General features: G+C 44.9%; 1 protein-coding gene across 3 annotated transcripts; it reads left to right on the plus strand.

Annotated features, from left to right (window-relative positions):
* Positions 1-43472: 43472 nt before the first annotated feature.
* On the plus strand, positions 43473-60461 carry LOC134513987 (uncharacterized). 3 transcript variants are annotated; one of them, XM_063331236.1, is made up of 24 exons: positions 43473-43521; positions 43605-43697; positions 43792-43850; positions 43955-44047; positions 45727-45854; positions 47227-47373; positions 48503-48574; positions 49524-49691; positions 49784-49880; positions 50744-50961; positions 51960-52113; positions 52989-53197; positions 54432-54549; positions 55883-56088; positions 56711-56828; positions 56911-57077; positions 57202-57302; positions 57388-57509; positions 57628-57678; positions 57770-57932; positions 58036-58159; positions 59143-59239; positions 59443-59544; positions 60080-60461. In XM_063331236.1, the coding sequence occupies exons 2-23, from the start codon at positions 43669-43671 to the stop codon at positions 59523-59525; spliced, it is 2724 nt and encodes a 907-aa protein (XP_063187306.1). In that variant the 5' UTR covers positions 43473-43521; positions 43605-43668; the 3' UTR covers positions 59526-59544; positions 60080-60461. The 3 variants fall into 3 exon arrangements, with proteins under 3 accessions (XP_063187306.1, XP_063187308.1, XP_063187307.1); XM_063331237.1 differs by having other exon boundaries at positions 43511-43697; XM_063331238.1 differs by lacking the exons at positions 59143-59239; positions 59443-59544; positions 60080-60461 and having other exon boundaries at positions 57770-58154.
* Positions 60462-63008: the final 2547 nt, after the last annotated feature.

The following is a 63008-nucleotide window of genomic DNA, read 5'->3' on the forward strand; positions in this document are numbered from 1 at the left end:
GTACCTACCAGAGTTACAATACTGATTATCCTGACATCAACCTCAAATAAAGAATAAAAAAACCCCACATATGGAATTTAAATGATAACAAAATAAAGGACAATAACATAATGAATACCAGACAACATGAAATGCTTTATGGAAAATAGTGTTGCTTAAACAAACTTGAGTTCATTCTCCAAGAAGTTTTTTTTGGATAAATGTAACTATGTAGATGTAATAAAATTTTATAGGGTGTTTGACTTGGTACCACACAACATTCTGATATAAAACTCAGCAGTATATAGTACTAAGAAACCGCATACAAAATACATTGAGAATTAGCTAACTGATATACCTCAAAGTATTTGCAAGCAATGTCACTAAATAGGGCTGTTTCTAGGAGGGTCACAAAATGATGGCTATAAACCTGAGGCTTACACCATGCTATCCTCAAGTATTTGAAAGGAAATATAAAATTACTGCTGACAATTTCTGTGGATGATGTAAAGACAGTTGGAATGGTAGACAAAAGTGGGGAGAGGACAACCAGAGTGAACTGAACTGCTAGGTAATCTGGGTTTACTCAAAGAAAAGGCTTTTCATAAATTCGTATGTCTAAGGGCTATTCCTATAAAATAGGAACGGTCTTCTGGAAAGCAGCAGTTCTGAGATGGATTTTAAAACCAGAATGGGCCAGGTTGAGGTCCCATAGCATCAAGCTATGTCAAAAAAATGTTGCTGCAGCCCTGAGAAACCTGTTAAGGTGATGTTTTCTAAGACTAAACTTCTGTGTCTTTGGTGGGGCCAAAGCCACGACACTGGATAAAATTCTGAGATTTTTAAAGAACATTGCACTACCCTTTTCCCAACTCCCCCCATGCCCGACAGGCACAGGAAGAGACAGAACAACTCTACTGCTCATACCATCAATGTAGTATTAATGATCATTACATTTTTGGTAGTTTGATGATAGTATACCACAACCTCATGAGACTAAAGTAATGGATCTCAAAAGTGACCTTTAATCTACCAGAATACACAAGGACAACTATTGCCAAAACAAATTTTCAGTTAAGTATTTAATTAATTTTAATGCTTAGAGAGATCGAAGAGAAGAATCAACACATGAAAAAGGTGAACTGCCTGAAAGTAGAGTTTAGCGCTTTACTGCCGTGATTTGGCCAGTCATGACTTTTGGGCTCAGAAAGGGGTTAACTGAGTTATACATAAAGAGGCCAAACTAGATGATCTCATGGTCTCTACTGACTTTAAACACTATGGAAAAGGACTTTGTGATTGGAATGAGATGTTCTCAGATGGGTAATCCCAAACTGAGGCATTAAAAACACATCACTGGAGAGGTTCTAATAAGCACATGAAAAGCTGTTGAATTTAAACTTTTGTGACTTCAAAATTACTTATCCAAATTTCTTAGATTTTTTTCAGTTTATATTATATTCCCTTTGAGGCGGGATTATTTCTCGTGTATCTATAAAATACCTCATGCTGAAGCTACTTGGAAATTTCCTTTCTCACCATGGAAAATTTTGACTTTTCATCAAAAAATGAAAAATGAAAAAAATTCCGTTTGAAGCCAAAATGCTATTTTTCAGGGGAAACTTTTTCCCAAGAGTGACTACTTTTTCACCAAAATAAATTGCTCTGTCAAAAGCAAAACTTTCATCCAAAAACAATTTCGACAGAAAATTTTCAACCCACCGTATCTACAATACTGTTGGTGCTATAAATAAACAGACCAAAAACATATTCACTTTAATCAGTTACATGCCAGATAAAATAAATGGTTTCTTTACTTTACCCTGAAGCTTATTAAATTTGATCTGTGTGGGATGTTTTTTAAAGAAAAAGAAAGGTTATCTCTGGTTTGTATTCTGTAGCTATGACACTGGATCACCTTTTTATCTCCTGTCTGTCTACAGTGGTGATTGACATTTGGCCTTTAGCTTAATCTAAAAGAAAAAAAAAAAGTAAATGTGATTTGTTTCCTACACATGGAAAAGCTAAGCAATCTAAGTGTGGAGGTATCAGCTGTGATATCTTACCACTATTGACGGAGCGGTTTGCTGGGGAGCAGGAAGGAGATGTGAAGCTGCATCCCACGCCATGAGGATGACCACACGACTTGGTACCAGCCGGAGGCTACCCTTGCAGGCACTGACACCAAACGCACCCCCTGGGTGAGGTTGTTATGAAATATACTGCAGGTTGGAAATACCTAGAGTCACCTGCAGTATGGAAAGAACTGGACTAAATCCCTCCATGCTAATTTCCAACTTTAATTTCTAATTATCTTGCTCTGACTTATTTGTGGCAGAATTCACATTATTTACTCTATAGTCGATCGTTTCAGTCATTGCTGAATGCGTAACATTTTTTATTCTGCAGATAATCTGGTGACAGCACGATATATTTCCAGACCAAAGTGCTTGTAAACGTAATTTTACTCCTGTTAAACAATACAGGCTGCCTTACAACCTTTTCCTCTACATAACAAAAGCCTTTTTAACTGAAGAGTGGCAAGAGCTTTCTAGGACAGTAGCTCCCTATCTTAAGGTCACACATTTTAGCTACGCAAGTGAAAAAAAAAAGCACACAGGTTACACGTAGCATAGTGCCGTGCACACAACTGTGACCTGTTAGAAGTTACTCGACCATCATCCCTCCAAACCAGTCTGGATCTCACTTTTTGTTCCTACAGGAAAGAAGCCCGTGCCAGTCTAAGAGCAATAGACAAATTGTTCCAGGCTCCAAGACAAACCAACAGGAAAAAACAATAGAACCGCATGTAGACATCTCTGAGAGAACATGCGGGAAGACAGAGTGCTGTTAGACCTCGTTAGATAAGACTATTGCAGTTGGCTAGCAGAAAGGAGAAGAAATTAGGCTTGACCACTTCTTTGAGTAAAAGTAACAGCACTGGTGGAAGCCCAGCTGTTTTTCTAAGGTTAATCATGTCCTTCAGTGTCATGTGATGTCTGGTGATTTAAAATAAATCTAATTGGACAGGAGGAAATAGGTCTGGGTCCAGGATTTTCAGGGTGGAGAATGAAGCCCTATCCCCAGAGGGAATGCTGTCCTGCAGATGAAGGTCATGGCTGCTATGATGGATGAGTGCAGGCAAGCTCTTAGGGACTCTGGGACAACTGCTCCCTGAAGAGGTGGCTCTGAGTTCTTTCCTCTTCTTTCTTACCCTCCTTCTTTGGTCTTTTCTACACTATTTCCAAATCTCTCATATTTTCCAATAGACGATTGGACTCCATTGCAGGTGATCCATCAGCCTGCAGGTTACACTGCAGAAGTTATTGTCTTTAGGTGTTACTTACCCATAGCTGCAGCTATACATGTAGCACTCCCTGAAGGCAGAGCTCACATCCCACCCACAGAATGAAGCATACCTGAATGGGAAAAGAAAAAGCTTTGGAGAGGCAGCAGAGAAAGGGTTTCTGAAAGGACAAGGACAAAGTACGAGGGCTGAAATCTTGGCCCTTTCATAGTGGGAGTCCTGCTACTAGTTTCAGCTCTTTCCTGAGCAATGCTTGCTGGGCCTTTATCCTTTTGAGGAAGCAGCTGCCCACACATGAGCACTGAAGGCCTCAGAAAATCTGGTCACACTGCTCATCCCAACTGTTTTTCCTGGTGGTAATCAAGTCTTCAAGAAAGATGACATCCTGAGAAAACAAGGTCTCCAAACAGTGTGCAGGACAGTAACAAGTGACACAGGAGGGTGAACAGTGTATGGCAATAAGTTACTTAAGTGTTTAGGACATGAGATGGCAAAGCAAGAAGCCACGCTTGCAGTGATGGACCTGGTCAACCCCACTCCTTCCACGCTCCTTGGCCAACACTGTCTGGCTACAGGCCCAGCATACTCCCCTGAAATTCAGACTGTCAGTGTAAATTCATAGAAGAAAGCAAGCCCAGTCGCCAGCCGTGAGCGTTCAACAACTAGGATGTAAACCTCAGCTTTACCACCAATGTCAGTGCAAAGGCTTGGATAGGTGTTTTCAAACCAACCCACATCTGCCCTCCACAAGCAGCTTTCACTGATGGCCCAGTCTCTCTGAAACAACACTCTTCTTGGCTTCTGTCAGGGATTTGTTTGCCTCAAGAGACTAGGATAAAGTCCTTAAAGTTTTCTCTGCTGTTACTCACTCTACTGCCAGTTAATGCTCAGTACGAATTGCAGACCTCAAAATTCTGGATGAAACCAAAGACACAAAGTCAAAGTAAGGGGGAAAAAAAAAGTGTTCTGGCAACCATCCAGTCACCAATGGAACTGGAGGAAACCCTATCATATGAATCATTTAAAAATAAGATCAGTCTGGACACAGCACTGGAAAATGTACCGTGGGGAACAGACTTGTATTGGCGGGGGAATGAGCAGGATGAGCTAATCCTGTAGGTCTCTTCCATCTCTAGTTTCTGAGGGCCCAGTCCTCAAGGGACCTTGCAGGTTGGGCTCATGCCACGTCAGATTGCCTCAAAGAGCATTAATACAAGAGCTACGATAAAGCTAAGACCGCATTATCACAGATTTACTGTTCAACTTGTTACAGTAAGCACCTTTGCAAAGGTCTCCCAGGCAGTAAGACCTGAACTAAAAGGTCAAAGTCATTTTGAAAACACTTGATGAAGGGTATTTGAGAAAGCACCTCTTCTTTGACCAGGCAGAGGCTCAAGGCTCAAAATCTCTACCTGATACCGTGCCTGTTTGGAGCTGGGATTTTGGTTCAATTCATCATTAGAGACAAGGCCCAGCTGTGAAGCTTGGAGCTGGAGTCGGTCTACTATGGTATCTGTTTACATCCAGAAATTTGATTTGGGACGTTATCTAGTCAGAACACGCTGGCAACCTGCCTCATCCTATTCAAAACAAATGCCCTGGATATTGTTAAGTCCAAACATCAATAAGAAATCTTTTTGGGAGAAGATGATGAAGTAGAAAAAGACTCTGAGCCTTCTTTCCAGTCACCACTTCAATAAACTGAAGCGTCAAGGGATTGCCGCAATCAGTATTAAAACCTCCGATACGCTCGTTTTCAACTCCCGGCATATAAATTTGCCTGGAGAGGTGAGAACAGGTTTTTATCTACAAAGGCCATGAAGCGAGTCAGGAGATGTGAGTTTTGTGTCTGGTTCTAGTCATCACTCACTTTCTCTCCCAGCTCCTTAACTTCTTTTTTGCACTGGCTATAAAGGAAGCAACAGTGTGTACTTTTTGCAAAACGCTTTTGAATTCTCAGCTAACTGGCACTTCAGCAGCGTGGAGTGCTAGTGCTGCTTGCGAGGAGGAAGGAGAGGAACCGTTGAGGGTGGTGCAAGTGGGTAATGGGACAAAACTAGCAAAGGGATATTTTAGGCTGGAAATCAGGAAAAAATTAACAATGAAGCCCATTAGACTGTGGAATAGGCTCCCAGAGGGAACTGCTGGCAGCCCCACCACTTGAGTCATTTCAAATAAGACTGGACAAAGCGCTAGAAAATACACTGTAGGGAACAGCCCTGGGCTGACCTTCAGGGAGCGGAGGGGAGGAAGGGGGGGAAATGGACTGTGTGACCTAACGGGTCTTTTCCATGCCTAACTTCTATGAATCCATTACTGGCTAATGAAAAATGTGATGTAAGGGCAGCCTGCAGTGATTGGCAGACTAAATGAAGGTCAGGAATAATTTTTTGGATGCCTTGAGCACAGTGCGTGTCCCAAGCACTGACCACACTCACTCGGCATGTTTAGCCACCTGGCAGCTCCACTGTAGCCAACCCAAATAGTTCATATAAAATTGAAGCGAAATAGCAAACAACCATCGTTCTCAGAAATGTTCACTTTTCCTGGGATTTCTTTTTCTCTCTTTTTTTTTTTTTTTTTCAGACAATCCAAAAACAAGTGATTGAGTTGAGGTACTTGCTGAGTGAACTCAGCCTGGTCAAGGCTGACTGGTGTCTGGTGGAACCATTGTTGGAAACAAATAAGCATTTACAAGAGGAAAGTCCACCCGCTGTATTTGGATACCAGCTCAGGCTACTCTTAGGGCAGCAGACTGCTCCTTGATAGACCATTGTAAACATGGGCTAGAAAATCACGCTCGTCCCACTGTAGACAGGCGTGTGTCACCCTAGGCTGTCCGTGTTCCCTCCTCCGTGCCTTCACAGAGCCCTTGGAAATAAAATTGTACATTGCAAGCACCTGGAAAGCCCTGACTAGATGTCATTCCCCTACACTGCCAAAAACACTCTGTCTCCAGTGGTTACCAGCGTGCTCTCATTCCTGGGGCCAGAGTTTGGTGGAAAAACTGTTTACTGATTCATATGTGCTAGTTTTGTGTGTTTAGCTGGTGCACTTGGATTGCCGTTCCTGATCTTGCCTTGGCCTCTTCCAGGCTTGTCCGCTGGAAGGAGGCAAGATGAGTGTTGGGTGTTGCTAATGAAGAGAGCACTCTAACTGGCAAAGGATCTTGGTAAGACACCAGAAAAAAGATGGGTTGAAAAAAACACAGGCAAGCGGAGGTGAGGGAAGTGGAATCAGCCAATAAAATAAAAGGAGGCATGACTAACTGGGGTAAGTGGAGAGGAAAGAGAGGATAATTGCCGATGAAAGGAGAATCTAGTCAAGCAGAGCAAAAGCCAGAGGTGTAGAGTTAATGCACAAGTGGTCACACGCAGCTGAAACGCAGTCCTTCAGCTTGGGAGGTTTTGCTTTGCCCTGACTTTGGAAGGTTGCCCAAATTTTATGCCAATTTTTATGAAGGCATTTTTATGGACTCCAAGCAGTAGAAACTCACTGTAACTGGAAGCACTCGGCACTCGGGGCATGACCTGATGTACTTGCGCGATCCCTGTGTGCAGCTCATTGGGCACTTGGCCGTGGCAAGACAGACATCAGGAGGAAGCAGCAACCCCGAGCTCTCACTGCACAATCTGAGGGCAATCAGGAATGCAGCCCCCGCTCCATTCCCCATCAAAAGCAAACACCATAGCCGGCTCTACATCATCTCAGGAAGCTGAGGTCCCTCTCTTGAATATGACCTTTCTACGGTCCTCAAATATCAGCAGGTCAATGAACGTTGCCCCCTTTTTACTATATGCCATAAGGAGCTTCCACTGAATTAGAGCCCTCTGAAAGTTTCCTTTTCAGTTACAAGAAGAGGGAAGCAAGGAAGAAGTCAGCTTTACTTTCCTCCTTTGCTTACCTAGCAAAGTATCCGTAGGTTTATTTTTCTTACCTGTGGTTTTATTTGTCAGTCCAAGTATATCAAATCATACATAGGTTTTGGTCAGGAGGGATCTTGAAAGGAAAAAGATACTTTCTCTCAATATTCTGTAGATCAGAAGAAATTAAACAATGGCTGTAATTTCAGTGGTATAAGCCGCAAGTGATGTGGGAAGAGGGATCAGATGATGACAGACACAATTAATTATGTGCAACATGACCAATAGACCAGAGGCTGCTATGGGAAAGAACGAACCAATTTGCACTGCAACCTACATGAAATAGAAAGCATACTTTGCAAATTTAGCAATATTGCCTTTTCATAAATGGATTCTTCAGAAAAAAATACATAAAGGGACAGTGTGTCCAAGCCTTGTCCACCACCTGCCAATGTTTTTATTTTAACTATTTGCTTGTCAGAGTATCATAGAATCATAGGGTTGGAAGGGACCTCTGGAGATCATCTAGTCCAACCCCCCTGCCACAGCAGGGTCACCCAGAGCAGGTCGCACAGGAACGCGTCCAGGCGGGTTTGGAATGTCTCCAGAGACGGAGACTCCACCACCTCTCTGGGCAGCCTGTGCCAGGGCTCTGCCACCCTCAAAGGAAAGAAGTTCCTCCTCATGTTTAGGTGGAACTTCCTGTGTTCAAGTTTGTGCCCATTACCTCTTGTCCTGGGTCAAAACAACTGAAGTCTACATGAAGTCACAACCTAAAGTACATTTAGTCATTGCCTAAAATTAAAAATGTCGGGTTGGCTTCATGGTGTTAGTCTGTTCAATCTACGAAAAAATAAGAGACCTTTCAGAGTCCCTCCCAGGGACAGAGGATGAAGATTCCTCTTTTGGTTGGGGCCTTTTTTATACTTAAGCCTCTGAAGTGCAACAGTCTACAATAACACTGGTGGTTTTCAAGCTTTTTTGACCTGGAGATCCCTAAAACTTTCCCAGCAGAGGCATGGATTTCATATAGAAAATGTATACCTAACACGTGACCCTCTGCAGTCTGCAGAGAGGAGGCTGAAAACCACAGTGCTTTACAGTGGTGAAAAACAGAAGCTTTCTCCCCACCAAACACACTTTTGGGGTGAACACACTCAAATACTGTGGTCACATTTATTGTTATTCCCAAGCTTAATCTTCTTTTTGTCAGTCAGTATAACCATCTTTGGCCCATACCTCAGAAAGCAGCGTACACCTGCTTTCACACCAGACATGGCTGGACCATCTGAGCTCAGGGCTCCAGGGAGCTCATTTGGCACCAGTCTTGGCCCTGTTAATAACTTTCCACATAGTTCCAGCCAAATAACATCACCTCAACATCCCTCTCTGCAGAAGCAAGGATATGATTTCTCCTTTTGCTTATGTTTCTCATAGCTGCCACCTGCATCTCTAACAATCTTATCTTCACAAAATATTCTCCCCCAGATGAAGGCATCTCAAAAAAGGTCAGGCTTTTGATGGAGAAGACCCTTGGTCCTGTTTCCACCAGCCCTCCCTTTGCACACACTTGCAGTTTGCTGCTCCTGAGCACCATTCCCAAGCAAGAATAAAATGCTGTTTCTGTCAGGCCAAGTGCAGAATATGAGAGCAAACAGGAATCTCTGCCTGCCCAAGACTTAACAAGCAACTCAGTTTTAAATTTATCGAATATCAAAAGGGCAGAGGAAGAAATCACTAAGCTGTTTTCCATGGCGTTCTCTTTCTACCTGAAGACAAGGCTCAGAGATGTTTTGATAGCAAAACTCCCCTTTTTCCTTCTCAATCAACTAAATGTAAGCCTCTCGCTCATCAGTGAACTATGCCGGAGCAGGCTGTTTTGCATTTGATAATGAATTGCATACCATCTTTAGATAGAGATCTTTTGGACTCGTTTTTGGCATCTCCGAGGAAATATGCTCTCCACCTGCTGCTCTGTCCCATGCAAACACCATCCCCACAGCGTTTCATTGTGGCGGGCAGACCCTGCCACCTAGTGCATCCAGATGTGTACTGGCCCCATGGCACATCTGGTCCGAAACAGCTGGACAGGCCCCTACACCTCAGCTGGGACGACCTGATTTCTCCATAATGCCCTTTCCTTCAGTTGTTGAAGGAAACACACTGCCACCAGCAGCAGTTTTCCTGAAAAAAGGAGCTGTGCAAATCTTCTCCCAGGACTCATATCAGTTCTCAAAAAAAAGCCATTTTGATTTTCATTTCCATTTAGAAAGTGTTACCTCTGTATCTCTCTGCTAGTAATAAACCAGGTAAGCAGATGCAGGGGCATCCTGTGTCCAGCTCTGGAGCCTTCAACATAAGAAGGACATGGACCGGTTGGAGCAGGTCCAGAGGAGGGTCATGAAGATGATCAGGGAGACAGAGCGCCTCTCCTGTGAATACAGGCTGAGACAGTTGGGGTTGTTCAGCCCGGAGAAGAGAAAGCTCCAGGGAGACCTCATAGCAGCCTTCCAGTACCTAAAGGGGGCTACAGGAAAGCTGGAGAGGGACTTTTTACAAGGGCATGTAGTGATAGAACAAGGGGTGATGGCTTCAAACTGGAAGAGGGTAGATTTAGATTAGATATCAGGAAGAAATTTCTCACTCTGAGGGTGGTGAGACACTGGAACAGGTTGCCCAGGGAAGCTGTGGATGCCCCATCCCTGGAAGTGTTCAAGGCCAGGCTGGATGGGGTTTTGAGCAGCCTGGTCTAGTGGGAGGTGTCCCTGCCCATGGCAGGGGGCTGGAACTAGATGATCTTTAAGGTTCCTTCTAACGCAAACCATTGTATGATTCTACGATTCTGTTTTGTTCTCCTGTACTTCCTAGGTTTTACCCCTTTGCTCTGGCTTGCTCAGTCCAGCATCCAGAAAGAACAGTATTGTCTAGCTTTATGGTCTCTTCTTGCCCCCTTATTCTGTGAGCTTTGCTCTGTGTCATGAAACAAACAGTCCTTCAGAAAGCCCTCTAAACTTTGCTTCCAGCCATAGGTCAAGCAGTAAGGCTAGTAAAAAAGGGGAGCGTACACAGTCAATGACTGTGTTAGAGGTTGTCAGCAAACAAAATTGGCCTTAGGTGTCCATGTGTGGCCTGACTCCCCTCCACAGGACTGAGCTACACCCTGTGTGTGTTACAGAAAACACACCGACTTCCTCTGAAAAATCAGGTCTGGGCCAGTATTGGAGAGGGAATACCAAACTGGACACAAAAGATATGATATTTGACTAATTCTGTTTATCAAAGCAAAAATCTCCTTTCTTTTTACAATAACAGTTTATAAATCTCAAGTCCAGATCTGAAAATCTTAGCTATTCCACACTTTCCCCCTCACAGCCAAGGATCCTGTTTTCTGACAGGACAACCATCAGCTTTTTGCACACTGAACAAATATCCACTTCTTTCCTCATCTCTCATCTGTGGGAGGAAGGTATTCGTTTTCCTCCACAGTAGCAATATAATATATTGCTTCAATCCTTCGTTAGCTGCCTCATCCAATTCACGTCAGCTTTTTCTCTTTTCTTCTGCCCTGTGTTTCTAACCTTGTGTCTAGAGAAAAAGCCCTTCTTGCCATCCATTTTTCCAGCAGTCCACCAGCCTTGCCAAAACTTGCACTTTCCTTCCGCTCGATTTCTTTTTCTCCCACACTTCTGGCGGTAAATAGAGTCAAGCTAGTAAAGCGGTGTAAATTTTTCACAACACTCATTGAAATGACTTACCAAGAGCCTCGGTAGACTCTCCACCAGTTGTGTAGCTTGTAGTTAAGATCAGAGCCCAACCACAGCCCCGGGTGAGCAGGGCTGAGCCCCGAGCAGTGGGAAGGGGGATCCGCAAGATGCCTTTCTCATGCAGTGCCAGAAAAGAGGGGATGTCCTTCTGAGCCACAGCACAGCTCAGCTGGATGCCGGGGTAGGTCCCTGTTCCTGCCCCACGGGAAGGACTGGGACTTGCGGTGGGGGCACAGCTGGAGTGGGAAGCAGCTCATGCCCCGTCCTGATTCTCCTGGCAGCAGAAGCAAGAAGTCCCACTCCCCGGGCCTCCCATCCAGCCCCGTGCCTACCTGCAGCCCCCTCCCCATCCATTTGCTTTGGTGCCCTTGGCACAGTAAGACAAATAGGAACTGCACAAATAGGGGTGTATTTCTCACGGTGGGGGGAGGCTGGCTGCTGTGTGAAGGGCAGCTCTGGCTGTGGGGCTCACAGTCTCCAAAGTGGGGGAGCTGTAAGGAAAGTCCAGAGGGGAATGGCCTAGACAGGGTGAGGGGGAAGCAGTGAGATGCCTATCTCAGCAACAACCCCTTCAAACTTCCCATGTCTCTCAAATTCCTCCCACCCCCACTCAGACGTCTCCCAAAATGTTCATCACTTCCATCCCCTCTCTGGTAACCATGACCTTTCTTCTCTGTGTCCTACCTGAAAAGCTTCTACCTCAAACAACCTGGCCCCATGACCTGAATCATACACCTGCCAAAAAATAACCTTATTCACCTCCGTATCTTCTCTGCAGTCCTCCATGATTTTTCCTAAGCCTGTTTGACACTTGTGGTCACCAAAAGCTCACTGTTCTCACACTTGCCTACTGGAGTCCTCCTGACCTGTCCCAGCATCCTCACCCCCACTTCCTGAAACCCCCCGGCCTCTTCCAGCCCTCTTTCTTTTCCAACCCTTTCTGCTGCTGCCCTGAAATGAAATTTTGCCTACACTGCCAAAAAGCCTTCAGCCATCTCTGATCATGATGGAAAGCTTTCTTCAAGTACTTTCTCTCCCAGCTGCAGGAAATCCTCTGGGGGCTATTCAGTGACCTCTGTAATGAAATAGGTCAGATTAGATAACCACAATAATCTTTCCTGGCCCTAAAGGCCTCTTGCAAAACAAATTGCACGATCTAGCACATGTAAGAACATGGATTAATAAGGACATTCAGGGAGGTCAAACCCCATGTTCCGAAAGCCTCTGTAACTACAGATGCCAGCAGTGCAGTCTAATGTAGTGTGCAAATCTAAACCCATAGATCTAAAGAGGGAGGAAAACAAGCGTAAGTGCAAAGGAACGATCTATGTAGCCCTGATAATACCAGCATTGCACCCATGCCATTTGTTTTGTATTATTAGACAAGTTACATAGACATCCCGTATTCCCCAGTTTGAACTAGCAAAATGCCAACGGACAAGGAAAAAAAAAACACTAAAGTTTATTTTTGTAGGAATAATGCGATGACACATTTTCAGCAATATATACTATATCGTCAAGCCCTCATTAGACAAGCCAAATATTTTTGTGTAATTTCTGCAATAAAATATGAAAGCAGCAACATTCAGACAGAGAGGCTGGCTTTTGTTAAAGTGGGGCTCCAAGAATAACAGCTTGTGAATTACCAACACCATTGTTTGGAGGAAGAAAGTTGCTTGATATTAACAAATTCATTAAGCCAAAACTGACATGCCTGTTAAAGCAGCCATTAGCAGTCTCAATCTTTATGGACTTGTGTCCCAAACAACACCAATCATGGGTCTTGTGTCAAGTGCTCTGACAGAGTAACCTACAACCGCTGGGGCACAGATAGGTTTTCCAGCAGATGTTAATGATGATTTATGACTCACATTTCTTCCGTGTACTGTGGCACTCGTACAACTCATTTGTGCTACATGCTTGTGAGAGTCATTTCACCCATCCATAGTAGTAGTGAAACGCAACTGCCTCTAAGGAAAAAAGCAAGCAAGGGTTGGAGCTGCCACGGTAGCAGCACATGGGTCTCTACAACAGGGGATGAGGAAGACTCATCTGCTAAGTCCCACCTCGCTGGAGAGTCTTTCAGTCTCTCCATAATTTATTCCCTGACCACTCATTCAAAATTATCATCCTGGTGGACAACTGACACAAAGAGCATGTCAACGCTGTCTTTCTCAGATAGGGTGCATACACAGAGACAGGGGAAGAGCCCAGACCTAAGTGCAGTCCAGGGCCTCAGCACATGGCAAACGTTTTTTCTTTCTCCAGTAGAAACTGCCAAGAGGATTTAGGAAGATGGATAGTAATTTGCCCAGGAGAAATTTGGCAAGGACACCAGTGTAAGCGTTCCAACCCCTCTGATAAACTTCATATGATATTACAGCTTTAGGTATGCAGTATCAGTGTCTGACTGCACGAGTGCAAGGGTTATTTATTTGTTGCTTGGTCTGTTGTTTTTTTCATCTGAAGGACAGTTTCTCCTTCTCCACAGCATCCCATATCTTTGAGAGACTTGATCTCAGATAACAAAAGGAAAAAAATGGCTTCCACAGAATCATCGAGACAAATTACAGCAAAACATGTGGCAATCTGTATTTGAAGCACCTATATTGGTAAAAACTCATTTTCCTTTTTATCTCCTCCTTTTCCAAAGGGAAGTACTACAGTCTTCCACCTCAGCTGAAACTCCCATTAGCACAGGGCACTTCCCTGTGTAAGGTAGTCACGTCAAACAATCAGATTTGGATCTGGAAGGTCATGAACTTGAGTGAACATCAAAATACAACACTACCACAGTGAAAATTCTCTTCCCATCCCTCAAAAAATTGTAGGAACATTAACAGATATAGAGCCATTAAGAGATCAAAGCTTTTACAGATGTGTCTAATGAAAGCAAAACCATTGAAGGCTCAGGTTCCCTCAAAAAATCTTTCTTGAAGCTCAAATAAATCTGTTTTAGACAAGAATCATGTTAATTTTCACCTTCCTACCTGTCCACACACATTTCACTTCTCTCAGAAATGACATTTCATTGTCAAAAGAGATCCCATAAGTAACGTAGAGATGTGAGACTCCCATCACAGATAACCGACATCCTACAACACCATTTATGGAGCACTGTCATCTGGAAAACGTTTATTCCCAGCAGTAGTTTACAGCTTATATAGAAGAAAAACGTCAAGTTTGGAGTGACGGAGACTTTTAAGTAAGACAGAAACTCGAGGTTCACTTTAATCCCTAGGTCCCTGGGAAACTCAGCTGCCAAATATCTGTCCTACCCAACAAAGAAAGCCAAAGAAGCCTTACTCCTACGTGTCACTGTCTTTTACCAGTCAAACAGAGCTAAGCTTTAGCTGGATTAAAGCAAAACGGTACAAACCACCAGAGACACATTATCAAACAAACCCTTAGACAGCATGGAGACTACCATGGCAGGATCAGATAGGAAAGACAGATCAGTGTGTTCTGTTTTTGAGTAACCGAAGAGTAGTACAAAGTAGCAGCAAATCATCTGTGTTATTCCTCCACCCTCCTCAGGGAATGCATGTCCTGATGAATCCAAATCCACTTCTCCTGCAGATCTTTCAAACAGCCAGCGGAAAACCTGCTTCCCTCTTGCTCTGTCGCCAGTGACACAACCTGACACCAAAGCACCCATGCCCCCAGCATCCCGCGGTCACCGCAGTAGATAGGAAGCAAGGGCAGGACGCAGATATCTGTCATATTAAGCCTGCCCTATACCAATACTGCTTAATAACCTGTGCGATGTGCCTGTGTTCTGTACACAGATCCTAGTGTCCACAAAAAATCAGCACTGTATTTACGGCTTCTGCTGTCACTGTCAAAAGAACGACATGGGACCAAAGACCAAACTGCAGTAGCCGCTATTAAAAACCTATTGAATTATTTCAAGAAATGCTCCGTTGCAATTGAGAACAGAAAGAAGAGTAGATAATAAGCTGCAGTTCCTTGTGCTAAATAACATTATACTAGCAAACACAGGAAAATATTGGCATGTAAAGAAGCTCATGCCACCACCGCCCCTTTATTGCACTTGTTCTGTGTGTTCATTAATGTTCATGGAACACATAAACTTGCTCTAGCATACCTCACTACCATAAACTCCCACAAAACAACACTATCAGTTACAGTCATACCAGAAAACAAATGAGCAAATTAATTGCATAATAGGGAAGCTTGTTATGAAAGGACTGAAGATGATGCTCTAGAACTTCTCAAGGGCATACGGTTTGTAGCATTGAGCTGAAACAGCCCCAGAAAATTCTGTTATTTGGAAATGTGGGTAGAGTCTCTGGTTTGTCTCCCACTTTACTGAATCCCTCCGTTTACTCACTCTCTCTGCTTTCGGTCCCACATGTAGCCGCTGAGTTCTGGCACCCTGTCCAAGTCTCTCCATCCTGGGAATACCGACCCCATTGGTTCTGGAATCAGAATGACCACACGGCACTTATAACATTTCCAGACAGACATAAATACACAGATTAGTCTTTTCTGCATTTTTCCTCATAAAAACAACAGCAGCTTCGAAGCGCATTGGCACAAGCACTGAGATTAAGTATTGCAACCTGCTATTGTTGGCAGGATTGCTCTGGCTTCTTCTGCTTTCCCCACCTCCTTGTAATCCTCTCTCCTCTTGGAGAGTAGTTAAATGCTATGTCCATTCATGTCACCACGGAGTAGTCTTGGCAGATGCATGCCCCAAGGCTGGGATGTTTTTACGAGAACCGTTTTCATATTTCACTGTTTGCCTGGCTGATCCTTTATCTGTTCTAGCAGTTACACAACTAAACATACTGAACCCTCTGTCAGATGATTACATACTCCATGCTGAATTGCAGGATATGGAAATACTGCCAAACACAGTCCTGATCTAACTCTGTTGACTTCAGTGCACAGCGAAGAATTAATTCAGTCCTTAAACTCCTTCACATTGGTCTTCAGGAATATATTGAAGAAAATCATCAGCAATATGTCTTGCATTTTGTGCATCCATGCCTTTCTAGGTTCCTGTGGATACCCTCTAGCTCTAAATGAGTTGTATATATTACCCTTCTGCATATTTGGGATGTTAGAGTGCCCCAATTGAAAGCTGAAAGCCTTTGAATCTACAAGTGACCATTGTCAGGCTGCTAACGAAAAGGGAAGATGACAGCGGATGGAGCCCTTCCCTTCACTCCTCACTGTTGACCTGGCAGGGCCGGGTGGGAGGTGGAGGTGAGGGAGGCAGGAGCAGAGAGGAGCTCCTTTCCTTTCGCCACTTGACAGCATCCTCCCCGTCCCGCCTGCTCCTGGCCACACAGCAAGAGCTCTCCGTCCTGGCAGCAGCTGCCTGCAAACAGTCGTTTACTTCTTGTAGAAAAGTTTGGGGAAATTTTCAGGTTGCTTTTAAACATCCCCAAGCCCAAGGAAAACACGGGGGTATATTTTTCTGAATAAGTTTTCATTACTTTTTAAACTCATGATTCCCCAGAGAACCGTTTCAGGAGAAAAATGCTGATCTGATCTATTCCCATGTCATTCAGCTATTGCTACTGTACCAAACCATTAATATAGCTTGAGGGTCTGGTTTGCACATGATCAGAAGTGAAGCAGAAGACAGATGATTATAGCAAAGAGTTCAGGAGGGGATTTTCTCTGCAGGAGAATTCTAAGAGAGAACGGCCACGCGGAAGGAAGCAAAAGCAAATGTACTGCTCATTTGTTTCAAAAATAGCTATCCAACTGTTCCATACCTTGGATTTCAAGGTGTTTTCAAAGAGTCTCAGAGTCGTCCTGCAAATACGGTCACCTGGAGACCTCCCAGCCATTTTAGCCAGTTTTATCGTGCGTTTACCTGCTGGTTTCAGTGCTGTTGCTCTGATCACAGCTGCCCCCATGCAACCAGCACTCTTTTGTATTAAATGTCATGTCATGTTTTGACAAAAGTGGCAGCCCCATCTCCTACCAGTGAACAAAACAACACAAAAGAGGGTAAAGCAAGGAAAACGTGATCATTAAAAGGTGGGAAGGAAAGTTTTCATCAGGAAAGCACTTCAAAAGTATCGTGGAGAGTGGCTGAATAATTGTCTTTAGCATCCCTGGGTGACTCACAAACTGAATTGCTAAAAAGACAGACAAGTCCTCCTAATATTAGTGTTTCAGTTCCTCAGTCCCTAAAGATCAGAGACCACAGAGTGGTTCCTCTCCTCAAATCATTTTTCCCCTGCATGACTTCTGTCCAGCCCCTCACTATCCCGGCTTCTCTGGACCTTAACAATAATTTCTGTGCACAGCAGATTTAATGAGGACTGCATGTTGCTGGCTATTTAGTTTGCTGTAGCTATAATTAGACAGCTGACAAAGACTGGCTTGTTGTGTGCTCTTTTTTTCCTGCGATTACATATCATATTTGGTCTATGTGCAAGACGAAAGATGATTTTTCTTCTTTGTCACTCTCCAAACTCCTCAAGGGAGTTGATAACCATATTGGCTGCTTTCTGCCACTTACCTCACTACTAGAAATAAGACATTGTCATCGTTACTAAGCTGATAAGTGTGTTGAAGTGACGTGTCGAGGAATGCAGTCAGCCTCCTACCTACGCCAGTGTTTTTCCCCCTTTTTGCAAGTGTTGCCTTTTTGGGGAAAAAAAAACATGATAAACAAATATTTTAATTTTGAAATGTTATACTGCTTATTTCATGGTAATAGTTGGTTGGATTGAGTCTCCCAGCACACCGTGATGTCCTCCCGTGGCAAAGGGAAGCAGTATGAGGTATGAGCCCTGTGGCTACAGCAAGGACACAGAGGTGGGGGTCAAGCCCATATCAGAAAGTGAGGACATGAGGGTGGCCTGAAATGGCACTTCCTAATGACATTTTTCACCTGCCATATTTCCTGGTTTTACTCAAATCTTTTCATTTTTCATATGGAAGACCCAATCTTCCTGTGAAATTAGAGCCTTTTAAGGAAAAAGTCAATGAAAATGTCTTCATACGGAACACGCTAGTAGAACATTTGTTCGTTCCCGAAAATAAACACGTTATCTTTAGTAATGACTGACAGTAATAACTTAGGCTCAGAAACAACCCAGAGCAGGTATTTTGAGTGAGAAGACACCATTTCCAAGACAGTTACTTTTCTAACTGTAGTCTAGGACCATACCAACAACAACAGGCTCTGAAAACTATCTGTAGAAGTACGTAAAGACATTCTTCATCTTCAGTTCACTGAGAAGAGCTACCAGAGTATTACTGCCAAGATAAATGGGTAAAACAAATTCCTGAAAAATAAAGCCCAATTCAAAAAAAAACTTTAAAAAAAGCAAGAAAAGGCTTTTGATCCCTAGTCTGTGAAATCTCCCAGTGAAAGTAGTGGAAATTATACTCATATTAGGACAAGCTTCTACCCTACCAAAAAAGGCCATAAATACAGAGAAAGGTCAGGTGACAGATACTTGCACTTCTCACAACCTGGAATTGCTGCAGATCATGCCACACCTCTCCAACCAGAACCCGCCCAGAAAAAGGTGGACTTTTCCTCCCAAGAGAAGCAGAAATCTTCTATAACCTTCCCACTCAGACATATGGATTGAAAAGGTAAGGTGCATGTGGACACGAGGCAGAAGTGGCATCATAACGCGAGGCTTTGTTTCATGGCATCAGAGGGGCAGTGGTGGAATGGAAGTGAAGCCTCCGAGGAAACACTTTTCAGAGACCCACCTAACTTAAGCTGCTACACATACACTATCAGGTTGCTGCTGGCGAGCGAGCAACAAAAAGTAACTTATTCACTTTAGCAGCTGCCACCGGTTTCTACCTTTCTTCCCCTGTCAAGAATGCCCTGGCTGTTTCTTAGATAGCACACGCAAAGCCTTCCCACTGTCTCTCCTGCTTCCTTCCCCTGTTCCGTAATTCAGCACAGCCCAAGCACCTTGTAACGCTCAGAAACAAGACCCCCAGGGTATAATACCTAGCACCTTCCCAGTCCCCCCCAAACCAGCTGCCCCCACTTGCCTTTTGGGCAGATCTCCTTGCAAGTCAAGCGGGTTGGTAAAAATAGTTCTCCCTGTCTGCCCCACTTCTGATTCATGGTCCACTTAGGTAACGTCTCTTTCAGTTACATGGAATGGCTGGGGCCTCCTGGACCCCAGGGACATTACATCTTCATAAATAAGGAGATTTATTTACAGATATAAATCAAGACGCAACGTTTAGAACATGCTACGGGGAAACAGTAAAATGCAAGGAGAAGGAAAAAAGAATAATCAAAAGTCGAGGATTCCGGCCAAATTCTTCTTAAAATAGCTCTTCCAAGACATAGTGAACATTGTATCAAACTCACACAGGATCTGTAGCCAGCATCTTGGCTTCTTTCATGACTCATTTCGCTCAGGCTGGGGAGTAACAATTTCCTCCCTAGCCACCGACTAACGTGGCTAAGACTAGGTAAGTAGAGCCCAACCCGTTGTGATTGATCAGGTCCCTCTTTAGGGGAAATGAGGCGTTTCATCGAACGCTACTGTACATCAAAATGTCAGCATCAAGAAAATCAACCTCTTTCACACCCACGCTCATACGGGCATGCTCAGCACGGCGGTCGAATCATCACCTGCTAGTGTTAACAGGCACGCGTGCAATTAGAGAGCAGACATCTGTTCAGGATGTTGCTCATTGGATTAGTATCTTTGCGCTGCAATGTCTGCGAGCCTTTGAAGCGTTTATATTCTAACTTTGTGCTGTCTACGAGTGCGGGGCAGCTTGTCTACGAACGTTCCTCACGCTGGTGCAGCATTCATTGGGGTGAATCACTCCAGTTCAGCGCTAAAACAATGATGCCAATAGGGGAAAGTCAGCCTTGTGCGGACAGACAAGACAAAGCCCACTTCTTTCAATTATTGCTAAGTGGGGAATTATGGAGTCCTACATGGGTCCCCTGCATGGGAGAAGGTTTCACAGATTTTTCCTGTAAACAATAAATAAACAGTGTATGTCTCGTGTTCTGTTTGGCAAGGTGGTCACCATTTCAGAGAAATCAAATAATGATTTGGAATAAAAAAAAAAAGCCCCACAAGTCAGTTACAGGATCCCATCTAAATTTTACTGAAGTTTAAAAGTGTTCCTCAGAACAAATGCCAAAGCAAAGTTTGAGTTTTCACTGCGATTTCTGAATACAGGCTGATGCAACTCCCTCGGAGGGCATTGGCAATATCTTGAGACTGGCCTTGGAGGTAATTAAAAATTAAACTGGACAATGACTGCCAAGAGGTGGTAAATGCCCTTGCCAAATCCCTTGTCCTCTGTCCCCATGTTGGGAGGAACAAAGGCCTGGGCAGGACACTGCAGAGGTCATCACGTCCGGACTCCTGCAACTGCACGTGATCACACTCACAAATGCCAATTCTTCCTACACCCATCAGTTTAAAAAAAAAAAAAAAAGAAAAAAAAATACATCTGAAATATGTGTAAGCTAGACGTTATCCTGGACTTCACCATGCCAGACCTCAGGGGGCCATGAATAACCCATGGGCATCCCAGAATCTTCATGCGTTCAGCGTAATGGCCCCATCTCACGTGGGCTGAGAGCCAGGCAGGCTGATGTGATTTTCAGCATAGTCTATGCTACGTGCTGAACTTGGGCCCCTTCTCTGTGTCACTGGCACTGCACTGTCTGGGTGCCTTTGGGGATGCCAGAAGGTGTTGCAAAAAAGGGAGACAGATGAGAGAAAGAAAGGAGGAAAGGGAGAAAGAAAGAAAGGGAGAAAGAAAGAAATAAAGAAAGAGAAAGAAAGAGAGAAAGAGAGAAAGAGAGAAAGAAAGAGAGAAAGAGAGAAAGAAAGAGAGAAAGAAAGAGAGAAAGAGAGAAAGAGAGAAAGAGAGAGAAAGAGAGAAAGAGAGAAAGAAAGAAAGAAAGAAAGAAAGAAAGAAAGAAAGAAAGAAAGAAAGAAAGAAAGAAAGAAAGAAAGAAAGAAAGAAAGGGAGAAAGAGAAAGAGAAAGAGAGAGAGGAGGAGAGCAAGGAAGAGAGGAAGAAAGAGAGAAAGAGATGAAAGAGAGAAAGAGAGAAAGAAAGGGAGGAGTGAAAGAAAGGGAGAAGAGAAAGATAAGAAGAGAGGAAGAAACATAAGAAGAAAGAAATAAAAATGAAAGAAAAAGCAAGAAAGCAAGAAAGCAAGAAAGCAAGAAAGAATGAAAGAAAGAAAGAGAGAAGGAAGGAAGGAAGGAAGGAAGGAAGGAAGGAAGGAAGGAAGGAAGGAAGGAAGGAAGGAAGGAGCAAGAGAGAAAGAAAGAAAGAGTGAAAGAGAGAGAGAAAGAAAGAAAGAGTGAAAGAGAGAAAGAGAGAAACAGAGAAAGAAAGAGAAAGAGAGAAAGAGTGAAAGAGAGAGAAAGAGAGAGAGAAAGTGAGAAAGAAAGAAAGAGAGAAAGAGAGAAAGAAAGAGAGAAGGAAAGAAGGAAAGAAGGAAAGAAGGAAAGAAGGAAAGAAAGAAAGAAGGAAAGAAGGAAAGAAGGAAAGAAGGAAAGAAAGAAAGAAAGAAAGAAAGAAAGAAAGAAAGAAAGAAAGAAAGAAAGAAAGAAAGAAAGAAAGAAAGAAAGAAAGAAAGAAGAAGAAAGGAAGAAAGGAAGAAAGGAAGGAAGGAAGAAAGGAAGGAAGGAAGGAAGGAAGGAAGGAAGGAAGGAAGGAAGGAAGGAAGGAAGGAAGGAAGGAAGGAAGGAAGAAAGGAAGAAAGAAAGAAAGAAAGAAAGAAAGAAAGAAAGAAAGAAAGAAAGAAAGAAAGAAAGAAAGAAAGAAAGAAAGAAAGAAAGAAAGAAAGAAAGAAAGAAAGAAAGAAAGAAAGAAAGAAAGAAAGGAAAGAATATCCAATCCACAATTTTGCACCTACGCAGCTGGCTAACGCTGCCCATGGCAGGGGGTGAGGCACAGGCGCTGGGGCCAGACACAGTGATGGGCTGCACCTTCCTGCCCCCGACGGTGCGGCCGGGTGGGGTGGGCAGTGCCTCGACCGTCTGGCTGGCACGGGACCCACGGGAGGACCCACAGGAGGACTCACAGGTCCCCAGCCTACCTCGGGGGAAAGGCTGATTCCCCACAAGCTCTTGGAGACATTCAGCCAACAACGGAGCATCCACACGTGGGAAGCCACGCAGCAGGGTGTGTGATTAGCACACACGTGACATTAGCGTGTGCGTTTGCTCTTCATAGAAAAGGAGGCGACGGCTGCAACCAGTGCAAGGGCCACCGAACCGTCTGCTGCAGAGCACCCAGGCGCTCTCTTGCATTTATTGCCTGTGCTGTTTTTTTATCCCAAGCAGATATTCCATGCCTCCCAGCCGCGGCCATGGTGCTGTGGTGGCTGTGGCTTGCAGCTGGCTGGGCTGCTGGGGAGCGCGGTGGGAGGAGGGAGGGAGGGATGGCCGACACTTCATTCAGCGATTGCAGGCCTCCTCCAAGGCTCAGACTTTTGAAACAAGACATTGGCAGGCCTGTTTAGAAAAATGATTTCATCCGCGTATGAATTAAGCCAAAGAACACAGTACTTGTCCCTTTGGTGTTTATTTTAAAATAATTATTACATGTTCCCTTTTCTTTCAGGAACATTAAACACAATGCTGCACATGATTTTGTTCAGGAGGGTTGCAGATGGCTGCGATGAGGGAAAGTCAGTGGCAAACACTGACATATGCACTATGGCAAGTTCTCAAAAATGAACTCCTCATTCCCTTCAGCCCCAGGAATGCTGAAGTCCGATACCATTCTGGGGGGAAATTAAGATCAATAACAGCTAGCTGATTTATTTGGCTGTTGATTTTTGTAGTGCTGGGCCACCAGTTCTGTTGTATTTCTACTCTTTAAATGGAGTGCAGACCTTTACAGCAAAGTGCCAGCATTTGGTAGCAAGAGAGGCTTCCCTCAAGCAGCTGTCCTCTGCAAAACAGGCAGTGGTTGCAAAATGTGGTTGCAAAATGTGGACAATGTGCACAGGAGTTATTAATGCTCACAAGAAAATGTGCTGCTTCATCTCCATTACAGTCATTAACCACAGCTGTGGTTTTGCAAGCGAGGAAATCTACTCTCATTCTTAGAGGTCAGATTTGGATGTTCGCAAGCAGAGACACAGGTAGTTCCTAGAATGCCCTTCCCAGCTACAATGAGAACATACACAGACGCTGGAAAAAAGACTTTCCTTTATCTTAATAGACCTCGCACACAGACTGCAGAAGGAATTTAAGACAAGGCTTTAGTGTCAGATGTTTCATATGGACCACATTTCTCACAGTGAAAAGGGAATAAAAAATATATATATATTAAAAAAAAAAAAAAAGACAATACACTGTCCAGGAAAACAAAGCAAGCCAGCCAGCTCTACAACCATTTGACTAGGAGACGGCTCCAGAGTCGTTCCAGTACTGGCAGTACAGCTAAGCCAGAATTCTCCTATAAGCCAGATGACACAGTTGGAAAAATATATTCCAGAGCTTGTTATCCATCTTGTTATCCATCCCCTGGACCTGCCAAATTTGCCCATATGGGACCACAGGTGTTGGCTCAACCCAAGGAGGAAAAGGACGGAAAAAAGCAGCAAGATGAAGAATACCAGGACTTGGAGCAGTGAGTATCATCAAGCCAGTGCTGAAGTTGCTACAAGTGCCAATTTCTGATGAAAGGCCCATGATCTTCATAAAGTCCAGCCCAGGTAAGAGGGCGCTTACAGATACATGCATGGGTGGATATTTACAAGCCCAACACATTACCTGCAAATCCAGCCTGGGACGCTCCGTTTTTGCATGTATATGAACACAGCAGTTGTAAAACATTTGCGGGTACAGAGTGCTAGACAGCACAGCCTTCAGCTTCAGCCACAAAGGGCCTCTTTTTTGGCAGTTTACTATGAAGAAGCAATTCCCCAAGCACTGTTAAGATAAGTCTACTTATAGTGGTGCGGACAGGCCAACGCGCTCTGCCCCAAATTCCAAGCTGGCCAGATGCAACCCAGCTTCCGTCTGGAAGTTGTAGAGCTGTATTAGTGTAGCAAAGCGCCCAAACTACCACACTGAAAAGCAGGATATATTAACCGGAGAGCAGTGCTGCGTTAGCATGGCTGTGCGGCTTCTGGAGCCGAGACCAAAGGAGGTGAGGTCTCTCGGAACCACGCAGATGGGAGGAATTCACTTTAGCACCTGCACAAGTCTGATCTTTCTTCCAAGCGAACGAGCTAAAGCGGAGATGTCCTTGACTAAGTGCAATATACCTGGATTTCAGTTCCACGGGCTGGCCCGAGGCTGCTGGCGGCAGATGAGACAAATCCCAAGCAGCGCACAGATCAGCACTGTGTTTGTCATTGCGAATCAAGCATGGGAATTTCGGCATCAAAAGTGCTAAAGCGCAGGGCTTGAACAGGAACAGCATCTCTTACATTGCCAGCTCGAGCCATCCAAAAGTTACAGACAGGTTCCCATCCTTGTGAACTTGTCTTTAAATAAAAATCACACCACGAGATATGATTGTAATAATACATTTGGGGTTGATTGCATTCACTTTCTAAGGTTTTAACCGCTGGGGTCCGCTTCCAAACACTTTCAGAACGTGAAGGCTCAGAATATGTTATTTTATGTTATTTTTCAAATGAAAGCTGAGGTTCTTATGCATTCATCTTAACTCCAGGAGCTGTGTTTTTTAAGGCACACACCAAATGTCAAGAGACTCACAATAAAATCACGAGAATTGGCAAGACTGCCTTCGTTGGCTTTGGGGAACGAGCAGGTTGTTGTTGGAGCCACACATTAGAGGGAGACATACTCGCATGTTCTTAACCAGTGAATTATGCACAGAGGTATAATGGCAATCTGCCCAGCACTGACATACAGCAACAAGAACAGGATGCACAAAATTCCCAGGCCTCTTAAGCTAATGGAGAAGCTTTGTTAGTTTCCCTAACAAGGGAACCAATGACATAACCTGTCATAAACATGTTGGGACCATTATATACACAGACATGAGATATATTTAAACTATAAAAACCTATTTAATAACCAAAAAGCTACATAATCTGCACATTACACTCACAAAAAGGAAATAAAATTAAAATTAACTGGAACATGTGTGTCTGGAGAGAAAAGGGGTGAGAGAAGCCTGAAGACCTCTCAGAGAAATTCTAGGACCTGCTTCAGCAGGAAAGCACTCCTATCCTCTATTCTCTGTGGTGCTCTGTAGGAGACACATTTTTACAGCTTTTTTTTTTAAAAAAAAAAATGGAATGACCAAATGTCTCACTAACAATGAGACAATTTCCAAGTAAGGGGAGGAAGCTGGGAGTAGGACTTCATCTTCTCCGTTGATGGAGAACCTGAATGTGTATGCATCTCTGTGTCCGAACTAGCTAGGTACCGTCACCTGGGATCAAGACAAAGCCCAATGAAGTCAGTGAACCGGTCCTCATTTTTCTTGCATTGAAAAGTGCAACCACTGCAGGCACAACAATATGGCAGAAAAGAGGGATCTGCTCTCTTCTTCATCTATCTCAGCCTTTGCTCTTAAAAGCATTGTAGATTCATATGCAACTGACTCAAACCTATTTAACCAGGACTACACTTACAATGTATTTGGGGAGGGGGTACTATGGGGTATGGAGGTTTATATAAATCCTATCACTTATGTCTTGCCATCTCTATGGAGGATATGTTTAGCTGCATAATAACTCATTGGGGTTTCGTCAGGCTCAATTTACATTTGTCAGATGCTCTGCAGTCTTCAGACAAAAACCATAAATAACGGCACTTCACGAGTATTTCGTCTTTGTAAATGTTACGATTTATAGCCCATAGAATGGGAAGAAGAGGCAGTGGAGTGATGTGTTTCTATCCCAACTGCAAGCACTGATCTTCTGAAGAGAGGAACCAATGTACAAAATTCAACAACATCTATCCCTAATACCAAAATAGAGATTGAAAAAGCCCTCAGAGGTGCCTAAAAGTCTGTGTCTAATTTATGGGTAATTTACAATGGAAATAGACTATATAAAAATGTATACAAATTTGTAGCCTTGCACATCAGGGCAGATAGATAGTTTAACTACAAAATAATGAACATGAAGCGCCTCTTGTGAGCTGCCAGGTAGACATTTTGATTGCCCAGATTTCATTAAACTCAAACCAGAGAGAGGTTGGAGTCTTCCAAACATTCTTTAACTCTATCAAGTGTGTCGGTGCTCTACAGCCGATGACAATATATTTCACCAGAGTTGCCAAAAAATTGTTTAATTTTAAGCAATGCCTGTATTGCATTACTTTTTACAAGTTGAGCCAGCATGTAGGGCACGATCAGCTCCGTAGAAGAATGAGCCCATTGCCAATGTTTTCTTTGCATCCAAAAAACCAATTTCACAGAGTCATTCCTTAAAACAAGGAGAAAGACAACAAAAACAACAATAAAACTTCTGTTGTGTCCTTCTCTCTCCTCTAGCCCTCAAATCAGCTTTGCTTTTCCCAACTTTGCCAATCAGACTCAAGCGAGTGAAGAGTTACAGAGAACATCTATGCTGCCAAGAGCTATTTCCAGTGGACTTTGATCAAATGATGCTGTAATCCCTAATGGGAAGCATACTTCATTTATAAGGTATTCTTTGGTGTCATTCCCAAGGAGCAGGCATAGGAGTTTTTGAGCAGCAAAGCTCTTTCTCTACTGAAAGCTCTACGTTTGCGAGAGGGTAGCACTACCATGGACGTCGTGGGTGTACAGGCCTGCCTAGATAAGTGGGATTTCGGCATCAGTCATTGCTAGGGTCAGAAAAGGCAGAGGTGGCCAGAGGCTAATAAGTCTTAGCACTGTAATTTCTTCAGCCGCAGCCCTTTACCCAACAGCAACGACTAACACGCAGCAGTGTTTTTCTTTTTTATCACTTCCAGCGAGGAACACAACAAGCAGGCTGTTCTGACATTTGCACTTTGCTGCAACTTTGTTGAACTTAAGAGAGTTGGGTTATTCAGAACGGTATTTTATTTGCCCTGAAGTTTTATTCGAAGACCAAGGACAATTAGCTCACATTTTAACAAGGAAGCAATTAAAGAGCATGACGTTCATAAAAATGATTTATTGTGCTATTAAATTAGGATGAAAATCATCAAAGTTCATAATAGCCAAAGAAAAACAAATATAAATTATCTTCATACTCAGTTTGTACCCCGATGCTTATCAGCCTGAAACGCGTGTATTTATTCTCCAGTGCTGCTGTGCAATTTCTGTCATTGTATCTCGCTATTTGCAAAACTCATCATTTTCATTCTGTGCTCAACAGCAACCCTTTAAATTGAAAACGTTTAAACAGCCCTTATCGGCTTAAAACTTCCTCCGAAAATAGTCTGAGCTTCCAGAGTGAAGGTGTTTTGTGCACCCTCAGGCAAACTTGCTGGAGCCAGATCTCCCACTGGGCCCGAGGTGAGCCTCTCACCCCCCAAAACCCTCTGCTTTTCCACCCATCTAGTTGTCTGTGCATTTATGAAAATGTCTGCTCTTAAAGTATTTTCCCTGTGCCTTCACTTTTTTCATTAACCTTTCCACTGTTTTTACATGCAAACCAAAAAGATTAACATGTTCTTACTGAAATGGCAGTTTCAGATTAACACGCTCTGCTTCCATTTTCTCCCCTGGTATATTTTAAAATATCACAGGTATCTATTTATCACGAGATATAAGTACGTTAATAACTCCACAAGAAAAGAAGAAGCAATGAGAACACGTCCCAGTGGTAGCAGTCAGAGATCAGGAGCATTTCTGCTCCTGGCTGCCTCTGGGATACCAGGAAAAAAAGTTTTCGGTGCCTTATTTTTGTTATTGAAATAACAACGCATTAACTCCTTCCTAGGACTCTTATCTGCAAAACATTTGGGCACTTCCTATAAAGCGGAATTACGTCCTCTTAGTCAGTCAAGGTTTTCCAGATAAATGGGGTTTTCCTTTCATACCACTATAGAGAAGTCCCTTTTAGCAGCCTTCTGCTCTTCCCTAGCGTCTTCCATAAAAATTCTTCCTGCATGCCACTGCCAGCCCCTCGTATTTTGACTAGAGAGCAGCCTTCAAAGCCTGCCAAAAGCTGCGTCCCTCCAAAAGGCCCAGTTTGCACAAAGCGTAGGGATCCCACCGTGCTATCAGAGGTTGCGAGCCTGCTAGCCCTTCTTGATGTTACGAGGTGACGAGAAGATCCACCCGCCTGAGAATTGCAAATAAGGCCTCCTGAGCAGTAAAATCACCAGGAAAAAAAATCTATCCCTGAAGTCAATAGTTAAGAGCCAGTTCAGGTAACCTGCGCTCCTACCCAGGACCTAAATTCAGAGGATGTTGGGAAAGCAGGTCTCTGAAAGTGAGCGTCTTATTAATGGCTGGAAAGATTCCTGATTTAGGTGTCTGAGCTTCGTTGCAGCGACGGAGCTTGTTATACATTTAATTTAAGGGAATTGTTCATCTGCTTAACTACATGTTAAATTGATTCGCTGAATTGGGGCCTGCGTTTTAAAGTCGTAATAAATCTCTGTTTTTCTGGACACTGTTTCTCTTACTATGATTTGGTAAACATTTATTTATTAAAAATTGGAACTTTACAATTTCCAAATAATTTTTATAGATCCCTTAAAAAGGCTTATTCATGACTTGGAAAGCATCATGCATTATCACATCAATGCAAAGAAAGCTGGTAACATCTTAAGTACATCTGTTTTCTAGAAAATAAAATTAAAAAAAAAAAAAAAAAGTGTTTCAATTTCCCGTTTCCTTAGTAAATGATCCTTACTTATTTGAAAAAGGAAAGCATTAAATGCCGTGCCTCTATGATGAGTTTTAAATAGATATTTTCAATGAATTATCCTGATTGAGCTGCCTGTCAAGATAATGGTATAAATTGCTCCTTCAATCTACATTTACAAACTGATTTGAACAGCTTCAGTAAAGACTCAGACAAAAGTTAAAGGAATCTGATGTAAATCAACAATGAGATTAGTGTTCAGATCTCCTTAAACAGGCTGTGCCGCAGCTGAGGAGACTCATGTTTCAGTTCCTTTTCTGTTTTGCTTTAATTTCCCCATTTCAACCCTGTTTAAATTTAAAAAGTGTGAGTGACAGTCTGGAAAGAGGGCTCTGAAATAGATAATGAAATATTTCCAGAACCTCGGGTACTGAGTCTTAAAAACTTGCATTCACCGAATGAAGGACTGAATTCTACATGCAGAAAATATGTTCAAATGTTGAAATGCCCAAAAAATCAGCATTTTAAAAAAAGGAGATTTTAGAATACATGACAAGTGATATGGACTAAAAAGGCAAAAGTGTTATTGATTTTATTAACAAGCCTCGATCTCCTATAGAAAATGTTACTTTTGGCTTTTCACTTCCTTGCTATTAAAAAATATTTTTCTTCCTGTGTTTCGTTTTTAAATCGCTTGATCATTATAGTGATCCCTATTTTATTTTGTTTGTAGTTAAGAGGATTTAGGTGTTCTAGTACCTTTTAACAGCATGTTCCGATACCGTTTTACTTTTTCAACTACTTTACAGTAATTTTTAGAAGAAAAAGGAACAATGATAATTGGATATAAATTTGCAGTATTCATGTTCTGAAAAATGATTAGAAGCATTGAAAAATGTTGACATACCTCACTATTCTGTTTTGCTCTGCTTTAAATATCTATGTATTTATTAAAGCTGGTTGGAAAATTTAATCATATATAATATTTTTGTTTTTCATCAGATTTGAATTCTTTCCAGGTTTTTCAGGACTCTCATTTTTCTACACGTCTCAGAAAATCTGTATTAAATGAGGTAGGATTTATTCCAAGTTATCCAGTGCATATCTTCAAAGACGTATGTTATGTATATATCTTTTACAATAACTTATTATGTAAATAGTTATTAATACAGAAGAGCTGGGAAAAGATTGCTTTAAAAAATGTTAATGTCTTTTAAAATGCTGCGTGAGAGAAATTTCAACGAATGTAGTGAGTATCTTCGGTTATAGTTCATGCAGTATTTTGTATTCATCAGATTTAACTCTTGAGGTTGTTTTCTCCCTCTTTTTTTTTGTTGTGGAGACACATTATCTGTTATTTTCCATAGCTAGAAGAATTTTTGCCTTTTTAACTTGTTGCGTGATACGTGATTCTTCACTGAAAATAATCTGGTTCGTACGTGTAGTGCAAAACCGTCCGCGTGGAGAATGTGGATGCTCAGACTCTGATCTCACAGCTCTGGGCACAGAGGACAGACGGCTGCAGCCACCCCCAGCCCCGCTCGAGCCCGTGGCTCTTGTTCAGGACCCACGCGAGGAGCCACAGCAGGAGCAGGACCAGCTCACCAACCTGGAATGACCAGCTCAGGGTCAGGGGGAGTTTCGGGTGCAAGGGCTTTAGTAATACCCTTATAGGTGGTTCGTAGACATTAAGACCTGAGGGCATCTCCTTCTGCCCCCAGCTTTAGGGACTTAACCGAGGTTAGTTGCAGAGCCCAGTCACTTCTGGGACCCAGTATGGTCCCAGAAGAAGGACGAGCTTCATCCCCACTTCCAGAGAAGAGCTGAGCTAAGATGGGATGCAACGTCTGGAGGAGATGACCCCTCTCTATGGACGGCTGTGGGAGCGCGACCCGAGGAGGTGCTTACTTAGACGCTTCAAGAAATTTCCTACAGCTTGGCAGGATGGATCCAGGAACAAAAGTACTGCAAGAAAAAGTGGCACAGCTGGGTCATGGATTTTGCCAAAGATGCTTATTATAAGAGTGTTTATATAATTTAAGCCTGGAATGAAATCCTGCTAGACATATGCTTCATTGTGTTTTTTTACCCTCGGAACAGATTTCCCATCAATCTCCATGGTAGTAACCCAAGGTAAAGCCCAGTCAAGCACTGCATGTAAACACACGTAAGCTGAAGAACACGAGTGGTCCTTCTGGGGTCAATGGGCTTGGCTTCTTAGAGTGCAATTATCTGGCATGTGCGTAATGAGCAGGAATTCAAAATGGTGATGCCCAAGCAAAGGCTTTGAAGGGAGCAAGGCAGGAAGCAGTAGCAGTCGGGTTCCTCTAGGTAAGAAGAGTGAGAAATGGTTGTAATTACTGCTTGAAACTGTTCTTGCCAACCATGGGGCTGCTAACTACCCGTCCTTGCCTGCAGCTGCCCAAATCCTCCCAGAGACGGGGGACACCACGGCCTGACCATGGGAACTGAGCTGCTGCAGCTTCACATGGGCTACTCCAGCAGAAAGAATACTCTCAAAGTCCTCCAAAATCGCTTTGAAAGTTTTTTTATGATGGTTTTAGGGGGGGGTAGGGAAAGGGCAAATCGTGCAAGAGCAAAGAAAAACAGCCTCAAACAACAAAAGGCCAACTCCAGAGGTGCAAAGAAGGAAACAATGATTATCAAGGTCTCAAAGTCCAGCCAAGACAGCTGAAACAGTTTTGATGCAGATCTTGGATTCAGTATGATACTAAGTGCAAGTAAGGGCAACTAGTGTTAAATCTAGCTTTAGGCATGGCTGCTTCCAAACCTGTTTTCCCCAGGTTTGTGCCACATCACCAATTTCTAGGGTGGGTTACGCCGACCATAGACTAGGTTCACCCTAGTAAAGCCTACCCCCCTTTTTTTTCCCTGTGTTTGACCACTTAGATTACAGCATACTGAATATTCCCCTTGACCTCTATTTATTGGTCTCTTTTCTTCATATATCGCACTTTTGGCCTTTCGGCAGCACAACTGTCTGGGCCACAACAACAACAGGAGGAACGCTGCTGACAGATTGCTGTTTTCATCTGTGATTTACCGTCGGTCCCGCCCAGGCTCTGAACTGTTCCACATTGCTCAGGAGCCTAAATCAACTCACGAGGCAATCCCGCCTTGCTCAGCAGCAGGCATCCTCCTTGCTCGGGGCAAGAGGAGAACGTGCTTAAGTGCACCGAGGGGAATAGATTTAAGGACATACTGAAGTGTTTCTCTGATTTGCAGCCTGAGGAAAACAGCTTTACCGTAGCAACACGGAGCTGCCTACTAGTTTGGTCAGTCTGGATTCAGTGGCGAAAATGAAGGTAAAACGAGGTCAGACACCACGGGAGTCATGAGTGTGTTAAGAGGTGAAGCAAGATCCTGACTGAAGAGTAGGAGGAAAGCCTGTAAGTCGGGGAGATGATCGAAACCACATCCAAGAGACAGGACAGGGAAAAGACAGGGATCGGAGGGAAAGCAGGATCGATGCAGAATGCATAGGGCAGGGACACGCGGTGGGATGGGAGCAGGCACAGCTGAAACAGGCTGGTGGGAAGGCGGAGGTCAAGGAAGACATGATCAAAGTTGAGGATGAGGACTAAGGCGTAGGGACGAGCATGGCTAGGAGCCAAGCACAGAAATGCATTTACACTAGTGAACTTAAACTTTCTCTGGTTGTATCCATACCATTAAATGCTCTTAGCTCTCACTGCAGATCTCCTGCCTGGCTGTGCTAACTCTTAGATAACGCCTGGGAAATTTGAAGAGCACAAATTTGTCCATAGCAGAAGTGTGCAAGTGACCCGTGCCCTGGAACAGTTGAAAATACCGATACAGATGTGCCCAGAGACTCTTCACCCAAATACCCATTAATGAACCATTTCCTGCATTACCAGATTGATCTAGCGCAGGGTCCGTTTCCCATGTGCACAGGACCCAATGCCAGTTACGCGTATTCTCGTTCATACTAATGAGAGAATAGAGTTAATATTACATCATTGTGAGAGTTTCACTTTGTAGCCTTAGTATTCTCCTAATATAAAAGGTTTCATGCCATATAGAAATTACCTTGTCAATGCACTTTTCTGGCAGCCTGGAAGGTAGGTTTTGTCACTTGTTTGCAGCATCCTGGTACTGGAACATAACTGGGGGCCATGGGGGAGGAAGGCCACCAAGGGACAGGTCCCTTCTCAAGGCTACCACCGCCTTTTTGCAGCGACTACAGTTTCCTAAAGCCACCTTCCCCAAGCCTGAGGAAGGAAACTCAGCTTGACAAGTATGTTTCTCATCAGGCCATCGGGGTGTTTGCTAAGTGACAAAACCAAACAATCCTTTTTCATGGAGGCTTGTGTTGAAAAGTGACTTTCCTTTTATAAACTGGCCCGAGTCTCTCTCAGTCATGTCTGTTTTCTGTGTGTGATCATTGCAGGGGAGGGAGGGGAGTCAAAGTGATTCAGCGCTTGGAGCCTCATCCAAGACTCTGCACAGCTTGGATCACCGTCATGTTGAGAAGCAGGAGGATGACAGGAGGCTCTGCTAGCAGAATGCCTCAGATTGTTTGTCCTTGCACTTAATCCACTTTATGCTTCCTCTCGTGCCAACACTAGCAGCAACCAGCAGCTCTGAGACACTGGAGTTTTTGTGTAGCTCTTGCATATTATTTTGCTTCAATTTTTCCTCTGAGTGTTGGACTTTTCTTTTTTTTTTTTTTTTTTTTCTCTTTTGTGATATATGTGGTGGTTATGAAAGGTGTGCCTGTGAAAACAATACTGACAAACGATTCAGTTCAGTTCCCTGGGGAATACAGCAGGAATTACGCTGAAGATATCCAGCTATTGTAGAGCCATGGAATAAATTAGGTTGGAAGGGACCTCTGGAAGTCATCTGGCCAAATCTTGTGCTCAGAGCTTCAAAGTTAGATCAGGTTGCTCAGGGCTTTGTTCAGTCATGTTTCGAAAATCTTCAGGGATGGAGCTTGCGCAGCCTCTCTGGGCAATTATGCCAGTGGTTAAACCACAGCTTGCGAAGTTTTTTTCTTTATATTCAGTCAGGGTTTCCCTTGCTAGAGATTGTGACTATTGCCTCCTGTCCTTTTAGTGTCAACATCTGAGAAGAGTCCAGTTCTATCTTCTCTGCAACTCTCCTCTAGGCAGCTGGACACACCAGTGAGATATCCTCTCCATCCCCGTTCCTCAGATGGAGCGAACCACGGTCTCTCAGCCTCTCATCCTACCTCATGTGCTCCAGCACCTGACCAGCTCAGTGGCCCTGGCTGAACTCATTGAGTCCGTGTCATTCTTGTACCAAGGGACGAAAACTGGACACAGTAGTCCAGCAAGTGACAAACAGAAAGGAATAATCATTTCCCTCAACCTGCTGGATACACTTTGGCTGGTACAGCCTACTGCACAGTAGCCTCATTGTCACAGTGGCACACTGTGGACTTCTGTCCCATTTGGTGTCCACCAAGATGCCTAGGTCCTTTTCTGCAAAGCTGCTCCCTAGCAGTTGGTCCCCAGACTGGTGCATGGCGTTACTCCATCCCAGACGCGGGACTTTGCATTCCTTTTTGTTGAGCTTCCTGAGGTTCCTGTAGGCCCATTTCTTCAGCTGGTCATGTCTCTCTGAACGGCAGCCAGATCTCCGGCACGCTCAGTGCTCCCCTCAGCTTGGCATCATCCACTGAGGTGCCTGCCATCCCATCACCTGGGGCACTGACAGAGGTGTTGAACACTGTCCATCCCAGTACCGACAGCTGAGGAACGCCACTCGGCACTGACCACCAGCCAGGCTTCAGCTCATTAACCACTCACCTCCAAGCCCAGCGGCCCAGCCAGCTTTTCAGTCACCTTGCATTCCACTTCTCCCCAGCCTGGCTACAGCGATGTTACTTCTCTCACCTGGGGACATTAGTGTTGCTCTGTGGTGGAGGAAGCAGTTGCAAAAGTTTGAGCGCGGAGATCAGAGGCAGGAGAGCTGGGCTCCTTCCCAGTCTCTGCTGTGTGACCTCCAGTGAGTCACCCAAGCCACAGAGACCAGATGCTACGTGTTGTTTAAATAACAACAGAAGCCCATGCCCAGAATTAATAAAGAAATAAAAACCAAAATAAAAGTTTTTAAAGGACTTCTGTAAAGATGTTCCACTCCAGCACCTAAATCTTGGGATAGTGTCTTAGTGTCAAGCTTAGATCTTCCTCTCTACAAAATGGTAACAGGATGACCTAAATTTGTATGCTGCAGGAGTGACAGTGGTACCACTTCAGCATTGCATGTGAATTTAAAGCATAAAATAATGCAATCAACGATAAAATTTTTGATGCCATATAAATCCCCACACAAGGTGATTTGCAGAGGAGCAGCAAGCCATCGCAGCGAGTGGATGATCTCTGTGAACGATGCAGCATGCAGGGCGCTGCACGGCTATTGCCTTCACAACCTGCTACATGTTGAGCACCAACTAAGAGTGAAACCACAGAAACATGTGTCCAGTGTCAAGATGCACAAAACTTGAGTAATTTTAGACTGTTCCATGCAATGTCACAGGGGCTACACAGGGACTCAAACTGATCAAGGTCAGGCTGGATGGGGCTTTGAGCAACCTGGTCTAGTGGGAGGTATCCCTGCCCATGGCAGGGGGGTTGGAACTAGATGATCTTTAAGGTCCTTTCCAATCCAAACGATTTTATGATTCTATGATCAGAGCAGACGCAGGGTCAGAAATCAGCTGCAGAAAGAGAGGCAAGAGCCTCCCAGCCATCCCATTGCTGAAAGGGCCATTTTCTCCCCCCATAAAGGCTCAGGAATATCATTGCCGTCATTTCACATCAGGATTTAGGAAGGGGACAGGCACCTTCGTGCATAGCTTGCTATCGGGCATCCCCCTTCACATGTGTTTTCTTCATGCACCAGGGGAACATCCTAGGTCCCAAATAGGGACAGCATCTAGTACCTGTGACAAGACGACAGTCCTTCTCTAAGCCCTTCTTCCCTGCTTTCCTGCTAACAAGAAATCCGGGTTTAGCCTGAAACTCCATCGAGGTAGGTTTGATGGCGCCGCAAAATAAGTTGTATGGATACTCAGCGGTTTGCCACCGCCTGCAAACATATCCACCTCCTCGGGCAGGGATGCTCACTGCCCCGAACTGTGAAGAGCCCCGAGGAGCATGCCGCAGCAGCCTGGGAGGGGAGCAAAGGAGGAGACACAACCCTGGACAGTGGGGCTGACAGCAGGGTCCTGCTTGCTTGCCCCGCCAAGGAAATTTCCTGTGCAAAGATCCCGGAGCAAAATCTAGCAACATGGCCCGAGCCAGAAATTCAGCCCCAGAGGGAAAAGGGGTTCCTGAGCCCCAGTGTCCCACTGGGCGCCACAGCTCAGACCAGTGCGTGAGGGATGATCGACGCCAGAATACACACATCTCCAGCTTGTTCATAAGGAGGAAAAGGGAGACACCTAATGGGAACAGGCAAAAAAAGCACAAGTGCTCCAGGGAAAGCACGGGGGAAAATCTGCAGTTATGTCTGTTGTGGCCCAGAGAAGTCTAAAGGCATTTGGGAAGGGGTTGGAAGAGCAGGATCTGCGCAGGGTCTGATGCCTGCAGCCCCGCGCCCACGCTGCCTCCTGCGGACGCTATTTCTGCGGCAAAGCTGCCCCTCATCTGCCACATATGTGGAGCCCATGTGGGACTCTCCTGTACCCAGCTCTTGGGCTTGCCGGCCATCTGAGCCCACACCGTGGATGGTCGCCCCGGCCAGCCGAGGGCAGCCCTGCTGCTGTGGCACTGCCGCTCTGCTCGAGGGTCCCAGCCACACCATGGCTGCACTGCCAGAGAGCAAAGAGGGGGCAAAGGACCCTCAGAGCTGCGGCCAGCTACGGGTCTTGATGTTACTCTCTGAAATATGGCCAGCCGAGGCAGCTGTTGTCCTACCCCTACACCAAAAATGTCACAGCGGCAGGTGACGGTGGTATCACGTGTAAGATCAGCCTGGATAACTGGGGACAATTGGCATCAAAGTTGTTTCTGACAGCAACCAAACTGGCAAGGGAAGAAAAAAGGACACCGCAGGCGGCTTCGCACCTCACTCTCCCCCTCGCTGTGGACCACGAGGGGCAGGTCCTACTGAGAGGAAGGGAAGTCTGACAGGTCCCATGAAACACAGGTGAAGACCAAATTCTTCTAGTGCAGTGCCAATTTATTTCACCAATTTCCGCCCACAGAAAGGCCAGCAGTTTGAGACAGTGATTCCACGGACCACCTTCCCAAACAGACCTGTGCTCATGGGGAGACCGAGCCTGGTGAATTCTAGCCCCTCCCGAGTCACCCTGCAAGCGTTCGCTGCTAACCCCTCGTAACCGTCCCAGGGAGCCAGCGCTGGTCCCATTTTACAGATGAAAGAAGCGGAGTTGTCCCTACGCCCGCCCCCGGCCGAGGGGATGCAGGAGGCTGCGGCTCGTCGGGCCGATGGAAAGCGCATGTGCCCCCTCTCAACAGGGAAACAATGAGAATAATTAGCCGGTGAGGCCGAGCAGCAGATCACCTCCGCAGCCAAACAGGCAAGCGTGGAGATCTCACCAGAGAAGAGAGCAGCCGTGCAAACCACCGAGTGAAATCGGGAAGAAACCTCACAGATCACTGTTAATGACAGCTGCTCAGCAAGGAACAAAGTGCTTCATACTGGTCGTGGGCCGAAGCCCACGGTTGTCCATGCTGGCCGTCATCTCAGACAGATGTACAGCGTCAGCTTGCCAGGGATTTCAAGCTTTTGTAGTCCTAACCCGTGCTGCGGTAACCCGAGATAGGAAATAAAAAGCGACTTCTTGCCAGCATTCCTGGATGCGCTTCAGGGTAAGAGCTGTCTGCTCCTCTCCGGCCAAGCCGTGCCTATAACTGCGCGACTCTCGGGAAGCACATGAGCGTTTTTGTGGTGAAAATGTGACTCAGCAAGTTCTGCACTCAGCTGGATCTTGGAGGAGGCGGTTGGTGTCTGAGACGGAGGCGAAATACCACCAACCGGCTGATGATAGCCGATCTCCGTGGGAGGTAGCCACCCGCCCGGCCGGGCTGCAGCCGGCACCCGCGTGGGCACCTGTTTGGAGCGGGATGGGAGGACGTTGCCTTAGGAAGCGGAGATGCTGCGGAAAAAGATGGAGAGGAGTAATACGGGTATTAGGGATAGTCAGGGAAAAGGGTATGGGAAAGCAAGTAGCACAGGGCTCCTCTGCAGCATGGGAAAGGGGAAGGAGACTTTAGGATGGGGCATCTTAACAGGGAGTGGGGAAGTTACGCTGGTAACAGGTCAATATCTGTTGTGGCACTGACTGCAATAAGTTTATCAACAAAATATCTAATTCTTTAACACAGCCAAGCTTTTTTGCTTAGTTCTTGCCAGTGAAAGGCCAGGCACCCTTGGCACAGGACACTGGAGGTAGCAGGAAGGGGAGAAGCAGGTCTGGGCTCTACATGCACAGAGTCTGGAAAGGATTTATTTGTGTTTAAATATTACTGGAATAAATGAGATTTAAGCAAAGGCTTAACTGCTGCAATCAATACAGAGGCTTTCTTGAATCAGGACCTTCATCAAGGGAGCTGGGGGTGTTCAGCCTGGAGAGAAGGAGGCTGAGGGGAGACCTTCTCGCTCTCTACAACTACCTGAAAGGAGGGTGCAGCCAGGTGGGGGTCGGTCTCTTCTCCCAGGTAACAGGCAATAGGACAAGAGGAAACGGCCCTAAGTTGCACCAGGGGAGGTTTAGATTGGATATTAGGAAAAAATTCTTCACTGAAAAGGTTATCAAACATTGGAACAAGCTGAATCACCATCCCTGGAGGTATTTAAAAGACGGGTAGATGTGGTGCTTAGGGACATGGTTTAGTGGTGGTTTTGGCAGTGTTAGGTTGATGGTTGGACTCGATGATCTTAAAGGTCCCTACTAACGTAGACAATTCTATGATTCTACAATTCTATGATCAAGAAATTTTAATTAGATGCATTTCCTTCCCAAGATGTCTGCCTGTGAGGATAATTTCATCATCTCTGACGTGCTCAGGTACATCAGTGACAAGGCTACACGGCCACCTGGGCAGGGAGAGCGCTGAACCTGTCGGACCCCAGTTCTGCCACTGGTGCTCATGACAAATAGTGTATTTATTTCTCTGGAACAGCCTCCGACTACTTCAGGAAGGCTGCAGCTGAATGCAGGACTGCTTCTCACGGGAAAGATGACAGAATCCCATGTTGGGCTGCCAACTCCTTCACACCGGCACTTTACAGACAACTCGGAAGACCACCATTGTGCCGGCATCACAGGCACTACAGGAAGATGCAATGGATGCTCCACCTCCTCCACCTGCAGGGGGAAAAAAAAGTCACGTGCCTTCAGCAAAAAATAAACCCATGCAGTCAAATACCAGAGCGAGGTGGGGGAAAAGTCAGGCGAATTAAAGAGATGGATCAGATTCCAGCACGCCCCGAAGGTCACTCCATGCAGGGTCTGCCGGAGAGAAGGTGGGAGCAGCGTCGCTCCTCCAGGGAGGGTGCCAAGCTACCAGTCTCCTGTCGATTAATCCCGGGGAGCAGGAGGCCGTGGAGAACACGCTGCCAATTGTAAATGTGGTGATGGGCCATCGGGGGCATATATACGCATCATTAGTCATCCGCAAGAATTTTGTTTTTGTAACCCCTGCATTTTTATCTGTCACTTCGAGCAATAAATATGCACTCCCGCCAGTGATTTGACATTACACTTGCTTTGGATGGTTGCCTTTCCCAAATATTAATAGTAACTCATTGTGGACACAGCATTGGTATTTAGTTAGATCAGACCAGCTTCTTTTAAAAAACAACTTTTCGTATAAAGAGAACAGATGTTTTTAATTTACACAAAGAACAAAAACAAAGTTCTATTGTTCAGTTACAGTGAACACAAACATTACAGGCACACAGAAATTAACACCAATGGCACGTTAAAAAAAAATTAAAAGCCCATCATTATACAGGTCTGCTTATTTGAGCTTTTTCCACCACTTTAAGGATCTAGTGGCATGCAATGATAGCAAATGTTGCTTTTTGGGATTCATATGAATTTGAGTGTGGCACATTTTAAAGATAAAAACGGCATAAACACAAGGACACTTTCTAAACACACATTATACAGACAAAAATAATAATAATAATAATAATAACAGTTTTATAATAACAAATGAGGAATGTAAACCCTCTCCATCCAGGGCATAAGCCAACTACTAGCTCATGGGGATAGGAAGAAATTGCCTCTTTGAGCTGATTATTCTATAGTTGCTCCTTACGGGGTATATTTTCTTTGCGCACAACAGTGAAGCCTCAGCCCTCTGAAACACCATGTGTGCATACGAAAACGGACAGAGCATTTCAGTTGCATCACTGAGGTTATCTTGTGGTATGCTATGAAGTTAAATGACAACTATCCTTACACACTTTTTTTTTTCTTCCCCTGGGGATTTAAAAGCCTTTTGAATGCACTTTCAAGCTCCTGGCGCCTGCAGGTGGGAGCAGAGCCCAGGCACACGTCCAAGTCAAGGTGGTCAAGCCCCTTCCAGGGCAGGAGTGCTTCCCTGCAAGCGGAGGTCACTTGCAACTCTCTGTGTCTCACAGGCGCACACCCTGAGAAAACCGTTTCTCAGAGATAAAGCTTAGCATCATTCCTGTTTGTCACCCGCTGGACCCACAACCTGGATGTCTAACTCTCAGCCTACTATCAAGCATAGCTCTTCCCATGGAGAAGCACCTCCCCTAGCGCCTTCTTGAAGATTTTCCTAGTGTTTCTCTCTAGTTGGTTGTCACACCTTAGATCACCCTCTCGGGCAACTATTTCTAGGTTTAGAAATACTGACCAGTATTTCTAAATATATTTCTCATACCAGTATGTCTAATACCAGTAATTCTGTCTCTATTTCAGATTTACCAGTCCTGCAGCTGCAAGAGGACAAGGAGGGAAGAGATCCCTTATCTTGGCTTCTCCCAGCACTATATAAGCAAAGGTTCAGCTTTTGGTACATTAAAAACAGACTTCACCCTCTTTCCTTTCCCATTAGTCCACTTGTTATATTTTGTCCAATAATGGGTGCCATTTTACTCTATCCCACACTTAGACTAAGTGTCAAACTATGAGGCTTACTTAAGATTATCACATGGGACCTGGTGAAAAAAAAAAAAAAAAACAAAACAAAACCCAAACCAAACCTTCCCAGTGTTTTAGCCAGTTGCAAAAAATAAACTTATAATTAAAACACTTGGGACGGAAAAATGAAAAAGTCGTTTTCTGTAGCATTCAGGTGACCTGGGGATTTCAGAACAACAGAAAGACAAACATCATGACTCAAAGGGCTGGAGCCTTTTTCCACCACTAAAAGCAAGCCCCGCTGGGAGAGGTGCTACATGTGTGCTGCTCCAAGTGGCCGGTTTTAAACTTTCAATCACATTATATAATACAAAACCCAGTTCCAGACCCCTGCAGGAAAAAGAGAGAAACCAAAACACTACGTTCATACGGTACCTTTCAGCTTGAAAGAACCCAAGCCATGAATCATCTTATCCACCACAGAATGCCATCACCTCAACGTCGAAACACAGCAGCTGTTCGTTACCCTACAAGAACATTAAGATGGGTGCTCTTACGCAGCCAAAACAACAAGGAAAACTGAGTAGACAAATATAATAATCTGGAATGCACAAGCTTATCCTCCCTACCTTTATAATGAGTACCAGAGGGACTTTAGGGACCAGAAGCAGCCGATGCTTCCAGCCGCCCAATGCTAACAATGCTTTCTGCAGCACTTAAGCGATCCTTGGAAGCCAAAAGCATTTGACCTGGACTTGCTTTGCTTTGCTTGGTTGTCAACAAGGCCAAGAGCTGGCTATCGCACACTGACCACAATTGCTATGCCACGTCCAAAGTCGTTTCTGCCACATTTAGAACCACGACGGATGCCAGAAGTAATCGCGATGCTCTGAGTTGTCCAAGGATGCAGAAATTCATCTCCCCCCGCTGCTTGTGCAAAAAAGGCAGTTAATTGCAGACATGTACCTGTCCTGGTGGTTGGCTGTTCATTAATAAATTGCAATCACGCTTTCTCAAACATGGCTCCCTCAGACCTTGACTCTCAGTATCTCGGGGAGATGCTACACGGCTCTTGGAAGTGGCTTATCAAAATTGGAATGGTTTGCTGTCCAAATATACTGAAGTTTTCACTCAAAATTCAAAATCTCATTGTTACACCACACTCATCACTGTGGTATCTGAGTACGGCCATTTCCAGCTGAATTCCAGCCCCAGCTGGATTCAATGAAGAGTCACTCTGAGTCCGGGGACACAGAGTTAACGCAGGCCAGGATCATGCAGCAAGTCCTGCGTGGGCCCATGAGAAGTTTGTTGCAGAAGTTGGACTTTGGCTCCCACTGAATGAGAAAGGGTCTTGAGGCCAAAGGACATTAATTAGGAGATTGCTAAAGTCCCGGGGCTCCGCTCCAGAGCCCTCAGACAAGCGTGCCACCAGCTCCCTGATGTATAGAGTGTGCCTGTCTGGCAGGGCAGTGGTGTGGGCGCTGCCGACATTGCAGAGGTCCTCTGAGAGAGGGGGACAGAAGAGGAAATTACACTGATTGCACCGTGTCCTGCAAGTGGGTGTGCCCACTGGCTTTTGTTTATCCCCAAACAGTGTGAAATATACTGTAAAATTAATCTCATTTCTACAGCACAGCTCTGGTCATGCATGTGAACAAAAGTAAGGCAAGAACGGTTGGGTGATGCCCCAAAATGGGGACCAAAAGGAGATTGAGCCCTGGGTTTCAATGGCTAAAATGTCACCACTACCTGAAAGGTGGTTGTAGTGAGGTGGGTGTCAGTCTCCTTTCACAAGTAACAGGCAAAAGGACAAGAGGAAATGGCCCCAAGTTGCACCAGGGGAGGTTTAGGAAAAATTTCTTCATTGAAAGGGTTGTCAAGCATTGGAACAGGCTCCCTGGGGAAGTGGTGGAGTCGCCATCCCTGGAGGTATTTAAAAGACGGGTAGATGTGGTGCTGAGGGACATGGTTCAGTAGTAACTTGGCAGTGCTAGGTTAACGGTTGGACTTGATGATCTTAAAGATCTCTTCCAACCAAAATGATTCTATGATTCTAACCTAAATGTCCTGTACTTCTCACCCCACCGTAGCTCACCTCTGCCACACAAGCTGTATTTTTATCTCACAAGCTGTATTTTAGAAACCTCTCAGCCTTTCTGCTTCCCGGGGCACCTGCAGTTCCAGAGCCACAGCTCCCACCAGGCGCAATGACTTTCCCTTCCCAGGCAATATGTTTGGCCGTGTACAGACCTGCACATGGCCTGACCGATCCAGAGATATCGGAGCACTTCTAAAAACAAGATGTTTTCACCAAAACACTCTCCAATAATCAAACAAATCAAAGGGCAACCTAACTGGATTCACAAAAGAAAAACGTGTAGCTGCCAAAGAACTGCTGTTATCTCTGGCATGGCTGGGTCACTGGGACATTTCACAGAAACAAAAATGTATTTCCTGTGTAGACCCGATTAAAATACCTCCGGGGAAATGTTTCATGAGCTCTTAAGACCTGAAGCCAAAGCTACCCAACTGGCTTGTAAGGAATGAGATTACTTCCCAGGGGTTGATGGAAAGCACCGAGCACCCTCTGCTGCACCCATTAAAATTAGGTTCAGCAGCAGCATCTGACCTTGTAAATACCTGGCAGAAGGGTGCTCTGCCCTCCCAGCGAGAGGGCGGCTGCCTCACACTGCCAGGAGCTCAGATAACGTTGGAAGGCACCGCAGGATTCAGCCCAGGCGTCCCTCCACAACGGAAGCCACCAGCCTCTCCTGATTCACATACAAGGTTTGGAGAAGACAGCACAGTCTCCGTTTTAGAAGGTCAGCTATAGCTTTCCTCCTGGGTCTGACCAAGTTCCAGCTCCACAGGTGGGTCAGCTTTACTTCAAAGGGAGGAGGACTTTGCTGCCCATGCACAGGTCTCCGGGGGCAGATGGAGGCTGTGGGTTACTCGCTATGCAGGTAATGAGACTTTGGTTGCTGCCTCGTTCATTTTCCTTCTTGATGTTTTTTTTCTCTGTTCACCCCATGATTTGTTCCTGTACTTATCCTGCAGGATCTGGCTGCTTTTCTTGCTCTTCTGGCTGGGACGAGGGAGGCAGATGGCTCCCCCAGGTTGGTGAAACATGATAAAAGGATAGTGGGGAGAGGCAAGGATGAGAACTCTTCTCTGCCCTCCTGTCCCACTGGCTCATCTGCTCTATATGTGCTCCCACCAGGTTTTGTAGAGAGCAGTTGCCACTCCAGGATTTTTTGGATGAAACTGAACAAATTCTTGCTCCAGGGAAAGTTCTTCCAGCTGGAAATCAATGGTGAGTCACAAGTGGCTGCCCTGAGTACCATGAAGGCTGGGGAATCACAGGAGTGATCAGTGTCTGTGAGCTGCATACTGCTGCCATCTACATGATGATTGGCAACTGACCCCAAAAAACTTGCAGAACATCCTTGCCACCTAGACCTGGCCTCTGGCACCTCAATTTGGCCAATGTGCCTACAGACGAGTAAAGCTTGTATCTACAGCCACAGTCCCCTTTGCTCCTTACAATTAACATGCTGGGGAAAGGAGAAAGGATGGTCTGGGGAGGAAGGACTGACATTTGGCTTTCATTCTTTCCTCTGCCGAGCCCTTACACATGTCTAGCGAGGAAAACAAAGGTGACATTGCAGCTTGGATATGTCCTGGACAGCACAAATGACAACAGCAGTGTAGGCTGGGTAATACTCAGAAAACACACTGTCAATGAGTCCTGAGTGAGTGCTGCAGCAATTAAAGGGTATTTTTTTTAATTTCCTTTTTATTTAACACCACAATGGCAGCTCAATACCCTATTTCAGATTGAACAAAGGGTTTCCATTTTGCTGAGGAAAACAAAAATCTGCTTAACCAAAATGAAAACCAGAAAATGTTCACATCAGATTGAACAAAAGCATGTGATTTCACCCAAAACCAGATTTCTTTCTGTTGACATCAGTCCACTTTTTTCAGGGGTTGGGGTTTTTGCAATTGATTTGGAGGCAGAACTGAAAAAGTCAAGTACAGCAAGGGTGTGGGGAGAAGTGATAGCATTTATGAGAACAACTGATATCGCTGGAAAAAACAGACCAGCCTTCAGGCACAGAAAGGTTGTTTGTTTCTTCCAGCTCTTCAGTTGGTCTCATAAAAGCTATTCCCTCTTCTTCCAAAATTCTTCTCACTTATCTCCTTAGTCTATCCTGGCTGCAAGAATACATCTACTGAAACAGCAGTTATTAGCACTGTTTGACATATAAAGATGACAGGCAAATCTAGAAATTACAATGGCAACTAGTTAAACCCTATCTATTTGTACAGATTCTTGTGTCTAACCCAAGACTAAAATAGTTCCTTAATCAGAGGGCAGATAATTAACAGAATATTATGTTATTAACTCTAGCAGCACCAAGAGCTGAGTGCAGCCAGCTCCCATCATGCCTGTTTCTTGGCTCCTCCATAGGTTTAACAGCATGCAGCGCCTTGCCAAGCAGAGATGAGCAGCAAACCTGACCAATTTGTAGAAGTGTCCACCCAAAATAGGTCCGTGACTGCATCCTTTGACCAGAGTGAGCAGATTATCGTAGCTTGAGGATTTTTAGAAATGGATGGGCTCAATAGCCCATAACTCTTTTCTAGAGAGAAAAATCAGGGAGGAAGAAAAGTATGTGATGTCTCAGAGAAACTTTCCGCACTAGTACTTCAAGGTGGCTGTGGCACAAGCTTCTGGAGATCAAGAAATGGTGAAGATAAAAAAGTGAGCATAATGTGGGTGAGCTTGAGACATGCCAGACTGTCTCATGCACTCTAGTACATACCAGAACAGCTTTGCCAGCTCCTTCACAACACACATCGTTGGAGAGCACCCAACCCAGCTGAACCTCTTTCCAGAGGAGAGCTGCGTGAGGGGCCCCCAGCACCACTCTGCCCTGTGACTTGCCCTGAGCTTTCCATCCCTGACGTCATTCCCTTTTCCTGTAGATCCTTATGTCGGCCCCGTTCTGCTGGATGAGAAACTAGCATCTCGCTGTGGCTACGTCCTGTCAGAAGACGTGTGGGGCAACCCCGTCTTCCGCGCGTCGGTGCTTGGCTGTCACGTGGCCAACGAGGTAAGACCCAGAGCGGGGCTTGAAAACAACTCAGACAGTCCATCCTCTCCAAAAAGACAAGATTGAGATATGATATGGCATTCTAACGGCATGTTTTGAGAACTCAAGGAATAGCGAACTCAAGGAGTTAGTGTTGATGGTGTGTGGAAACGAATAGGTAATGGCTCTCCAGTGTGAGGTTTGCTCAGTGTGACTGACATGGGATTTCCTCTCTCCATGAAAGGACACTTAGCCTAATGCTGCTGACTAGCTGCCAGTTCTCAAGCATATCCTTGTAGCTGCTGATTTGCCAGAGAGTTTCTTGAAAGCCTCTCTGGAAAGAAGTAGGCATCTGCTTGAAAAAGCAACATTTGCAGTGTGATTCTGGCAGATCATTTCCTGGCTTAATTTGTGTGGTAATGTGCCTGTTAACACATGCCTAGGAACGTAGATCACACACATCTATTAGACCCAGATTTGTCTCACGTAACTTTAGCCATCTAAAAGATAATGTCTAGTCTAAACTAGTTGTTTATGCTTCCACAATAGTCAATGGAGAGAAACAGGCATCTCCGGAAGGTGATTCACCCCTTCCTAAAACATGTGTAAAAGCGTAGCCTGGATTTCTAATTTCTAAATGTTAGTTGAGATGAAATGTACTTAGAAACAGAATATATCAGAGTAGAAACTTCATTGCTTGTCCATGTTTAGTCTGGTTGGTCCTGGAAGCCCCACAGAAAAAATAAGGTAAAACTTTATGGGCAGAGGTTATGTTAACAAGGACGGGGGTTGTACAGTGTGCTGTGCAACGACCAGGATTTCCAGACTGGAAATTCCTCTGGAAAGCTTTTGCCTTTTTCTGTAGAAAAATACACATCCATGTCAGATAGAAGCACAGTCCATGGCTTCATGTGTAGCTCCTGGAGAGCCAAAGGATCAAAAGGATTTCTTACTTAAGTTAGTCAAGATGATAGACACCAAACAGCATTTGTAAGATATATCTGAACTACCTACATCAAATTGAAAGCTCCAGTACTGTCCCTCCATAAGGAGGCACGCAGCAGTCATGAATGGGAGGAACGTGAACCATATGGTGAGATAGTTCAGATCTTCCCCTGACTAGCTGCTCCTTAACACTGAAGCAAGAACAGTGCTGAGATGGGACCTGAGGCCAAGGCTGTAAGGACTGAGTCAACGTCTCTGGCTCAGAAAGCCTCTGCACACACACCACTTAAGATAGGGTGGTATGTTGGAGAAACTGTCACTACAGCTCTCAACCTGATCTCATCATTATAAAGCACTCTCAGAAAGAGAACACTGGGCTGGACGGTCCCATGGAGCCGCTCCTGGGACCTTCCACGCTATCTGCTCAATTGCCTGTTGTTCTTTCCAGGCAGATGAGCTGTTTTCATTGACTGTGAACATCAAGGTCTCCTCATTTTCAAGCATGAGGGCAGCTGTGACCTACACCTACCCTATGTACTGCTCCTACTCTTCCTGGGCTTCCAGAGAAATCGTGTGTGAAGAAAACTACATGGAGGTAAAAGCTTTCCCACAGAAGGAGAAGCTACATCCACGTTCCCTGCCAGGCACACCACCTCCACAAATTCCCAACAGAAGTAGATTTTATACTATATACCAGGCGTAATAGCGACCTGCTGATATTCAACACAGGGTGTAGGTGCTTATTAGTAACACATTTACATGTCATAGGTATTTTGAAAGCAGTGAAATTCAGTTAACTGAGTTAACTGCACAGATGACGTTAAGTCACTGCAATCAAATTAGCAGCCAGGCAGGCCAACCTGTTTAGCTCACGAGAGTATCTTTATGTTACAAAGTGCTGCATCTTCTGTGAGAATGTCTTCCTTATATTTGAAATAATAAAACCTAGCGTTTGCAGAGCTGCACCCCCGCTGGGTCACACAACTCACAGGACATCACTGTGAGACAGAACCTGCCTCCTGCCGGGTGGTAGGACTTGGCTGTCCAGCATCTACACACCATCGGAGAAATAAGGCACTGAACAAAACGAACTTCCCTGCCTTTTGTACGCACCTACTGCAGGCAGGACAAAGAAAGCCTATTTATTGTGCGCGGACTTGAGGCTGTGCAGTCACGTCTGGGTGTTGCAACACACTTAAACCATGGTACAGAGGTCTGGGGCAGACACTGACTCCCAACGCTGTGACCAGAACTCGCCTCACTCTGCAACACATGCTGGCAAGATTTAGACCATAGCATCTACCTTGGGTATCAGGGAACCTGCATTTTCAGGTGTTCAACCTGCATGGGAAGAGGGAACCAGTCCTGTCAAAGACAGTAGTCTGCTTCTCTGCACCGCCGGGGGAGGGACCCAGATGCCCCTGAACGTCTCCAGAGTGGGATCTAGTTTACAGATGACCAGATACGAAACAGGACTTTTGATTACCTGGTTATACACAAAGCATTCCCTCTGCTGTACATGCACCGCCATAACCTTCATTTTAAGGCCACAGAAGTTACCTCCGTTGAGAAACTTTTTGGAAACATTTTAATTACCTCCAGTAAATTGCTAAATCCCCACAGACACAGGAGAAGAAATCTGAAAGCCCTCTCTCTCTGCCCCCCGTGCCTGTAATAATGCTGATGACTCAATTGTTCCCAAAGAATCTCCTCTGTGTCCCCAGGTATCAGTGAGGACTGATGTCCCCGCAGTTTCAAATGACTACACCGTAGCCTGGATGTCAGCCCTGCCGGAGGTATGAAAGGGAGTCCTTGCTAACGGTTCCTAGCCTGCCTCTTCTCACTAGTCTCATGAGTCATTCTTGGGGCATAGCTCCATCTCTGTCAAAAAAAAAAAAAAAAGGCGATGGCAAAGATGCCATCAAGTACTGAAAAACCTCCCAAGTTTTCTTAGAGCTCTAGACTGCAAAAAAAGACATTTAGGTGGGAGAACAGAGCCATATGCTTGTTACATTAGTGGAAACTGAGTTCAAGACAAACAAAGGTAGGTGGTTCTCCACACAATGGGTAGTGAATCTGTCAAGCTCCTTGCCAAAAGATGTTGTGGCTGCTAAAAGCTTGCTCGATCTCGAGGAGAGCCTGGAAAAACTGACCGAAGAGAAATCCAGTAAGACATACAAAATACAAAGAAACTACAGATAGCTCAGGAGCTCCTGAGCTGAAAATTATTTGAGGCTGGAAAGTATTAGGGGGAAATATATACACTTGTCCTATTTTTCTCATGTCTTACTTGCTCCTTATACCCATTTTTCCTTTTGGCTATGGTTATCACTTCAGGAGACTGTTCTAAACCAGTACAGACATTCCTCTCTTCTTATCTTTGACACAGCATGGCTATGTATTATAAAAGGTAGTCTGTCATTTGGCCTCTGGACTGCTCCGGCAATCGACAGACACGAAAGCAACCATTTTATTAACAGCACAGGCATTGTGTCCAAGTGGAGTTGGTCAAGGCCAGCCGTCTCAGTTTCTTCCAGGGCTGCTATAAGACTATCTCTAAAGATGTCTTAAAGAGCTATAGAATCCCTTACCTTTATATGTATAAGAAGGGTGTTTCTTGCCTGGAGGGATCTAGTAGTGTCCAGTGCCGCTCCGGCTTCTAATAGGAAAACAGATGCTACAATATCATAGTTTTTTAAGGCTTTGGTAGACTTAGATCTCATGCAGCTCATCTCTCTCTTGCAGACTCAAAATGTTGCATACCAGCTATGGCAACTGATGTTTGTTTCTCCATCAGGGAGAAAGACAATAACGGTAAGCGATGCTGCAAAACTGGGCTACAGCTTCAATAACACGCTGTCCCGAGTGTACCTCCGTGCGCCCTATCACACCAACGAGTCGGACGTCAGTGTGGTGAGTTGTCTCTCTCAAGAGGACACAAAACTGTGCTTTTTCCACTGCCTCTCTGGGACATCAGTTCTCTTTTTCTGCCTGCAACCCAACAGGTCAGTGGTGTGAACATGAACATGGTGACTTCCACTTCCATGTACAGGCAGCGGTGGTTGCTTTTGCTGATTGACACGACTGTCTCCTGTCCTGTTGGTAAGGATTTCTTCCTTGTTCACCAAAAATAACCGCCTTAGAACTTAGTAGAAAACACAGTCTCCCCATTTCCCTGTGACCTACTCTGCAAGAGTTTACAAGCTGCCCTCGGAGCAACATGAGCTAAGAGTCCATGGCTTCAGTCCCTGACAAACATGTTCCCTGCTGTGATGCTACATGACTTGTGTTCCCGGTGCAGTGTCGTGCCTTGTCTCTGGTTTCTCAAACCCCCACGTTAGATGCAGAGAGCTGGAGACAAGTGAAACTGCTGCAGAAGGGCCAGGGAGCCTCCCCTGGACTAACCCCACAGCCTTGGCTCTCCCCTGCCATACAGCTCCACGCAGGGGATGCAGCTCTGCATCGCCAGGACTCACCTCGTCCTTTTCCCTGGAGGGACAGAGCCAGCCAGGCTTTTTGCAGAACAGTGGCAGCTGCACCTTCTGTCTCTCACAGCGCAGTATTAGTTTGAACAATTGATGAGGAAGCAGGATGTTGTCATGATCTTGAAGCCAGTATGTCAAGGAGAACGCCCAAATGGGGCTATGCCCCATTCCTTTTGCCAGTAAGGCAAAAATCCAGGGACCAGAAGGACAACAGAGAATGTACCTGGGAGCACTACTGTCAGTTCTTCTGAATAAATTAATTACTCCTCTCAAACTGGTGATTCAAGTCTACTTTGAGCACCAGGGTTTCTGTGACAAAATAGCCATCAGTTGGTTAATATCCTGCCAGGTGTTTCATTAGTGAAAGCTGTAAAGGTACCCTGGTGACAAGGAGTCAGGGAAGGACAGACCTTGCATAGTGAAGACTGACTGGTAATTCCAATCTCCCGGCCTTCTGGGACTGTCTGTCTAACTCAACAGATGGCATCAGCTTCACGGATACTACGCTAACATGGACTGTGCCAAGTGTTATCCCCACATTAGTGGTTCAAGAATCCACCTTTCTGTCTAAAACCATTTTAATGGGAGTTGATGGCCGAGTCATAGTAAACCCAGAGGAGAAGAGCTACTTACTGGAGCATAACGAGACACACATTGGAATAACTGTCCCTATCGGAGCAGAAGGAGGCAAGCTAAAGGTTAGTACAAACCTGTCACGTACTAATACATTTGAGGGCCTGCACCATGGAAGATGTTACTAAATCATGATCATTCCAAATAGTGATTGATTGCTGTTTAAAATTCTTGGATACAAGAAATATTTGAAGACCTGGGTGCTCCTTCTCTGTGTTTTGAAAGCACCCACTCAGAAACTAAGTATCTCTGATTACAAAACATGAGAGAAGAAAGAGACTGTCTTTTCCTAATAAAGTATACTGAATAAATTAAGAGTGAAGGGATTCCCAGGCACTGGAATTGAGTTATCTATGTTATTACATTATGAAACTGGCCCAGGCCCAGTTCTGACCCGGGTCAATAAGCAATTTCCTAGACAATCTCCATGCAGGCAGCATGAGTTGGCATGGGGCAGGCTCCCAGCATGTAGTTTGGGTGCAGCCACCTGCTTTGGACATAGTATAATTTATAATTTACAGGTACAGAGACAATGTCCAAAGAAATGTTCAGTATAAAGGAGATGAAAATATTCTCACAAGACTCTTTACCAGTTACATTTGTGAAAATGACACTGGTGTGACTGACTTACCCTGTTCGGAAGGTCACTGATCTATCAGTGGACCTCATATTTGTGTATGTAACACCAGACAGACTTGGTCTGAAGAACTGTTGGAAGCACTGACAAATTTTCAGAGTGAACTGGGACAGAATGAGAAACGTGACTGATAGTCATGGGATTGCAAAAAAATAAACGCAAATATGGTTACTTACTAAGCTTAATGAGGACACTCCCCCAACCCTGGTACCTCCTTATTGAGAATCTCAGCAGTGTAAGCCAAATATGGGCCAGACAAATGGGCCCAAGCAAACAAACAAACAAAAAAGCTCCCCTAGCAAAATCCATCCCAAACTGTACTAGAATACCACTTTCTCTTTCTGGTGTAAGAATTTTAACCATATTCTGTCATTCTTCTATTGAACTATTGAGAATTAAGACTTAATCACAAATTTTACTTCCTAGAGCTCCATATCTGGTGGTGTGTATGGAGTCATTTACAGTATTGACTTGTTCTTGGAGCACACATGGACCGATGCAGATTGGCAAACCACGAAGTATACTGTCATCAAATCCATCACCACACCTTTCATGCCACAAATACCAACTGTTATCAACAGTAAGTCATTCCTCTCAATGACTTTTACCAATCTCTTGCTTTTGCTGTGTTATACATTGCTCCATTGGACCTCTGCCACACACCTGCATTCACCAGAATGTTCTCAACTCCCACTTCCAATTTGCTAGCCAAAGTCAAGATGAAAGGTGCTATAAAAAAATCCCAAACCTTTAGCCTTAGTGGATGTACCATTTTTCACCCGTCATTATGGGATGAAATGAAAATTATCAGTTGCTGATAAGAACAAGAACATTTCTTTCACACTAACATCCAGATTTTTCCAGTGAGCACTGGGACCCTAGAATAAAGATATTGCATTGTGCAATTATCACATTGGGCAGAACTGCCTTAGGACAGCATTCATTGATGGCATTTTCTCCCCAAAACTGCTGCCTGCATTTGTTATCTTGGGAGCATACTTAAATCATTGTGCCAAGCAGTGGTGCGGTAATATTTTTTTAATTATATTTTCCAATGCATTAAGACACTAAACATCTCTGAAACTGATCTAAACTCTGGATAGCTGACATTGAAAGAAAAAGAAGCCTATATTATGACAGCTTTTCTGTATTTTATGAGGCTGAACTAAATTCTAGATTTCTTTATAGGAAACTCATTGCACACCACAGGGCACCTCTAGAAAGTTACTGAACCCACTTGCTATAAAGTTGTATATATTTGTTGTTAATCTCCTGCAGCTTGAAGCAATTCTCATGTACTCAGAGTATTTCAGATCTGAACACAAACACTCATTAATCAGAGCCCTTAAAGAGATGGCTGTTGGCTAAGTTTCCTGGAACTTGAATGGGAGGCCACCCCAACTGTCTTCTTTACTTGATCCACACCAGCGGCAATTTGATGTTCTCTCCCTACAGATACTCTGCCAGAGGAAAGGCTATTTAATGTTGCATTTGGACACTTTCTTCCCGATGTCTCTCTGGTGGCAATCGCAATAGGAAATGTGCCATTTACCCTGAGAGAAGCACAGCACCATGGGTTTAAGATTTATGAAACTCCCTTTTCTAACAGAATGAAAGGATTTGTCCTGGAAGTCTCTTTTGATGATCCGTATGTTCTAAAGGAGGTAAGATACAGGACTTCACGTCAGCAGCTGAGTGGAGGAGGTAGGGCAGTCCCTTTTCAGAACATAGTCTGGCTTTCATTAGCCAACAACTGTTCCTTGTCCATAAAGGTGTCAATGAGCCTGAGCTCATCTGAATTAAGATTAGAGGCTTGTATGTCCCCACCTTGCTCTCCCTAGGTCTCTGGGGGACATGCAGCATCACATGCGATTAGATGGTATGAAATACGACTTCCTTTAGTGTCTGCCAGCATGGCTAATGTCTGAGCACATGCCCAGCAGGAAGAGGTTTGTGAAATCTCTATTAAATGCTGTCCCTTGAAACAGGAGTGCCTTGGAAAAATAAATCAATTATTGAAATCCTGAAACACCAGTTACCAACATCCAGTAATTCCTGAACCTACTGTTTATGCCGAGCCATTTGACCCCTGGCACAGGCCGTGCACCGTGCGAGCATGTACAGGCAGGCTTAGGGTATTCTAAATGTAATTTTGTTAAGCTTCAGACCATTTCTAATCTAAATATTTGTAAAAAGTATAAACTCGCAGAGGGAATTCAACCTCTGATTTTGTGGGAGGATGCGTAGCTGCAAGTCCTCTACCACTGTTTCCACCAAATCACGCAGAGAGGAGATGTTATTTTCTCTTACAAGGAACAACATTGTGAAGGCACAGGATCAGAACTTGCGCAAATAGTTCTCAGGCTGCAGTCAAACCACAGTTAAATTGCATTAAGGATCAAAGCAAGCCAAAAATTTTCAGAAGTATTTCTTTCAGGTTGAACAGCGGGTTTTGCTTCGGGGGCGCTTTTAGTGAAATAAAGGAGGGTAGCAAGAGGGATCTCTCATAGCATCTCCTCACACCTGTCTTGCTGATTACTCGCTCTCCTGGGTTCAGCCCACACTCTGAGTAAAGAAGAATAAGGTTTTGGACCCGGATCACCCTCTACGAGCTCTTTCACCAGTGGGCTACAAAGGAAACACCGCTGTGTTCGCTTCTGCCTCCATTTTATGAACAGGCACTACGCTCTCCACATTTATGTTTGGCCGAAAGAGCTGTTGAATCCAGTCCAGATTTCTGAATAGTTTTAGGCCAACTGAAGCGATGTTTTTGGAGACGGAGCTATTTGCAGGGGAGAGGAGGGTGCTGGAATAATTATTTAGTTCTGCTCAGGATATACATTCCTGTCTGTGCTGGAAGCCATTGCTACTGCAGCCTTACACTTCTCTCTTTTTCAGTATGTGAATAGAAATGAAACAAAATATACCCTCCTCGTGAACTACTCTATGAGCGTGGGTCCGGAGATGACACCCTATTATCATTCTGCAGAGGTGGAGTGTGTGGTTGCTGATATCGGTGAGCTTTCCCCTGACATTAACTCGTTTGCATCAACAGCGTGGCTCAGATTTTCATTGAATTCGGTGAGAACGGCTTTAGGCTGAGGATGAGAGCTTTTGGGAAAACCCCACCCTTCAATAGCTCATTATTGGTAACATGGCCAGCTTGCTGCTTTTCTAATGGCAGCTCTTCTGCATACTGGCAAGACAGTCTGCCCTCGAGACACTGAGAGCAATAAAAACTAGTGTATAAAAGAAGTTGGCTTGCAAACTCAGCGAACAAGATGCCTCATAACTTGAACATACATCTACTGGCAAAACTTTCAGACATTGCTACGAGTTTCAGTTTGTCCTCAAATGCAATTCTGCCTCTGCGTCCAGAGCAGAACTCAACTGACTCAAATAAATTGCTGTGAACTCCAAAGACAGCATTTCTGTAAGGAGACAACCATCCACTAAGAGCAGGTTATTGAAACAGTCAGGAGGTCTGATTGGTATTTTCTCAAACTTCTTAGATTTTGGATGCCCCGAATGTGACAGTCTCCTCACTGCCCTGTTTTATCTTTGAAATAGCTCTGGGTTCAACCCAAAGACGGCTGACCAAAAAAATATAATTAGCTACATAGCTCAGCTTGCCTTACTGAAACAGGGAGTAGTCCTGGAAGCAAGCTGGCAGGCCAACGCTAAGGCATGAGGATTCCCGATCCCACCGATTGTGAGCTGCTGCATCCACAGCACAGCCAAAGCCCTGCAGACGATGCCAGTATGCACCTAACAGCACTGCTGTAGTGCCAGCACAAAATCTACCCGTGATAGAAATCCCTGCCTGGGCCAAACATAGAATCATAGAATCACAGAATGGTTCGAGTTGGAAGGAACCTTAAAGATCATCCAGTTCCAGCCCCTTGCCATGGGCAGGGACACCTCCCACTAGACCAGGCTGCTCAAAGCCCCATCCAGCCTGGCCTTGAACACTTCCAGGGATGGGGAATCCACAGCCTCCCTGGGCAACCTGTGCCAGTGTCTCACCACCCTCACAGTAAAGAATTTCTTCCTAATATCCAATCTAAATCTACCCTCTTTCAGTTTGAAACAGTTACCCCTCATTCTATCGTTACACTCCCTGATAAAAGAGTCCCCCTCCATCTTTCCTGTAGCCCCCTTTAGGTACTACAAGGGCACTATAAGGTCTCCCTGGCACCTTCTCTTCTCCAGGCTGAACAACCCCAACTCTCTCAGCCTGTCCTCATAGCAGAGGTGCTCCAGCCCTTGGATCATCTTCGTGGCCCTCTGCTCATCATCGCTCAAACCTTCTCTTATCACTAACTCTTCATCCCACCTTCTTCCCACAGAACTACCAGAAGCAGTTGGTTACTGTGATGAAGAAAACCTGTATCTAGTCATCCCTACTTTTGGCTTGCACCGGTATTGGAACCTGTATCTTGGTACCAAGCCCTTGAACCGGCACGTTGCGCTTACCAATGGGTATCTTGCAGCTACCAACTCTACACACCTGATCTTGCAAATCCCTCTGTTTTCCATGGGAGTTATCTATGAGGTACATGAAGTGCATAGCAATGCCTTCTTTAAAGTACGTAGGGCTGTTTGTTCATACAGCCACAGTCACGGTTCGTAGCGCTGCATTATTAAACGTGTTGGACAACCTCCAGAGGGAAGGACTCTAAGCCAGTGCAAGAGAAGAGGTATCGGACATGGACCCTTCTGGTAATGCCATGTATTATGTAATCTGCAGCGCTAAATTGTCTCTAACAGATATGCACCAAGTTTTCAAAAACAAACTCCTCAGTATTTTTAGTAGGATGAGGCAAAATGTCCCATCTGCACTGAGCCAGAAACAATATTTCAATATAGCTTTTATGAAAGAAGCTCTTTTAAAGGAACATTTTGTAGAAATGTTAAGACATGGCAGGGGAAAACTGATGCTGTAATAAACATCTGAACTATCCTACAATAATCAGCCAAAATTTATCTCTGTGACAGTGACCAATTAACATGTACCAGAAAACTTCTGCCCCCGTGTTGCATGAGGCCAGAGACTTCACACTGACTTGACTCTTGTGACTTCTTAGTATTCAAGTAGGCACAAGCTAAAAAGCAGAACTTTGAACATATGGATCACGTGCCTTAACAGGAGTCCTCTTCCATCACCTCCTTCACAGGAAGTCTCCTTTCAGAAAATTAAAGCAAGGTTTGATGTTGCCCTAAGGAAAGTGAGAACTGCGGAGACCTTACAGATGTTTTCTGTTCGCTGCAATTTTAATTCTTCAGCATTTATAAGTAAGTTATACAAGCGATCAATCAATAAAAAAGATCTGTGATTCTTTCCTCGAGTTTATAACCAACTCTCTGATTTTCTCAGTATGCCACCCAGATGGTACAATAATGATATCTGCCCAAATGAAGACAATTCCTGCCATTGATATGAGTAAAACCAAACTAAGGGATAGCTCTTGCAAGCCTAGAGAGTACAATGAAGAACATGCCTTCTTCAAGTTCCATGTCACTACCTGTGGCACTTCAGTAAGGGTAAGCCCATGGCTGAAGCAGATACATCTGCTGGAAGTCTCTGTCTCTCCTGCATTTTCTCTTTTGTTCTCCTGCCCCAGCTCCTGAGAAGATTCCATTTTTAATGAGCTTCCCATATGCACAGTTTGAAGGTGATCACATTATTTATGAAAATGAAATCTCTTATGAGAAAGAGACTCTTCCAGGACAGAGCATACCAACAATCACGAGAGATCCAGACTACAGGTAGGAGCTCACTGACACTGCTCACTTTTGTACGGCTGCTGGAAAGTAAAAGCGAACACAAAAATGACCCTTTCTCCTATTATAGACTAACAGTATTGTGCTACTATCGAGCAAAAGAGACCCTAGTGCTAGGCGCCTTCGCTAGCGATCCATCCACATCGCCTCCCTTTGGCTCTGGTACAATGGTACCAAGGTCAAATATTGCAGGTAGGAAATTCTCTTCCTCCGTTTTTAAACTTCTGTGACTTCTTCAGTTTTAAGTTCCCTTGTTAAGATATGCCCTGCTTCCTACTAAACAACCTCACTAACATCTCCTTTTCCGCAGTGTACAGAAGGATAAGACAAGCCCTGAATGTAGTTTCAAGAGTGTCCAAAGGTAAGTCTCCTCTTCAGAAAATCAGGAAAATTCCCAACATGTTTTAATTTAAATAAAATTAAACAACAAAATCCCGTGATGCTTTCTTGAGATGAATCTTTCACGGAATTCTATGAGCCCAACGTGGCAATAATCAAGCGACCCGTGGAGCCTGTGTTTCTCGAGGTGGAGCTGCAAGACGAAAGCCCCGACGCTGAGTTATACCTGGAAAACTGCTGGGTAACTGGGTCTCTAGACTTCAACAGCACCCCAAGGTGGAACATCACTGTGGATGGGCAAGTAGTTATTGAATGACCAACACACTCCTCATCAAAGCCCTAATATCTTTTAGATCTGTTGATCTGCTCTCTCAAATAGGTGCGAGATTAACGGCGGTGAGTATGTTGTGGAGTTCTGTCCGGTAGCTGTTAGCCCCAGGGTGAGACACCCTGCTCATTTCAAAAGGCTAGCAGTAAGGACCCTGACACATCGACTGGAACAGGTAAGATTAAGTCAAAGACTCACCTCCCACTCATGGAATCTGTCCTCTGAACTTCTTAAGACCATTTAAAAAATAGCCAGTGTAAACACCACGCAGACTTAAGACCTAGCCAGCATTCAACCTTGACTGGTGCGCAGCTTTAATTCAGTTCTCTTCTCAAATCTGCTGTGCAGCACAGTTTTGAGATTGGACTGACTGGAGTAAACAAAAGAGTTTGGTATGTAAATATGATTTTTATATGGTGTTTCTGGCTTTTTATAGGATCAGATTCAGAGCACTTCAGCTCAAAATGTCTGGAACAGAAAAGTCAATTTATATACCATAATATCCACATGAAGTTCAGCTCTGTTGTCACCCATCTGTCCCAGCCAGTCAACCACCTCCTCAGATGCCAGCCCAATGGGCAGGGAAGTAGAGGCATGTGGGTTTGGTCTTACACTTTTGAGGTTCTGTCCTCCTCCAAGAGGTCTAAGAAGAGCAAAGAAAATGCCAGGTGACCTGAGGGTGGTTTGCTCCCAGTGCACCCCGTTGAGTGGACTCTAGCACGTGTACTGCCATGGCAGTGCCCCTACCTCAGCAGCTTAAGTAACCATGTAATTTTTTGACTTGGCCTTTCATAAGCAGTTCAACTCGTGAACTTGCTAGAAATGAACATGACGCGATTCTGGCTTGTGCTGCTTCCTCAGCGCGCAGCTGCATCTAGCACTAGATTGAGTTTCTGTCTAGCTTTGATACACAGCCTCACTGCAGTGAGGTTTTAACTTCTCCTGTCTCAGCCTCTCAGTTACCAAACTGCCTGAGGGCTTCTTTGACACCAAATTTGAAATTCAAGGCAGGTTCAGCTAGAAGGTGCCGCGTGCAAGCGTTCAGACGAGCCTAAGTCTAATCAGCTGTAACTTCTGCAGAGGACGGACAAAAGGCAAAACGACGCTCCTCAAAGAGGGATTTGATATGGACCAAACGGGACTTTTTCTTCTTCTCAGGTGTATGTGCACTGTTTGGTGGCAGCCTGCTCTCCGACCAACGTACTGCCTGGCAGCCCCTGCCGAGGACAGTGCAGCTCACGCAGGGAGAGGAAGGGTAGGTGTCCGAAGGAAAACAGCCATTGCAAAGCCCTCCTGACCTGACGTTTTTAAGGGATTTCGGACCTCTGGTTTTGGCATCTGAAATGCCTTGAACATGGACTGTATAACATTACCTCATACTTTAATACATTAGCACCTAATGTGCAGCATGTATGTGTTCTTGAAAAACTACACAAATACACTGTATATGACTCTCAGTCTTTCCAGGTCGCCTTTCAGCCAGTCTCCAGGGCTACATACTCGCTGGACCGGTCTGGATTGTTGATCCAGATCGAAGATGACGCACGTAAAGTGAACTTGGTAAGAGCACCAGGCCCCGTGTACTCACCCGGAGAGGTCACCGTGCCTTGTGGCACAAGCAGTGCATAGCCTGTCACTCAAGACCTTAGAACAATAGGTTCTGGGGCAAGAACTAGGGAAAGGGCAGGGATTGCAGTCTCCTGGTCTAAGCTTGAGCCCGTAAGAGAGAGGAGGAGAGCTACCTGCCAAGCCAAACACAGGTGGCACAGCTCTGGAGAAGATGCCAGCAGTAGAGCAGGGCATGTTGGAGTTGGGCTGTAGCAGGCAGCTTTGGAACCAGATGTTATTTCAACAGGTTTTCAACTGGACTGCCCCCAGCAATCATCACCCTTTAGCTGAACGAAAATGGATCCCAAATTTTAAAAAACAAACACTAAGGCACAAATCACCACCTTATTCCAAGTTCTTTCGAAGGGTCCAAATCCCCCAAACTGTTTGGGTTTATCCTATAGCTTTGTGTGCTTTTGGAGAGCCAGAGCTGTTCGGCTGTGTGCCCCAGCCTCGCTCCTCACTTCACTGCGTGTGTCTCCAACAGCACCTGAAGGCTCTGCTGCGCTCGCTGCTTTCTAAAGGGTGCAACTAGACACAGGAGCTACCTCTTTCAGTGACCACCAGAACTATCTTGCTTGAAGCAAAAAGACCAGAAAGACCAGAGGGTGGAACTCAGGACAGCACCACACCGCTGGGAAGTGCAGGGTCTGCTAACAGGATTAGTAAATGTTGGAACCTCCTGTTGCCTCTCTGAAGCGGCTACGAAAGAAAACCGGACAGAAAATAACCCAAGGCTGCAAAATAACACTTCTTGTTTCTTCCAGCTGTTGAAATACAGACTTGCAGATCCCCAAAATTATTCCAGCCCTGATTACGGCTGCTTCTTGTAATATTTCATAAAGTGACTGCCAATCCTCCCATGTGAATGTAAAGTGCAAATCTGAAAAGTCCAATAAAAATACATAAAAAGTAATGTAGAGTGCAGAACATCTCCTTGCTAATGTGCAACAGCAACCAGCTGGTACACCAACACTGGCTTCCAAGAGCCAAGCAATCTGCTACTTCGGGCCTCTTCCACATGCAACATGACGGCATACGTGTTTTTTTTCTCATTAATGCAGATTTGTGTCTGTAACATTGCATTGACCTGAGCTTCTTGGAAACTTGTTAGTTCCTCACTTTCCTCTCACCTGCCCAAGTAGGGAAAAGGCTAACTCCACAAAACGGGAGAAGACAGATGCTCTAACATGAGTAAAAAGGACAACTCACCTGGTATTTTGTTTTCTGTGCCCACAGCAAATATTTTTTAAAGAGAATAAAAATTATAAGGGTTATTTACTATTACATCAAGGACAAAGCAGACACATGACCACCTGTCGTCACTCTCAGGACGCGCCTGCACTGTAACTGAAGGTGTGCCTGCAGCACGAGTAGGTGTCCAAGGGCAGTGAGGAGGGGGCAATCGCACCGATGACGATAACGGGGTAATAACGCAGCCGTGTGCGGTCCCCGGTGGGTCTGCGCAACTCCCGGCCTCTGTCCTCGCAGCCTGGCTGGGTGACGCACGCCCGTTAGTGCATAGACGTGGCACGTTTCCCAGAGGCTGCAGTCATGCCCGTGATGACTGCTGAATAAATGTAGTCTTAAAGCCGTATCTACCAAAGGATTAAGTTTTGTAAAAAGGAATGAGGGCGGGGAGGGGTGGTGGGATCCCAAGGCCCCCTCCAGCAGCAGCCCGGGGGATGCTGCCTTCTCTGCTGCATGAGCAGTGCACTCTACTGTCCGGAGCTAACACTGCAGAGCCAAGCAAGCTTACTGCTCCCACACGTCTTCCCAGAGAGAACATTCCCCATTTTTAACGTTAACGGTAACAAACCCATTAGTTTAGGTTAACTTCCTGTTAATCTAAAAAGCAGTCGTTTTGAAAGTTGTAAACTGGGATGAAGTTTAAATCATGATGACTAAATGCTAGCTCTTCTTTTCCCACTGCTCATGGGACACTGTCTAGTTCCGCAGCGATGAGCATCAGGTCTGGTGTTATGGCACCAAGGTTCACTCGCTCTACAGTCTTGCAAAGTAGATTCAGGCAGACTCCTCTGCAGTAAGTGGGATACGCCAGATCTTTCCTTTTTGCCCTGGGAAGCCAGGAAGGCGTCCAGTAGTGTTCCATACCAGTCCTCCCACCACCCAGCAGATGGGGAGACCTTTCTCTGCTCAATACATTGGGAGGGAAAGGGAAGAGATGAGAGAGAATTGCACTCCCATTGCCACAGGCATTTCAGGTTCCCACGTTCTCACAGGCAAGCCAGAGAAATTCCACATCTTTGGTTGCCTCCTCTAATCTTGGTTGCTGTTCATGGCAGATAATGTTTTTTACACTCAGTCACACAAATGACAAGAGGTAATGAGCACAAACTTGAGCATAGGAAGTTCCACCTAAACATGAGGAGGAACTTCTTTCCTTTGAGGGTGGCAGAGCACTGGAACAGGCTGCCCAGAGAGGTGGCGGAGTCTCCATCTCTGGAGACATTCCAAACCCGCCTGGACGCGTTCCTGTGCAACCTGCTCTAAGGTGACCCTGCTGTGGCAGGGGGGTTGGACTAGATGACCTCCAGGGTCCCTTCCAACCCTATGGTTCTATGATTCTATGAAGTGTGTTAGGGTTAGCCATTCATCGTTTAGCTTCAAAGGTGTCTTGCCCAAGCTATTGCATGGCATATTGCTCCGTATCTAGGTTCTCCTGGGATTACCCCCTCCTCCCAGGTGCTGCAGTTGGAACTTCAGCACTCAACCCATGTCCTAGATTTCAGTTTTCAGGCCTACCAGCTTAAACCCTTGGATTAAGCTTTCACAAACCACTCTGATCATACCGCTATAGTCAAAAAAGCCTTAATTTTTCAGCCAACATAGAGAAAACGAATTAGGAAGGTGCGAGAGAGATGTTAAATGCACAGATACAGGCACACAGGAGTCCCTATACAAGCCCGGAAAGCACTGAATCTTGGATCAGCCTATTTCATAGAAGAAGGAACCTGACTTGAAACCTAATGTTGCAATGTCTACGACAGGGTTGGACTAGCTGTTCCTTGCTGGGAGATGAAGATATCCTTCAGGTGCATTTCGCATGCTTATTGCTCAATGCAAAGACGTGAATGATGAAAAACCTGATCACCGTGGGCTGTAGGAAGTGATGCTGGGGACTGCATCCAATCCCTGCTCATGGACCAAAGGGATCCTTCAAGGAAAATCTTGGAAACAGTTGATCTTCAGAAACAGACTAGAGTTCAACTCACAGGATCCCAACACGCCCACCACAACAAGGCGGGCCTCCACCTTGACCAGACCTCACAGCAAACTTTTTTAATGAAAAGCAACCAGCCCTTCCATCACGCATGAAAGCCACAGGCTGAGGTCGAATCTGTTCGAACTGATCCAGCCTCTGCCTCTATTAAAAGGATTAGACAGACCAACAA

The sequence above is a fragment of the Chroicocephalus ridibundus genome, chromosome 3, assembly GCF_963924245.1.
Source record: "Chroicocephalus ridibundus chromosome 3, bChrRid1.1, whole genome shotgun sequence".
Lineage (NCBI taxonomy): Eukaryota > Metazoa > Chordata > Aves > Charadriiformes > Laridae > Chroicocephalus > Chroicocephalus ridibundus.

What these genes read in the sequence shown, in the direction of transcription:
- LOC134513987 (XM_063331236.1), top strand. Translation starts at nt 43,669, where the DNA reads ATGGAGGCTGTGGGTTACTCGCTATGCAG. An exon ending in CTTCCAGCTGGAAATCAATG is followed by an intron (nt 44,048 to 45,726) that starts GTGAGTCACAAG and finishes CTTTTCCTGTAG; the next exon opens with ATCCTTATGTCGGCCCCGTT. An exon ending in CAGAAGGAGGCAAGCTAAAG is followed by an intron (nt 50,962 to 51,959) that starts GTTAGTACAAAC and finishes TTTACTTCCTAG; the next exon opens with AGCTCCATATCTGGTGGTGT.